The sequence below is a fragment of the Talpa europaea genome, assembly GCF_964194135.1.
Source record: "Talpa europaea genome assembly, chromosome: 2".
NCBI lineage: Eukaryota > Metazoa > Chordata > Mammalia > Eulipotyphla > Talpidae > Talpa > Talpa europaea.
The window spans coordinates 64,339,653-64,411,741 of NC_140068.1; the positions used below are offsets into that span (position 1 = coordinate 64,339,653).

At 38.0% G+C, this 72,089-nt stretch overlaps 1 protein-coding gene across 6 annotated transcripts; it reads left to right on the forward strand.

Annotated features, from left to right (window-relative positions):
* Positions 1–17,263: 17,263 nt before the first annotated feature.
* HMGN3 (high mobility group nucleosomal binding domain 3) lies at positions 17,264–48,562 on the forward strand (the record flags this gene model as incomplete). 6 transcript variants are annotated; one of them, XM_084227951.1, is made up of 7 exons in its annotated part: positions 17,264–17,278; positions 36,364–36,414; positions 43,667–43,696; positions 46,531–46,581; positions 47,556–47,669; positions 47,790–47,882; positions 48,219–48,257. In XM_084227951.1, 7 exons carry the CDS (start codon positions 17,264–17,266, stop codon positions 48,255–48,257), a joined length of 393 nt encoding a protein of 130 aa, XP_084084077.1. The 6 variants fall into 6 exon arrangements, with proteins under 6 accessions (XP_084084077.1, XP_084084078.1, XP_084084076.1 ...); XM_084227952.1 differs by having other exon boundaries at positions 47,790–47,876; XM_084227950.1 differs by having other exon boundaries at positions 47,790–48,562.
* Positions 48,563–72,089: the final 23,527 nt, after the last annotated feature.

Consider the following 72,089-nt stretch of genomic DNA (forward strand, 5'->3'; position numbering starts at 1 on the left):
TTTTTTTTTCTCTGAATTTCTTAATGAGAATACATTTAAACACTTCGACTGTGCAATTTGGGACAGCCATTTCAGGCTTTTCATTTCTTTCCTTCTAAGTTCAATACCATTTTTCCCAAATACAGGTAGTAACAAATATAGAAATAATTTCTTATACAAATTATTTTATGTTATTATTTAGTGCTGGAAGTACATGTTTTCAAACATCACAGACGAAACTTGGCACTTTTTTGCACACAAATATCACCCTCACATAGCAAGGCAGAACTTATGACTGAAAGTATGAGAATGGAAGAATACTGTTCTGTTACTAAAAAATAACACTAGAATCAAAATCATACAATGAAGCTGACCTTAGAAGAGGTATCAGTTTTCCTAAAAAATCAGGGCATTGGCCATTGAAAGTTGATTAAATATGTTTGAACCAGAGATTACAGCTAGGGCAAATGGGCTATAAGTAATGTTTATACCAACTATTATGGAAGCTTTTTATAGACTCTTTAAGCAGAAAGGGATGGGGTTTGAATTTGATGACCTTCCAGTCTGAGTATTTTTAATTCCACTTTAGAATCGCGTGTTAGCATTCTCCAAGTGTTTGGGGAACTATTCAAGGCAAATAGCTTGACTATAGTGCAACTAGGATAGACTTTCTGATCTAAGAGTCTAAGCCCTCTAGAAAATAAGAATGTATTTAAATGAACTCTTAAATCAAATAAAAAGTAAGCATTAGTCATGTGATTTAATCTTAATAATTTTTGTCAACATGAACACACAGCTTGATATTTAAAGTAAATATGGTTTTGCTCACATGTTGCTTAAGAAATTGAAAATGGGTGAAGGCTTAGTCCTGGATCTGACTTTGTATAGAATACATTATTCAACAACACAGAGATGTGATTAACATGCCTCTAGCTATTCACAGGTGGGCTGCAAAACCAGTTCTTAAAGGTTTCGTGTTTCAAAAATTGTGCTATAAAACTCAGCTTCTTAGCTATGTAGTTCTCTAAATAATACAGAACTTTAAACAGGTTCCTCAGTGAATCTAAACCATTTTGGTGTACTGTTTATAAAAGTTAATATCTATCTGAGACTTTATAATAAGACTGACCTTACTAATTCTGTAAATAACAAGTTTTAAAAAACACAAAACTGTATAAACATTAAAGTATTAAAGTATTGAATCAATATTCCCATCACTTCATCTGTGAAATTCAAGTTATCACCCAAAGTCTACATAGAATTTATGACATTTAATTCCATTAAAGATAGCACACTTTTAAATTTTTTAAATTGTTTTCTGACATCATTGTAGCTCCCGTGTTCTCCTGTCAGCATATCACCCATGGACTATCACTATATTCCCTAGTGTTCATCCTTCCCCTGCTTTGCTCCACGCCTCAGTTCTATGGTCATCTTGCTCGTTTTGACTTTTGAACTTTTGTTTGATTTCTCTATATTCCACATGTAAATGAGTCTACCTGGTATTTATCTTTTTCCCTCTGACTAATTTCTACTAGCATAATCCCTTCTAGCTCCATCCATGTTGCCACAAACAGCACGAGTTTGTCTTTTTTGATCACAGAGTAATATTCCATTATATAAATATACCACAACTTTTTGATCTATTCATCTATTTGGAGGGATTTGGATTGTTTCTGTATCTTGTCTATTGTAAACAGTGCTGCAATAAACGTAGGAGTGTAGGTTTCCTTTCAAATTAGTGTTTTGTGTCTTTTGGGTATATTCCTAGGAGTGGAATCACTGGGTCATATTGTAGATCCATTTTTAGTGTTTGAGGAACCTCCACACAGCCTTCCATAGTGGCACCGGCAGTGTAAGAGTCTTCCTATATCTCCACTTCCCTAGCATTTTTTTTTTTTAAAGATTTATTTATTTATTTATACAAGCACTGGGTACAGTCGGAAGCGCTGGGAGGGTGAGAGAATTCACCAGAGCCAGAGCAGGGAGCAGAGCAGGCAGAAGGGCCGAAAGACACTGCTGAGGGGAGCAGCGGGCAGCAGGAGAGGTCTGCGTGCCATGTGGGACCCTCCTCCGGTGGCTGGAGAGCAGCCAGGGATCAAACCGGCGCTGCAGAGGCTGCGGGCAGCTTCGCAACCCAGAGCTCAACCGCTGAGCCACCGGGGAGGCCCTCTGCAGCATTTGTTGTTGCTAGTTTTTTTAATGTGAACCATTCTTACTGCAGTGAGGTAGTATCTCACTGTGGTTTTGATTTGCATTACCCTGATAACTAGTGATGCTGAATATTTTTTCATATGCTTGTTGGCTGTTTGCCTTTCATCTTTGGAGAAGTGTCTCTTTAGTTCTTTTGCCCATGTTTTGACTGGGTTCTGTCCTTTTATTTTGTTGTGTTGTTTAAGTTCTTTGTAGATCTTTGATATCAGTCACTTATCTGAGAAGACAGCACGTTTTTTACTCAATGTAGAATTCCTAGCTCCTGGTGAAGCACTGGCACATACGAGGCATTTACTAACTATGAGTGAACAAGTTTAGTGATGCTACTGAACCCAACACAGAACATCTCCTCTCTCACTAAGTGTTTCCTTCTTCCCTTGGCTCCGTAGTATGTCTGGGTTGTGTTTTGGTTACTAGGTTGCTTTGTTTTCAACTTTCTGATTGTTGCTGGGTGATTTTCTTGGGACTCTCTCCTGGTTGCTATGCTTCATGTATGCTGAGATTTCCATTTGTAGCTAAATGGGCATATTTTTATTAACCTCTGGAATAGAATGGGGCCTCAGAGAAGCTCAATTGCAACCACACATATTTGTGAACTATAACAGGCAGAGAAAAAGTTTGGCAGGAGTCCCCTTATCTCTACCCAGAGTCATCCCTTGTGTTTATTTCACTGCTTCTTCAAAAGGGATGCATATCTCATTATTCAACACTCACTTTTCAACAACTTGAATGTTTACGTCACCAGCAATGGATCTATAATTTTTTTAAAAGATTTATTTATTTATTTATTTATTTATACAAGCACTGGGTACAGTCAGAAGTGCTGGAGGGTGAGAGAATTCACCAGAGCCAGTGCGGAGAACAGAACAGGCAGACTGACAAAATACACTGCTGGGAGGAGCAGTGGGCGGCAGGAGAGGTCTGTGTGCCATGTGGGACCCTCGCTGGTGGCCAGGGATCTAACCTGCGCTGCAGAGGCTGCGGGCAGCTTCGCAGCCCAGCGCTCAACCACTGCGCCACCAGGGGAGGCCCGGATCTATAAATTTTAAAAATGAGGTTTATTAACTTCAAAACTGAAATTGAGGACTGAAGGGATTTCTTCTAGTTTTTTTGGGGGAACAGGTCTCCTTTTGTTGTTGTTTTCTCTTGATTACTGACCTTTTTTTTTTTTTTAACAGAACATGCCCATAGGCTTTTATATTGAAGATGCCCCTAAGTTTTTTATATACAAGGATTTTAGAAACTATGTGCCAGGATCAGTGGGTAAAAGTTAAAGAGATTTTTGGTCTAGCAAAATAGTGTACAATGCCAGACTAGATCAAAGATCTAGAGGGGAGTTTCAGTTTCTAAGTCCCTTTCCTGGTACCCTTCTATGAAGCAAAGGTTATGGAAGCCTGGAGCTGGTAGAGCATGTGTCTTTCTGAAGTTGTGTGACCTGATCAGTGATAATTTCCCTAAGGGATTAGGGAATCTTATCAGGGATTCTGATAAGGGATTCTTGTACACCAAGTAAAGAAAGAGATGAGTGAGCTGAAAACTGAGCATAAAAAACTGAACAGAAAAAAAATAATCATTTTGATGTGTAATAAGATTTATTTATAACCCAATTCATCCTAAAGCTTTTAAATACTTCTTTGGAAAGTTCTTATCATTTCACAATGCTTCCCTTCAAGGCCAAATGTATAAGGAAAACATCTTAAGCTACTTCCTCCTATCTTTTAGGAAGCAGAGACCGGTGAACTTCCAGTTTGTTCCAGTTCCAAAATATAAAAAGTGGTTCTGAACCCCATCAAATTGTTTAAGTATTCCCCAATCATTAAGGCAGAGGTAAGAGTGAACAGGAGTTTGTTTTATTGTTTCTACTATCAGGTGGTTTGACTGAGATTAAAAGCATCCTGGCATCTGGACCCCCTTATAGCAAAGGGAATATGTCTGCAGGGCAGCTGGCCATGGTGAAGGTCACTGATTGTAGCCCCTCAGTTTCCTCTAGGAAGCCTACTGTCCCGTTTTCATAAGGTACAGTTAAAGCAAAACCCCTGGAGACTTGGGGGAGCTGGAAGACATAGGCCAACACCTCTGTTTTCACTTGACCAATGAGAGCCAGTGTAGAAAATAGTGAAGTACACAAAATGCTAATAATAAAGGACTGGAAATGCACATCATATCTCTTTCCATTTTTTCTTCCTTTCACCACTGTCAGTGCTCTCCCCATTTGAATGGCAAGATCACCTCTCAGTGATCCAGTTCAGAAATGCAACATCAACACATAATGCAGCTCTACCTTAGTTCTGTTTACCGAATTCCCTGTTGAGACAGCTGATGTACACAACCCAAAGCAGAGACTGTAGTTAGCTGCCCCCTATTATTGATTTTACCCTGCTTTCCCTGTGATGGAAGTAAGCCAAACGTTAGTTGAGCATACAGACACACAAAATAAAGACAGTATTCTCCCTTGTAGCTTGGTTGTGGCTATGTCAACAATTTCTTACTAAGGGAATGGCAGATGCAACTTCTGGAAGACATCTTTTTATTATTTTTTCTGATGTAACATTAGTTTATAAGACTACATATGTTTAGAAGTAGAGGTTCACACTTCTTCACACCACACCACATCCACTCACCACCAAAGTACCAATAACCCTCCATCACAATCCATTGTACCTCCTGTCCCCTTTGCTCCCACCCCTTCTTTCCCTCAGGTAACAAGTCCAGTCAGAATCCAGAGGTTTGTTTTGGCTTTTGTCTTTCATTTATTTTGTTGCTTTATACTCCACAATGAGTGAAACCATCCAGTATTTGTCTTTCTCCTTCTGATTTATTTCACTTAGCACAATCCCCTCTATTTTCATCCATGTTGTTGAAAATGGCAAGATTTTATCATTTTTATAGCTGAGTAGTTATTCTATCATGTAGATATGCATGCCACATCTTCTTTATAGATGTTTTTTAAAAGGATATAATAAGTCCTTCTACCTCTCTTTTGTTCTTCTTTCTCATACCTGCTGGCTAGAATGTGGACATGATGATAAAAGATAGAGAAAACATTATGGACATTATGGTATGCAAATAGAGCTTATATGTTGATGATGATGAAACCTGGAAATCTGATAATTGTGGAAATGCCAATCAGCCCCAGATCTGACATTTAATGAGATTAAAAAACAAACAAACAAACAAACTCAACCTGGTTTAAGGCCCTGTTTATTTTTGAGTATCTGACACTCCTAATTAGAATATCTAGAAGTCTGGTGCTGCAAGTAACAGATCCTAAATATGTGACTTACTGTAAGTGGTCAGACAGTGAAGCAGGCTAGAAAACTGGTACTCCTTACTACTCTGTGGCAAATATTTGGTTGCAAAGTGGTCACAGATATCTTGACAGGCAGGGACAATGATATGAAAACTTTAGAACCTAGTTATGTGTTGAATGTTCCTTACTGCGTCAGAAAAATCTTACAAGGAAAAGATAAATTCAGGCTAGAACTGAATGGTATGAAAAAAGAAAAGAAAGGAAGACAGTAGGCTGAAGAGGAATAGCTGCTAGCAGCTTGCAAGCCAATGTGACAAGTCTGTTCCTGTGGGTGCGGCCAGGCTAAGAAGGGTGGTATGCTCTGAATCAATAGTCAAAGCTGGAGGCAAGATGGTACCCCAAGCCTTTTCAAGCAATTTATTCTAAGAATTATCTGCCAGGCAATGGTAGACAGTCCAGCAACAAACATCACAATAAAAGTATTTTCTTCCTCTCCAACTCTGATGTTTCATATGCCCTTAAGGTAGCCATAATTTTGCTGAGGGAGGAATATGAAAAGGATAGAGGCCAATATTTAAAAAAAGAATCTTAAGGCTTAAAAGTTATCTAGATAACATCTGGCTATTGGTAATTGCAAATGGAACTGATTAAAATTAAATGAATTGGAAGCTTACCAAGTATTTTGGAGAAATGTATTGCCAAATAAATTGGAAATTAGAAAACTTCAGAACTGTTCAACCTCCAAAGCAGTCCTTGGGCACTCAAACCCATACCATGAAGAAGCAGGACAAGCGCTTAACAGCTTTTAAATATTTACTTTTGAGGATGCATCACAAAGAAGACCTTCCTGAGGACAGAATCAGAAGATATGTGGAAAATTGGACATGGGAGATCCTGCTGTAGGAGAGAACCCACCATCAAGACTGCCAGATGAGTCAATCAAGGAACTCAGTGTTAGGAAATTACTTTTTTCTACCCCATCACATTATACGAGGTGTTTGAGGAACAGATAACTTGGCTCTATCCAGACCTGATGGAGAGGGCTGGATATTTCCTGGAGGTCCTGGACTTTGAGCTAAGTACCATAATTAGAAAAGATAGATGGAATTTGAGGGGATTTCTACCTTGAACAGAAGTTATGTCTATTCTATGTGTGAAGAAAAGAGTTTGCACAAGTCTTCGAATGGAGGCATTTTGGCTGAGACTGCTGCGATATTAGCTTTTTAACTCTGTCAGAACCAATTGCCATAAACATAGTGGCTTAACACAACAAAAATGTACTATCTTATAGTTGTGTAGGTTAGAAGTCCAACCTGGGTCTCACTGAGCTAAGATCAAAGTGTTGACTGGTTTGCAGTCCCTTTTATAGGTTCCAGGGGAAGATCTGTTCTCTTGCTTTTTCCGGCTTCCAAAGGTCACTTGTATTCCTTGACTCATGAAACCCTTTCTTCATCTTCAAAGCCAGGAGGGGTGGGTTGAGTCTTTTCATTCAATGCATCTTTGACCCTCTTTCTTGAGCCAAAGACACATCCCACCAACAAAACACACACACACTCCAGTAGTGGTGTTAGGGGGAAAAGGATGTCCCAAAGCAAATTCCATATAGGCTTTGTGGACTCCACCCCCACCCCGGGTCAAAGCCAAAGACACTGGGAACTCCAAATCCCATCACCACCAAAGGGAAGGTGGCTGGGACCTGAGGGTGGGGTTAAGCAGCCAGGTGGATACAAAAGGCAGACACGTGGGCTTTGGGGGCTCTCCATTTTTGGGCTCTCGGCCAGCTCGCAGCGTCCGGCCAGCTCTGAGAGTGACTTTGGGTTTCCAGGTCGTCGGATCGGGTAGGACGCATTAAAGACTTTATTTCCCTATTTTCTCCCTGAGTTGTACATTTTCCTTATTTCTTTTTCTCTTGTAAATAAACCTTTATTAACCCTTTTGTGTGTGTCTGTAGTAGAGTATTCATAAGTCCCTTTAAAGCACGCGGGTGAGGACCCACAGCCAGGAACCCGTTTAACATCGGGGTTGCTCTATAACAGCCGGACAAAGTCAGGATAACTTTAACAACACTCTCTTTTAAAATAGGAAGAATAAAAATGATAGTCACCATCAATCTATTATCATTCTGATATTAGACTAGGCGGAAGTTTTAGGCCCCCTATACTGAAGATGAGAATGCTCCCCCTTGTAGCTTTCCTGTCTGTGGATTTTCATGGTCCTTAAATTTTCCCTTTGGGAGGTTTCTCTTTTTCCATTACTCTTCATAATGGCACTGAAGAATCTGCTTTAGAGATTGAGTAGTATTCTCAGGCTTTCTGCTTATAGTTGGCATGGGAATCCAGGCTATGTTAAGACTTAAATAGTCACAATTACATTAAATCCAAGTTGGTGCCTTTTGCAGTAAAAAGGTCTTATAAGAGTTATGTTACAAATTTAAGTTTCCTACCTACTCCCATATTTCCTTTCTAGACATATTTTCTTTGCCAAATTTCTACACTCTCTTGTCCCAATGTCCCATTTCTGTCCCATTCTGCTTCCTTCCACCCTCCTCTCTTTCTCTCTCCCTTCCTCCTTCCTAGCCTTTTCTCCTTCCTTCTCTTCCCCTCCCGTCTTCCTTAATTAAAAGGAATTTCAGGGCCCCACACCCACACCCTAATCTATGTTCAGTGATCTTATCTTTGCTGTACAACTGAGTAGTAGTAGGTCTTTGTTACTCAAAGTATCATTTTTATAATTTATTCTTAGAGTTGAGAAGCAGTTGCCTTTTCTAATCTTAAATTCCTGAATTTGTACACTCTAGTCTCTTTTATTTATCCTTATTAACTGGCCAATTCTCTGAACATATCTTTTTCTCATACTATCTTGCTAAATGCAGCTAATAGCAGTCAGTTAAATAGCAATAACTTGTCCTCAATTTCTTCCCTAAAGTTAAGTATAACTCTGCCTTCTACTTATTGCAGGTAATACTTTATCAGATGTTTTACCACTAGAAAACAAAGATTTCCACACCTCCCATTTTCAGTAATAGAATCTTTGAGTCCCTCCCACCAGTTGTTAAGCCAAGGCCACACATTTTAGGCTTTATTTTATTATTAAAGCAACACCCCACTCTTGGAATCTAAGTTCTATATTATCTCAGGATAAGATAGAAAATCCTACAGTAACAAATTTACCCAAATGTCAACGGTGTAAAGAAAGGGTTTATTTTTCCCTGGTGCCCCCTGTCTGTTGGAGGGGTCTTCAAAGGTTCTTTTCACCATGGACACTCAATATTACTTGGGGACACAAACTAAGACAGTGTCCATCTCAACATCTGCTTCCATAATCATAGTTTTAGGAGAAAGACAGGATGTCCCTTATAGTTGGAAATATTTGATAAGCATACTCATAGACACTCTATGACTTAGGTTAGTTGCAGAGAACTCTTTAATTTAGGGCCTCCCCGGTGGTGCAGCAGGTTGAGCGCTGGGCTACAAGGCTGCCCGCAGCCTCTGCAGCACCGGTTCGATCCCTGGCTGCTCCCCGGCCACCGGAGGAGGGTCCCACATGGCTTCGCAGACCTCTCCTGCCGCCCGCTGCTCCCCTCAGCAGTGTACTTCGGTCCTTCTGCCTGCTCTGCTCCCCGCTCTGGCTCTGGTGAATTCTCTCACCCTCCCGCGCTTCTGACTGTACCCAGTGCATGTATAAACAAACAAACAAACAAACAAACAAACAAACAAATAAATAAATAAAACATGCCTCTATTTAAAAAAAAAAAGTGAATAAATGGTGTTACTTTAAAAAAAAAAAAGAACTCTTTAATTTAAAGTGAGATATATGCAAGGGTTCAATAGCTGATGGGCTAGTTAGGAGGACCAAAGAAATCGAATCAAAGTTGAATTTTCAGAGAACTCTTCCAGAGTTACACACCAGAACCAGGTCGTTTAAGGAGCGGAGTCTCTTCTGAAATTAGGAATCACTAGTGTCAGTATTCCATGAGAATGAAGATCCTTTCTCATTCAGGAAGTCACTGTTGCTGCTGGTTCCAGACCACTGCACACCTGCTTCTCAAAACCCACAAAGGTGATAGCTGGGATCTCTGTCACAGGGCAATAGAAAGCAGCAGACTGAACAGATATAAATAAGTGTGACCTTTTTCTAACCTTCACTTTCCAAATTGTATGCTAGTTAGTGCATCTGATTGGTCAAATCTAAATCATACCCAGATCCCAAGCTGCCGTGGGTTTTTAGACTATGCTACCTACAGTATAGGGAGATGCACTACAACAAAGACAGAGCTGAAGAACAAACCAACATCCATCTTTTAATGCCTGGAAATAGGCTACAGTCACTGGAAGCACATTCTACAGCAACGGTGTTTATTACAATTTTTATCCTTGCCTATTCTTATTTTAAGACATTTACTCTAAATGTTCATAATCAGGCCCTTAGGGATGGGAAAAGTTAAAATTTCCCGTGTGTTGCATTGGCAACACCACAATGACAAACAGGAGTTGTGGAGCAGGCTACACAATGCAGAATACTTTTCAATGAGCAAGATCCGGGACTTTCTATTGATAGAATAATCATACAACATCAGATACGTGGGGTAGAAGAAAAAGATGTGTGAAACTGAAAATGTGTTTATGTCATCTAGGGCTTCAGGGGGACATGAGTCTGCTGACCAGATAATTATTTTCTGCTTGATGACCAAGTGTTGTAATTGAAACCTTACGCCAGCCCCCTGGCCATGGTTCCAATCTTATCAACAAGGCGTTCCACTGATCAGCTTCTAGGATCCCTTGTCATACATGCATCCTCAGCCCCCCAAGTGTTTCCGGTCATACCTTGTGATGCATACCTTTCCCACAGTGCTCAAGCGTTCTGCTTTTGATTGATTTGAAAAGAACCTTGCCGTGTTTGGCTCCTATAACTGATTGACCAGGCAGTTCTGACCTCGTATAGGAATACAAAACTACAGGTAACAAATATGATGGCCAAACAGGTCACTTAGGATTAGCAGACCCACACCGGTGTTCTCATTATAATCTGTGGAGGAATATATTTTCTTCAAAAAAAAAAATCATGTTATTTGCTATGCTTCAGGCATGTGCACATGTTCACAGTTTATCATCTCCAATTTCCACACGAAATCTTTAGCTGGTCTATCAGTTAGGGGACTGCATTCAGCTGCATGTCATAGACCCCCACCTACAGTGGCTTGATCAAGCATGGTGTTTATTTTCCTTCCATGATAAAGAGTTTGCAGGGGAAAATCCAGGGTCAATACAGGGCCCCAGGCAGCTGATTCTGCTCTTACAGCCTTACCTTATAGTTCTCATTCTCACAGATATAAGATAGCTGTTCTACTTCCAGCCATTATCTGTAACGTCCACATTGGAAGAAGAAGAAAAACAAAGGCAGAGGGCAGTTTTTGTTCTGGGTGTCTCCCTGTTTTAGGTGGTGTTTAGCGACTACCTCATGACTTCCGCACACATCTCATTCTCCAGAACAGTGTCACATAGCAACACTCTCTGCAGGGGAACTGGGAAACTAAAGTTTTTGTTTTGTTTTGGTCAGGCCTATTGCCAAAATCAGAATTCTGTTAGTAAGGAAAGTGGCGTCATGAATTTGGGATGGATAACTGTGACTGCAAATTCAGGGCTTTTGGATAAGGATCTATTTTAAAAATAAAATACAATAATACTTTGACATATAAAGAAGTGAGTTGGGCTACTTTTAAATTTTTAAAAATTGGGTTATTAAGAAAATAAATAAAAAGAAAACCTCCCTGAAAGATTATGGCACATTTTCAGGCTATTTTTCCAGTGCTGGGCAAAAAATTTTACCTTATGGATACAATTTATTCTGACCTGGTGAACCTCATTTTACTGCTTCTATTAACTCTTACCTAGTGTTTGAGAATTGTGATAGTTATTAATGTAGCTAACCTCAGAATGACTCATTGCATTCTCACATCACTAAACCTAGATTTTTGTTTTCATTTTGTTTGCTTGCTTTTTTGCTTTTATTGAAGAAAGGAAATAGTCTGATCTCTGAAAGCCAGGATCAATGTGAACATTAACAGAAATGAGGCTATTGGAGATTTCTTACAAGATCCCAAGGATTCTGAGGTTTAAAGGAAATGCCGAAGACTTCAGAAAGGAGTAGCCAAACCCCCAGCTTCAATGGAAGGGAGTAGTGCTCTGGGAGTATACTAGCAATGGCATTAGTCTACAAGAATGTATAATTCAGGGGCCTCACTGGTGGCCTAAGGGTTAAGTCTCAGCACTATCAACACTATGGCCTTGGGATTGATCCCCAGCCAGGGAGCTAATCCATATATGGTGCAACAGACCTCTCCTGTCTTGCCTGCTGCTGGCCTTAGCAGTGTATTTCAATAAATCTGCCTGTTTTGCTCCTCACTCTGTCTCTGGTGAATCCTCTCATCCCCTGCACCTCTGGCCTATACCCCAGCTCTTATATGCAAAAACTAAATAAATAAAATCTTTTTTAAAAATGTATCATTCAGCCCAAGAGGTTTGCAACAACCCCTAGCTGCATTTTAACACCTTGAAGCTTGTGGCTTTTCCCCTGAAAGGATGGGAACTTTCCTTACTTCGTTGTGATCTCACTATAAATGTGAGTATTTGCTTTCTTAACTTGCAACTCCTTGAACCTGACTGGCTCTTAGCACAAGACACACAATAATCTGGCAGGAAGGGATGTCTGCATGAACGTAGCCCAATTCCTGGCCCTAGTCACTAAGCATGGCTAATTCATCCCCAAATAGTCATTTGGGAGCTACAAAGAACAAATTAATTACACTCCTGTGAGTTTCAGTGGTAGCAACCAGAAGAAGGAGAGGTAAATAACACAGAGGCTAAACCAGAAGAAGGAGAGGTAAATAACACAGAGGCTAAAAAGCATTGGGGATGGAGAACTATGTAAAACATACTCAGGGTAAAGAATCTGTACACAAATTTAATTTGATTTAAGACTGGAGAAAACAACATGTGAGTCCTGTTGGAAGATCACAGAATGGCCTCCTTGCAGTTAATGCAATTAACAGGGATGTTTGTACAATCATTGAAATAATAAATCCTTTAAAGGGTGTGGCTTGTGAGGATTTGTGTGTAGGTTAGGTTTCCTTTCAGGATGTAAGCCCAGGGAATTTAATCTTGTCAGGGGTTCCAGGAGCTGCCTACAGCAGTGCCTGGGCGGATGGGAGGAGGTGCTTTTCTAGGTGTTTTTAATCATCCTTCAGAATCCTTGCAACTAGAGAAAAGGAAGACGAATGTGAAGAAAGCAGGAGGGATTAGGGTCAAAATAAGGGGGAGTGGGAATTGTATGGGCAATATAACTAAGATGAAAATGCATACATTGTACAAAAATGAAAAATGATGTAAAAATATATAAAATAAAAAAAAAGCAGGTAGCGCCACACAAAACTGGAATTGAGGTGAAATGGAGTACATTGGTAATGGCAATGAAGGGGGAGTGTCACCCACAGAATTTTACTCTTCTTGGAAGTATATTACTAAGCTGACAAATTTAATAGATATACATTTATTGGAGTCTAAGTAAACAGCAGTTGAGAGTTAAGACCTAATCTAGAATTCTCAAATTCTACCATAAGAATCACATGAGAAGCTTGTTTGAAATGCAGATTCCCAGGTCTGGCCATACAATTTTCTGATTCAGTAGCTTGGGGTTGGGGATCTAGGAATCTGTGTTATTGGGCAGTCCTGTGATTTGGGATTGTGCTTGGACTATACTAGTTACTTTGTAAAAAGTAAACTGTGGTTTCTTCCAAGTTAGCATCCCAATTGTTGCTTGAGTGATAAAGACAAACCAAACAGACTACTTTCTCCACCTCTTCCTTTTAAAGTTGTTTTGTTACACTTTCGCAATTCTTTGGCCTATTTACTGAAGAAGAGTAACTTAACCTGAAATTACAGAGCTATCAAAAACAGTCATATATCAGTTCTAGATCTGACTTCCCCAGCAACTTGCCATTGCTTAAAGCAAAAGCCTGCCTGTGCCTGCCTGAAAGGGGAAAGGAGAGACAGACTAAGAAGGAGGTGACTGGCAAATGATCTTTTATTTTCAAAATTTCCTTTTAAGATTTGAAGATTAAGCACCTTTCTTTCAGATGAAGAAACTGCTAGAGCCCTAAAATGCCACAGAAATCATTAGGGCTGTGCAGTAGCTTTAAAATTCTTTTTTCTTTTTTTAAAGATTTATTTATTTATTTATACAAGCACTGGGTACAGTCAGAGGCGCAGGAGGGTGAGATTTTCACCAGAGCCGGAGGGGAGAGCAGAGCAGGCAGACTGACGAAGTACACTGCTGAGGGGAGCAGCGGGCAGCAGGAGAGCTCTGTGCGCCATGTGGGAACCACCCCCCCACCCCAGGCCTGGGATTGAACCGGCTCTGCAGAGGCTGCGGGCAGCTTCGCAACCCAGTGCCCAACCGCTGCGCCACCAGGGAGGCCCAGCTTTAAAATTTTTGACTTAGACCCATTCTAAAAATGCATTTCATGTCACAGTGTGAACATACATACATTGACACACTGTGTACATGTGTTTGTGTGTGGTGTGTGTTCATGCAGTAATATGTAAAAAATGTAAACATTTTATAAAATATGCTTTATCTCTTACCATGTGAAATGCATTCTGATGTTTTTATCTTCTGCCCTTCTGTTCTACTCCTTCTCTTTTCCTTAATATATTTCTGATACTATGCATGGTTTTGCCCTGATGTTTGAAAAATTCTAGGATAGGTGTAGGATTCCTGCAGCTTTGAGAAGGAAAGAAGGGAAGATAAAGCTGTAAGTTTGTTCACTGATTTTTCCTTCTACCTCCCTTAATTTATCCATAGTCTACCTTGGCTAAACTACATCCACATCCGGTAGAGATGACTTTACTGTCTTAGACATTGTTTTCTCAAAATAAAACACTCGTAAGAATATACTGATAGGGCCTCCCCGGTGGCGCAGCGGTTGAGCGCTGGGTTGCGAAGCAGCCCGCCGCCTCTGCAGCACCAGTTAGATCCCCAGCTGCTCCCCGGCCACCGGAGGAGGGTCCCACACGGTGCGCAGACCTCTCCTGCCGCCCGCTGCTCCCCTCAGCAGTGTACTTCGGTCCTTCTGCCTGCTCTGCTCCCCGCTCTGGCTCTGGTGAATTCTCTCACCCTCCCGCGCTTCTGACTGTACCCAGTGCATGTATAAACAAAACAAACAAACAAACAAATAAATAAATAAAACATGTCTCTATTAAAAAAAAAAAGAATATACTGATAAACAAATGAGTTTTTACTTATAGCCAGACTGAACTCCTCAATGTCAGACATGTTATATGTTCATTTCTGTTCCCATGTTTTCAAATCTCCTATCCTGCAATTCTAGCCACCCACAGAGTCACTTTCTTTGCCTACTCTCCTTACCTCCAGGGCTGCCAGCAGAGGTCTGTGTTTATTTTCCTAGATCTAGAGGCTATTGACAGTACAGGAGAATCCTCCATTTCCTTGTACCCTGTTCAGGCAGGTGCAATCCATCTTGCAATTAAATGATAACTAATATTATTTATTTAACACCTAAAACTATTATTGTCAGCACTTGAAATTAACCAAAAGACCCAAATAACCCAAGTTCACCACAACTTTCTTTGTCCAATTAGCGAATTTCATTTTCATCGAAGCCTTTTTGTTATGTGCAGGAAAATATTCACAATTTTATTTGCTACTGTTGATTGTTCAGCCTTGAAAGATGTCAACTAAAGAAGTTAATTTTTTGAGTCATTTTTCATCACAGAGGGAAAAAATTCACCTTAATACCATTTTTGTTGTGCCACCCTTTTATTCTCATGAAGACAACAATTCCATCCAGATTTCAAGGACTACCTAGCATTCTTCCCTCAATATCTTATTTAAAATGTATTCATTTTAATCCACCAAGCACTTTGCAAGTTAACTCTAGTCCAAGATATCTTCTTTATAAACATTATGTTTAAAGGTAAAATTATTGGCCTTTCAGTTTTAATTCTGCTCTAAAGCAAAAAAAAAAAAAAAAGAAACAAACAAAAAACTGGTTTTATCTGTTTTTTTTTAAATATAGAATGCCTGAAAGCAATGACTCTATTGAAAAAAAAAATAGGATCATGTCAAAGGAACACAGGCATTAATGTGAAAATGACCTCATATGTAGAGGCGATATGAACATCAATAAATAACATAATAGCAATAGATTAAAACCCATCAAATGAGTAAAATTCTGTGAGTTTCTAAAGAGGTCCTAAAAAAAGAGTCATCGGATATTGAGGTATTTGCTGGTATTTCCCTGGGATACCAACTCATCATTTTAAAAATTAATTTTTTAAATGTCAAGAATTAAAATTAATTAATGACATTACTTGATGCATATTTGCAGGCTTTGTATGACCAAAGTAGATTTGACAATACCTGCACTATAAAAATGCATTTTCTTATCCTGTGAATTTTTGTCTTCTAGTATTTTCATGAAACTAACCTTGACTAATTTTGCTTTTTTAACTATTTCATATGAACGAAATTAATCAGTATGTTGTTTTGGCTTCTTTCATATAGCAATTTGGTACTGATTTTCATTCATATTGGAATATTTTGTTCCCATTTACAGCTGGGTAGTATTCCTTTGTACTTGTTTATTACAATTTGCTTACTCATTCACTAGAACTTTTCCTGGACCTGTTGCAATGATCATATTGGTTTTTCCCTTTATACTATTAATATGGTCAATTACATTGATTGTCAGATGTTAAACCTCAATATTCCAAATGTTTTATCCTTTTAAATGTTGTTTGGTTTGATTACTAACATTTTCGTGAAGATATCTGGGTAATGTTTATGTAGGATATTGGTCTTTGTAGCTATCTTTTCTTCTGAGGTCTTTCACTGACTTTGGCATCCTGGACATTTGAAAGTGTTTTTTGCAATACTTGCTTAATGCCTTGCAGAATTTTAAGAAACATTAAATTATGCATGGCAGGTGTCATTTAAATATATTGTCAAATATAAAATAATTTGCACTGACCTTGCTCGTTCTTTTTCTAATTCCCATGATATACACATCTTATTCATCATCAAGCCTATTCATCATCCAGTTGCTGAATCGGTGAGTGACTTGTAATCACAGATTTTAGGAAATCATAGCTAAGCAATTTTAGTGATTATTGTCACCAGACATCTAGAGGGGAAACCAAGAACCTTAGGGATTGCCAAAACGTTCCAGAACAGAACCCCTTCCCACTCTTACAGGTCTCCATGTTACAACAGTCATTATAAACCTTTATGGCTAAGAAACATATTAAGTGCCTACTGTACACAGCTTTCCATCTCATAAAGTTAACTTGTACATCCTTACTCCTTTTCCTCTCTTCGCAAGGCCCACATCCCTCCTTCCGATAAAATTCAAAGAGAGACCAGGCAAACAATGAAACTAGGATCCCGTGGTTTGGCGATTAGTAGTTGAACTGGGCATGCTCAGTCGCCAGGCAGATTTTTCTGTGAAGTGGAAACTACAACAGCGCGTACCCTGCGCGCGGAGGTAGGCGTGTCCTCGTGGAATTTAGAACGGTGCCCAAGCCAATGGGGCCTCGCAGCCTGCTGCCGGGGATCCTCATTGGAGGGGCGGGGAGGCGAGCGAGTAGAGGGCCCCTGGAGGGAGCCGAGGTGCAGGTCGGAGAGGCCAGGCTACGCTGTGCCTGCCGGTGAGCAGCTGCGCGCCTGCGGCGGCAACATCCAGCGGTGGTGCCAGCAGTTCCTGCCTATTGCTTTACTTTTTCTTGCTGCAAGAACATAGTCATTATGCCGAAAAGAAAGGTAAGTCTTATCAAAAAAAAAAAAAAAAAGATTCAAGGGCTTTCAAATTGTGCTTACAGCTAATCTGGCCATTGAAATGGATTGCGCGGAATGGAATGTACTCGGTAGCAACTCTGAGATTGCCAGTCTCTGCTCTCGACGCTTGTTGTCAGATGCCTGTTGCAGACATTCCTTCCTTCTAGATCTCAAAATGTTACTTTCTTTGCAGTGACGCCGCTTCCCTTCTTTTTGAACTCATTCTAGCAGAAATGGATTCCACCCCCAACAAGAAGCCAAAGCGTTTTTCCATTACCCTTTCCAGGAGGGAGTTTCCTCTGCAAACTGCCAGGTTGTGATTAGTGTAAAGGGGAAGCAGCGAGAAGGGGGAAACAAGTACTTGCTTAGGGAGATCGAAAAAATAAATAAGTCGGACAGATGCTGGGGTTATTCCCATGTGGGCTGTGCCCACAACTGGGTGCGCCGCAATGGCTCTGAGGCTAAGAGGGAGGGAAAGCCATATTTAAAATTGCGCTCACCTCCTGCTCGCCTCCGCGGCAGACCCGTATGTACCAACTCCAGTGTCAATCACGGCTGGGGACAACACGGGCGGGGCCTTGGGTGACCGGGACCTGCCTACAGTTCCCGCGGGAGCCAGGGAGTTGGCAGCGATCAAGACGCAAGACGGGACGCCCTCTGCGCCCCCACTGTTAACTGCCAAGGGCTGAGACCCCCGTTAGGTCCACTCCCACGACTCAAACCCACAGTCGGCCCTGGAAGGCAGGGTGCGCGCGCTCCCGAGCTCCTCGGTGCTGGAGCAAAGTGGGGTCATCTTAGTCTCCTCTTGCTCTCTTAGCGGACTATTATGGCCTCTCCCGCGGGGTCCTGGCCACCGAGTATCTCGCTCCGGGACGCACGCTTCCCTCGGAGTGAGCCTGCGACTTGTCATTGTCCCAAGGAAGGAATGAAAGGCTTCTGAGAAAAGCAGTGTGTGGTGGTTGCTCTTACAAAAATGCTGCGCACCCTCCCACCGCCTGCCCCGGTGTTTGCAACAATGTCACCCCGTTGGCTGTTAAACTTGAAGCAAAATTACAAGTAATACCCTTCTTTATCAGTTTCAGACTGAACTGATTAGTGCGTAAGTGAATGCATTGTTTAAAAATACTGAAGTTTTAAAAATGCAGGTTTTTCCCTTCTACCCTGTCACTACTAAGAATTTGGTGGAAACTTGTCTCCTGCTGCTCTATTTTAAAACAATAAAAGTTGTTTAGTTTTAATTTTAGAATTTACTGTGCGCATACTGTGTACTTTATGTTGTGGGAGGAATTTGACTTGCATTAGGCCTTTAATCCTCAGAACACCTTGTGGGTTGAACTGGGGCTTAGAGACATGAATAAGCCAGCATCTCACCAACCAGCTAACAGCTAGTACCAAGGTTTTAATTTGATAAGACAGGTCCAGAAGCTTTAGTTTCAAACATTTATTCATTCTCTTTATTTAGTGGTAGGTGAATCAAGAGGAATTTAGGAAATACGAGACTCCCAGCCTAAGAAAATGGATGTCATATATTAAGAATATATTTGAGATCCATTATTTAAATTTCATTTTTGTGAAAGTATTGTTTTTCCAGCCCTGTTGTACTAGAATGAGGATATCAGAATGATGCCACCATTTTGAACATTTTATCTGACATTTAATGACAATATTGGGAATTCCAGCTGAGTCAAAGGAACTAATCAATAAAAAGTGGGTTACAGAGTAATTTGGTGCCCTTCTTCTTTACTGAGAATTAGTAACAAGTTAAATGAACAGAAGGGTAGATGTCCATGAACCCTTGATGTATAATAGACTCTGATGTTGTGGAATCCTCTTTGTTCATTGAGTTGGTGAAACCATTACTCTTACTTCCCTCACTCCATCTCTCTTAAGGAAATAGAGAAGAAAAGAACAGTAAACAGTAGAGAAACTGGCTTTTGATTATTGTTTTTATTTCCCTGGGAAGCAGGGACCCTACATGAATAAGCTAGCCAGGCATCAAGGGACTGGGGTCAGAACTGTGTACAGGTACCTGTGTATCATCCCTTAGGACAGTGGTGTGTGCTTCAGAGATGGAAAACCTCTCCTTGATAAGTAGGAAAATTTTTCATTTATGCCTGGGACCCAGAAACCTGAGTTGGTGCCTGGACAAGAGACAAATTAAACATATCTACCATCACCATCCTATATCTCATTCAAACCATAGAGCTGTCTCATGGAATCCTGGAGTTCACTAGAAATTACACTAGAAACCATTGTCATGAGCTTTTTAAAAAAGAAAGAAAAGAAAAGAACTGAGGACAATCTGTGCATAGTTCTTTGATATCTGTAACTACAAAAGCATGTGCTACCACTCCACAATATTTTTCTTGATTAAAAGACTGCCTGAGCTATGTAATAATACATTTTAAACATGTCCCACAAGATTTTCTGACATGTTGACTCCTTTTTTCAACTTGTCCTAGAAAACAAGAATTGTTTCTGATTAAATACCTAGGTTGTTCTCAGAACTAAAAGTGGCACTTAAAAAGTCAGTGAAGACATCTGGAATCCTAGTGCTGTCTTAATGCCATAGGGATACACAATCTCCCCTCATGGAGCTTATATTTAATTCAATGAGATAGATAAGACTAGCAGGCACAAAGCATGAGTGACATAGAATCTGTTACATCCATACGTCTATGAATGACGTAGAACCTGTTCATATGTTCCAGAAGGTAAAATATAGGTTCTAAAAGCTATAGGATAGATAAGGTAAAGAAAGTTGAATTTGGGTTGACCTTAAGTGTGGGTAGCAATCAAATTATTATATAACAAGAAAAACAGAGTGATAGGCTGTTATCAGACATTTGAATGTCTCCTCTGTTTGTACCTTAACAAGACCAGGTCTCAGATATACAGTAAGGGCTATAATATCCATGTTATTTATAAAACATGATTATGACATTTTTAGTCATATCTGAGTTTTATTGTGTGAGAGACAGTCATACCTACTTTAAACCAAATTATTTTTTTTGTAACAGTTGTAGTAATTTTTTTTAAAGCAGTCCAGCACTCAACAGTGAGAACTTCTTCAATCAGCATTAAATCTCTGAATTTGTGGGACTTAAATAAAGTTGAATTCCTATATTTCTTATATAATGCATGGGTAATTGATCACTACCCTTAAACTGTGAGTAGAATAGCAGCAAAAATGGTAATATTCCTGGACGCACGTGGTGGTGGGTCAATGAGTGACAGTTCTAGACTGCTGTGGCCACACCCAGGGATGCCTGTACTGGTCACGTTGCTCCGTGGTGACCTGATCTACGAAAAGGCATCAGCCTGTGAGGCCTGAAGTCATAGTCTTGGCATGATTAGCAATAGCAAACACATTTTCACATCCTTTAAAAAAAATTTTCCAGTTCCTCTTTACTAGAACTATTGAAAATGTCTAGCCTATCACATCAGAAATTCTTTGAAGAGGTAGTTTTCCATAGATTGGGGTTATAAACAGTGTCTCATCCCACTTAAAGGTTTAAAGAGGAAAAGTTGTCTGCTTCTAGCTTTGAAATCTTAGACCAGATTTTGTGTTTCCTTAAAATAGAAAGGCCTATTAGATCCTGGTGTGGTACAGGGGATCTTAACTAACAATACTCAGTTTTTCTGATTAATCTTTCAAAAGACTATCACTTGTTATAGCACCAAAGATAGACATTACAAAGAAAATACAGATAAATTGATGACATGAAAATGAATACTTCAGTTATATTTTTTAAAAACACTACTGGTCATAAAATTTAAAAGCATGTAAAAACTAGGGGAAATATTGTACTATATAACACTAAAAGGGTGCTGTTGTTTTAAAAAGATAATGAATCTTACGTTTTTATGGAAAAGATGTGTATTGTAAGATATGTAATTTTATAAGAAAATTTCAAGTAGATGAAAGTATTTAGTTTTACCAGAAATAAGAAAAGTTTATATTATTAAGAATAATGAGCTATGATATTTTTAAACCAATCTGGTTAAAAAAAGATTGATATCACTGCCCAGTCTGAAACTGCAGCATTCTCAAACAGTGTGGATAAGAACATAGTTTCCTTAAAAAATACCTTTATTGAGGTCTGATCTACTTAACCATAAATTCTATCAATCTAGTCAAAGTATATACATTGGTGATTTTAAATAAATTTATAGAGTCATGTAACATTACCTTACCCCAGTTTCAAACCATTTCCATTACTCCTAAAAGGTCCCTCATGTTGTTTACAGCCAATCCCTACTCCCACCTCAGTCTTAGGAAACCTCTGATCTGCTTTCTGCCTCTATAGATTTGGAACTTTTATAGAAATTTTCTGGAAATTTTATAGATAAGGAATGAAACCAAGTACATACAGTCTTTTGTGTCTGGTGTCTTTTCACTCAGCATAATGTTTCTGAGGCCCATGTATGTGGTAGTAGCTATCAAGTACTTCATTCTTTTCTTTTCATCCAGTAATTGTGTTTCATGTCACACCACTTTTTATATCCCTTCACAAGATGATGAATATTTGAATCCTTTCACTTTGGAGATATTATAAGTAATGCCATAATATATAAATGAATATTTACATATATCTTTTCGTGGATTTATTTTCCATTCTCTTAAGGCTAGAACTAAATATAGAATAGAAATCTATATTTAACAATTTAAGAAACTTCCAAACTTTTCAGAAGTGATAGAACCCTCGGTGTATAAGAGTTCCAGTTTTTCCACATCCTTGCTCATACCTGCTATTTTCAGTTTTTTTTTTCTTACAGACTTTTTAGCTAATTATAACTTACATTTCCATAGTAACTAATAATGATGACCTTTAATTTTTTTTAAATTCTTTATTGAAGTAACATTCATTATAGCATTATATAAATTTCAGGTGTGTATCATTATAAATCAATTCCTGTATATACGTTACATTCCCCACTATGCTTACTAGCATTATGTACATCTTAGGTGCAATGTCTATTCATTTTTTTGCCATTTTTCAATTGGACCATTATAACAGTTCTTTATATATTTAGGAGACAAGTCCTTTATGAAATAGTTTATTTGCGGATATTTTCTTCCAGTCGTGACTTAAAAAAAAAGTCCTGATAATTTCTTTTAAAGAACAGAAGTTTTTAATTTTGATGAAATCTATATCTAGTAAATCTTTTTCTAACCTAGTCACAAATATTTTCTGCTAGAAGTTTTATAGTTTTGGCTCTTTTATATAGGTATATGATACATTTTGAGTTAATTTTTAATACAGTGTGGGATAGGGTTTAAATTCTTCTTCTTTTTTTTTTTTTTGGTTGTGGACATCCAGTTGTCCAGGCACCACTTGTTGAAAGGACTATCTTTTCTTCATTGAATTATCTAGTCACCTTTGTCAAAAATCAGTTTACCATAAATATAAAGCTTTATATCTGGGTTCTGTGTTATGGTTCCTCATCTATATCCCTATCTTTACACCTGTCACACTGATTTGATTACTATGGTTCTATGGGAAGACCTGGAATCTGGTAGTATTAATTAATCTTCCACTTTGTTCTTTTTCAAAATTGTTTTGGCTATTACAGTCTTTACATTTACCTAAAATTTTAGAAAGAGCTTGTAAATTTCTACAAAAATGCCTACCATGATTTTGGTAGAGATTGAATTGAATCTATAAATCAATTTGGGGATAATCACCTTCTTAGCCATAGTGAGTTTTCCAGTCTGAATATGTAGTATATCATCCATAAATACTTGCTGAGTTTAATTGAGTTGATATTGACATGGAATCTATATTTGAGTAAGGCTACAAAATGACAGGGTCATACATTATATTTATTCATCCACTTCAGATTAAACATATATTGATCATCACTTTTATGTAAGGAACCATCATGTCGGGAAACTAAGTGAAGAATTACTGTTTTTTTCCAAAACTTTTTGAGGCAAATGACTAAATAACCTTATTTTTAAGGATCTTTCAGTTTGATGGGGTAGGTAGTATACTTATACAACTATTTATAATACATGGAAATTAATATTGAACTGCAAGAAAAGGTACAAGTTATGAACATCCAAAGATTTGGCCAGACTGCATATCCAAAGATAAAACATGAGACAAAAGTTTGGTTAAAAGGTTGAAGAGAATATCTTGGCTAGTTTGTTACTAAAGGTGATCTGTCATTGGTCTGTCTGTGAAGTGTTGCTTTCTTTGAAGAATAAGAATGTTAAATACAAGGCCTGTTACAACAGTTGAGATTAGATTGTGTGCAGTAGCTCCCTCCTCCAGCAGTAGAGATAGTGACTGCTGGCTCTCTGTCTCTTCTAACCACCCTCTTGTGTTGTAAAGGTGCTCGTCTCACACCATGCTTTGAAATTGGCACAAGTTATTTGATTGCTTACCTAATTTTGTACTAACTTTGTAATCCTCCTCATTTGACTTGACCATGAAGTCTTTGGTGCCTCTGACCTTTCCTCCATAGCACCTATCACAGATCGTGTAACTACTTATTAAACTTGAATAAATGATTTTCAAGGAAGAGCATAGTAAATTTAACTTTTGTGTATACTTATTGGTGAGATACTTCAGTGCGGTTCTAACTTATGTTTATTGACTATATGATTTAGATACTAAAGTTCCATCATCTGTAAAACTGGTGTAAAATTGTATTTTATCTCATTGGGTTGTGGGGGAATTAAATGAGATGGGAAATGCAAAGTACTTAGCACAGTGCCTGGTATGTGTAAAACAGTCAATGAATGTCCATTGTTGTCCTGATGATATTTTTAACTCTTAAGAGAACTGCAGTAAAATAATAGACTGATAATAAGCACCAAGTTTCCATTTTGTAGGAGGAGAAACGGCACATGCAGTGGATAGGGGGCAAGCAGATCTCACCCTGCATGTCTGGTTAACTGCAATTATGGGAGTAGGTTTTCAACAACTAAATAACAATTGTGTTTCGAAAGAAGTAAGCTTGAAGCTGGTGAATTTTACATGGTTGAACTTTCTTACTTAAAAAAAAATGTTTAAAAATATCTCCATATAACATTAAAATTCCCTTGGCAAATCAGTTATCAAGTGAGCCTTTTTTCTCATATTTTACCCCTAAAACACTTCTTTTGTTTACACCAAAGTTAAATATATTCCACTTTCCTGCAGGGTACAATTTGATTTGATAACAAATAAACACCATTTAATCTGTCTGCCTTCACAGTACCTAGTATCTTGAAATATGATGTTAGTCTCCTGAGGAATTTAAAAATCATATTAAAGATAGCAAGCCAAATAAAAATGGTGAATTCCTTTTTCATAGGCTGCTTATTTATTGCATATTTCACTGTTTTCTTAGAGTTCCATCGAATCACACTAGTTTCTAGCTTAGGTGTTTATTAGTCTGGTATCTTGTAGATATGTCCGGGACCAGGGCCATTTACATTGCCCAAGGCAAAATGCATATTCAGTTACAAATAAAATAAATATTATGCCTTTTTGAAAGTAGAGAAATAAAGCTCCTTTAATTTTCAAAATTGCTTCCAAAATTTATTATTTTAAGAGAAACTTACATCAGTAAGTTAACATATAAATGTGTTTATTATCAAATTTTAAAATTGCTACTATTTATTGAATGCCTGGATGTACCAGGTATATGTGCTTTATATTCATTGGGCATTTTAGTTTAAATAAAAATATGTAGTTATTAGAAATAAACCTGGGAAGTATTAGGGTGTAGTTTCATACTATTTCATTTATCTTCACAACAGTCACATCATACTATCCTCATCTCACAGATAATGATATTAACAGCCACACCTAAATAACACTTAGGTGACTTCCTATGACTCAAACACTGTTATAAACACTTGAGATTAATAAACTAAAATCCTTACTACCTCACTGTAAGCTACTATTTTCTAGGAAGTCCCCATGATAGGGAATGGCCGAGCTGGGATTTTAGTTTTGGCAGCTGACTCCAACATCTGTGCTCTTAACCACTGAACCCTGTGGCTTTCTCTTACACAGTGAGAATATTGGCACTTAATGATAGTAAGGAATTTTTCCAGGGTCACACAGCTAGAAAGTAGTAGAATCAGGATTCTAATCAGTCCTCCTACTCAGAATCTTAACCATTGCACAATAATACTTCCCATATGTTTATTTCTAAGACCCTTATATAGTGTCATTTAAACTTAGATGCTCAAGACCTCTCCTGTTTTGCCCACTGTTCCCCTCAGCAGGGTATTTCGTCAGTCTGCCTGTTCTGTTCCCTATTCTGTCTCTGGTGAATCCTCTCACCCTCCCTCACATCTAGCCTGTACCCCGGCTCTTGTATAAATAAAATAAATCTTAAAAAAATAAAATAAAATAAACTTAGATGCTCAGTGATGAAACAACAAAGAATCAAGAGTTATAAAAATATGTGACTCTTCATTTGTTTAAAATGTTATATTTATTAAGATACAGATCGATACTCTTGCTTCTAGGTATGGTCATAGTGAGTTACCCAAGGAGTTGTTATTATCTATGACAGTGCCCTAAGGCAGGCCTTAGGCCCCAGGCCTCTGCTTCCTGAAGAGGCACATTATCATGAAGTCTTCTGGGTACTTCACGTAATGAGTAGACTGCAGAGTCACATACAAGGCATGGGTGTGTGTGTTCACATGCACATGCATACAAAATTTCCTCCTCACCCAAGTATTATTGATATCTTTAAATATTGACAGGTTAAGACTTCATGTTTTTTTCATATTCTACCTTTAAATGTTGGATTCACTATTTCTAAGATATAGTATCTGTTTTCACTTGTTGAATATAGATTAATACACATACTCTCCTACGGTACATATAATGTATGTATAAGATGCACTTGCATCTTATACAAATATTTAGAGATTTTAATGTAATTATTGAGCCACTATTTACTTAGACACTGGATTTTAAAAATGAGCAGGTGCTTTTGTCTGGGGAACTCATTAAATAAAAATAAAAGCCTTATAGGTTGGGAAATCTAGTTCACCTAGAATTGGATGGATTTTTATTTCAGTGTTCTGGCTTATCAGTTGACTGATTAATTACAAAAATTGGGTGCTTTGGTAGTTGGCGTGATACGGTAACATCATCAGTTGAGGTATGAACCTATACCTCTGAATCATATACAATATTCCAAGCCAATGTTATCTCAATAAAAAATAATGCAAAAAATTACAAAAATTATTTTAAAGGTACAAAGTGATATTATTTTAAAATTCTAACTTGATTATCTTAACCCCATACAAAGATAAATACAAAATTTACCCTGAGAGGTGTTGGTTTTCTTATTTTTCTCTTTCTTTTTAAGTAAAAGTTGTGGTTTTGTACAATGCTAGATAGAATTATTTAAGTTCTACTTTGTGGGAAGTCATGAAGAGTAACTATAGGGTATGTGAGAAACATACCAAAGACTTGAGGTGGTGATGAAACTGTGAAGATACCTTCTCAAGTTCCATTACCATTCTACCTAATACATGCTTTTAAAACTGTAGTCTTTCCATCTATATCTCATTATTTTTCTATGCATTTTTCTTAATTACAATGTTTAATTTCAGCAGTCACATACAAATCACACTCAAGTCCACTACTTATAAAGCCTTCAAGTTATGTATGTAAATGTAAAAGATACACTAGTTTTACAAAAATTCAAGGAATTTTATAACTGTTTTCTGGAATTAAATGTCTGGTCAAATATGAAAATAAAGTAACCACCCTGCAACATCTCTTTAGACCTGGTTATAGAAGTTTGAAGTCGTGAGTCTAGTGTGGACTCTGCTGCTCATTACCAGGGGATAGTCGCTAGACCTCTCTGAACTTCTATTCTTTATCTGTAAAATGGAACTACTAAGACTTCCCCAGGATATTTCTGTGCTATGGAGAGGGTCAAATATAATAACAATATGAAAGTATATTTTTAAAAAAATGTAAAATGCTATTAAAAAAGATAGAAGTGAGTTGGTGTCTTATCTTTAGTTTTAATAGTGAGATAAAAAGACCTATCTGTGTATGTGTAACTCAGCATACAGTATTTTAATGGGAAATGTTTATTGTTATATGAAGAAGCTCACGAATGAGGGGAAATAGGAAACATCCCATACATGATTTGCCTCTTGTCTTGGACTGCAAATTGAAATATCTCCCAAACTAGACAGCAAATACTTAGCTGTTCAGCATTACAGATCTGCAATGAGTTTTGAAGTTAGGAAAGCTAACTCAAATCCCTTAGAGTGGTGTCATCGTTAAGCAATGTGAATTCTGATAGATAATCAGAATTCTACCAGCTACATAATCGTGGGCGAGTTGCTTATCTCTGTGGTCTCAATTCCTCATTTGTAGATGGAAATGATGCTATTTTACTGACTTCACAGGATTGTGGTGAGGATTAAATCATTTAGAGCATCATCATCATTAATATTATTTCTCCTCTGAGTCCCTTCTCTTGTCCTTTTCCAAGATCCAGTATCCGGCATCCCTATAATATACACATGACACTTCTATTATGTAATTAATAAGTACACAAGCAGCTATGTAAGTCAGATCAGTGAGATCTTCAGGGCCATCCTTTAGTTTTATGCTGAAGAAACTCAGACTCAGGGACACGAGGTATGAGTCACACTGGAATTCATGTTTTTGACCTCAGCCAGGTACTTCATAATCCCATCCAAGTAAAAAAAAACTACTAGACAAGGAAAAAGTTATAACTCAGACCAAATATATGTGTAAAATATTTTAATTATTTCATATTAAAGATATGCACCACTTAATTATGTATATTTATGCTAATAAAATTTCACTCATCTTATTGAACATGACTTTTTCTTCACTTCATTTATCTTTTTTATCTGAGTACAATGTGAGATATTTTCCCTAAAAGTGTCCCTCAGAGAAAGTTCTGTGTATCTCAATTTATTCAGAATGCTTTAAAGCAGAGTTCTTACTCAATTTCTTTTATCTTGGACAGCAAAATATTTTGGGAAGAAATACTAGCCAGAAATTACCTTAATTATGCAATTTGGGCTTATAAAACTTGACTAAATTAATAGACACAGAAAAGGAGGTAGCAAGGAAATTTAATATCAGTTTGACATTAAACCTCTGGATATAATCTCTTAATTCTAAATATTAAATTTTTAAGATTTTTTTTTTTTAAATGCAGTACTGAAGGATCCCAAACATACACCTAGAGAGTAAGTAAAAAACAGCCACACTAATGTCAAACAGTGAACCTTGTGGCTTTGAATAAAATTTTCAGCATTTGTTCATGTGTCACAAGGGATATTTGAAAAACCTCCTAAGAATTTCATGGGCAGTGCTCCCATTTATGGGGGCAATTAACATTGTATTAATCAAGTGGTTGAGATATGTGATGATTTTAGAAGAGTGATAGAGCTAGTTGTAGACACATTTAAGTCTTTCTCTAGGTGGGTTATTTGGATTTTTCATCCCTGAATGGCATTTCTTTGCTAACCAGTTCACTATAGGACTCCTTTCTTTTCTTCAGCTTTGGGTTTATAACAGAAAATGTAAATTAATTTTAAAAGAAATTTTAAATAATGAAAACAAATTTTTAAATACTGACCAGCTAATTAGAGAAAAATTAAAGTAATACATTCTCCAGGTTAAAAGTAGCGATTATTTATTTATTTGCAGTGTTATATCCTCCCTTGGCTTTCCTACGTTTGCGTGGTTAACCCAGAAGTTGAGACTGTATTTGTTCTATATTTTCTGGCAAATGGTTACTTGAAATTCATACATATCCTAGGATCTCAACTAATTTGCTTATGTTCTAAACCAGTAGCCCTGGACACTTAAAATCTTAGAAGTAAAATTTTCAGTGCCTACCTACACTTAGCAGTAAAGACTTTTCATAACTTTAAGGTCCAGCACTGGTTGATTAGAATCCTGAGCACTCTGCTTATTCTGTGGTGTGGCTGAGAAGCATGACGTCAGGGAGACATCAGCCTTATACTACCCAGCCCCCTACACCCTACCCCTTCCATATCTTTCTCTGCAGTGACAAATCCACAGGCCCAGTGCCATCTAGGCTATTCCCAAGTAAGTGTTGCAGGGAGCTAGGATTTTTCCTGTCTCCCCTATCTTCCTGAGTTTTGGGGAGATAATTGAGCTCATGACATCCCACAGGGCCCCCATTATAAGATGACAGCTGCCACTTGTTAAAAGAGAAACTCGGCAATTGGGCAAATAAATTTGACCATTTTTGGGTGGTCTATGGAATAGAGATTTCAATTGTTTTTTCTTGGTTTCCTGATGAGGGCTCCTGGCCCCAAGTTAGTCTGAGGGAAGACACAGTCAGGTCCCTTCAGTACATTTTTTGTGCCCTCCCATGCAGGATGCATTTTTGTGAAAGAAAGAATGGGATTAGGACAGTCGGTCAGCTGCTGAGGAATCCACGCTCCCTCTGCCTGGCTCGCCTCCCACACTAGCTCTAGACAGAGTTCTCAGCCAGTGTTTGTGGGACTTTGGCTTCTAGCTTGCCCAACTCCAGTTCCTGTATATCAGCACAAGTAAAGCAATTATGGATTATATGTCTTGAACAGAAAAGGGAGAGGCAGAGTATGAACCATATTTTTATACAGCATTTTCTGTATTTCTACATGAGTAGACCTAGTCATGTGTTAGAAAATAGATGTTACATTGTTAAACTGGATTTAATGCAGCAAATTTGCTTCTAGTCTTTGTGTGTGTGTGTGTGGGGGGGGTGTCGCCCTTCCCCCAATATTGGTAATATTTCTATTTAGAAACAATTCCGTAGAAAAATCCAGAAAATAATAATTCATACTTACTAATCAGAATTCACAAATTTGTATTTTATGATTTTGTTTCTGATATTTTTTCATAAAATAAAATTTTATTTCATAAAATAAAATAAATTTCCCTTCTAACATTTTCTTGGTTCCCTACCTTAGTCAGGCTCCCTATGCGTAACCATTATCATCAGTTTATGGTTTTATACTTTTATGATGTCTGTTATATATTTCGATTTGTGCATGTTTTAAAATTTGTAAAAGTGAAATGACAGACATGGATTTTGTTCTGCCACTTGCCATTGTAATGGTTAAATTGTTTAGACGTATGATGATTACTAATATATTTGGACTTTTTTTAATGACTTATTGTCATCTCACTTCATTTCAAATAATGACTATTTATCATGTGTTTTTCTTTGCTGTTTTCTTCCCATCCATTTATTGGGAAAATTTGCTTTATTCTCTTCCTCCTGATTTGGAAATTTATAGATCCTGTCCTTTCTTGCAGTTTTTAATGGATATCTTTAAATTTTTATTTTAATACAATCTAAAATTATTGTGTATTTGTATCATCTTCAGAATAAGACCAGGACCCTAGCATGCTTCAGCTTCTGATCTGTTCATCCTATTCTCATCTTGTTTTGCTGGTTATTGTCTAGTCTAGTGTGGTGGCCACTAGCTGCATGAGCATATTAAGCCCTTTTTAAAACATGAGCTGAATTTTTTATTTACTAAATTTGAATCAAGTTAAATTTAAAAACTTGTATTAGATTCAGTTACTAGAGAGTTTTAAGTATGCTTGGAACAACCAAGACATGTGAAACCACTATATCTCTTATGAATTCTAAATAAAGCAAGTATTCCTGGTGAAAATTTAACATTTGAATGGAGATATGTAAAATACATGCCAGATTTTAAAGATTTTGTACAAAAAGTTTGTGAAATATGTCAAAAATGTGTATATTAATTATATGTTGAAAGGAAAACATTTTAATTATTGTTCAGTTAAAGTATATTATTAGAATTAATTTAACTTATACCTTCTTTTTACTTTTTTAATGTGGCTGTTAGAAAATCTAAAATTACCTATTCTATTTCTGTAGAACAGCACTGCTCTAAACTGTCTGTTGAAACTTTTTTTTTAAGATTTATTTATGCATACAAGAACTGGGGTACAGGCCAGAGGTGTGGGGGGGGGCGACAGTGAGAGGATTCACCAGGGACAGACAGATTGACTGAAATACACTGCTGAGGGGAGCAGTGGGCAAGACAGGAGAGGTCTGCTGTGCCATGTGGGTATTTCCCTGGCTGGGGATCGAACTCGTGCTGCAGTGGATGCTGATTGATTCATAGGTTGCATCTTAACTCCTTGCGCCACCAGGGAGGCCCTCTGTTGAAACTTTTAAACACAAAAAAATAGATACTATCTACAGATAATAATTAAATTAGATTTTCCTATATATATTTTTAAGATTTATTTATTTATTCATACAAGCACTGGGTACAGTCAGAAGCGTGGGTGGTTGAGAGAATTCACCAGAGCCAGAGCAGGGAACAGAACAGGCAGACTGACGAAGTACACTGCTGAGGGGAGCAGCGGGGTGTGGCAGGAAGGGTCTGCGCGCCGTGTGGTACCCTCACTGGTGGCCTGGGATTGAACCGGTGCTGCAGAGGCTGCGGGCAGCTTCCCAGCCCGGCGCTCAACCAATTCATTTCTCTTATTGCTGAGTTTGATCCTTTAGAGTAGGTCCTTGTTAAAGAAAGACTGTTGGTGGTAAGCTCTCTTAGTATTTGCATTCTGAAATGCCTTTATTTTTGCCTTCCTCTTAAATAAAAACTGGGTACGGGATTCTAGATAGATAGTTTTCCTCAACTCCTTTAACGTTATTCCATAATTTCTTACATTTGTGGCTATGGTAAGTACTACTTTGTAGATAACCTGTCTTTTAATTCTGGTAACTTTTAAGATTTTCCTCATTTCCTTGCTGTTCTGCAGTTTTATTACAGTATTTCTTACTATATATATTTGCTTTATTTTGTCTCCAGTTTGTTCCTTAGTGTGAACTTTCAGTCTGAAGACTCGGGTCTTCAATTTGGGGAATTTCTCAACCATTATGTCTTTACCTTCCTACTGGTACCTCTGCTCTCTGCTTCTGAAATATATGTTAGATATATGTAGAGTGGCTCAATTAACCACCATGTCTCCTAACCTCTCTTTCATATTATTCATCTCTTTAACGCTCTTTGTTGCATTCTGGGCTAATTTCTCGTATGTCTGTGACAATTCATCATTTCTTCTACTGTCCATGGTCTAGAATTTATGTTTGAGGTGTTTTTTTTTTTATTTCAGTGAGCTTACTTTTGCTTTTAGAATTTAAATTTTAAAAATGTCAAACACCTGTTGATTTTTTCCCCCAAAATTCAGACTCTTAGTCTATTCTCTGTCTCCATCAGGTCACTAGGTGTTCAGTGATCCACCTGCCTGTTGACTGACCCTCAAATTAGCTCTCAATGGTGCTGCAGAATGCTCACTGTGCCCTCCACCTAGTCACCTTGCATATTTATTACCCCCATTTCTCTGTGGGCCTTTAACTCAGTTCCCTTGCTATTTGGTGCTGACAGAGCCTCAGCTGTGTGAACGAGACCTTTTTGTTTGATTATTATTCTTTACCCTCTTGACCATCTGAGTTCACACTGGATTAGTGGACACCTGCCCTGCCTTGGGGACAAAAACCCCTCTGTCTTGGAATTTCCTGTATCCCATCTTACCTTATCCTTCCCATTAGCCCACTGGGAGATTGAAGTACATCTGAAATCATGTATGTGTGTTCCCAACTCTCTTTCCCTATATTTTCTTTATTTTTCTTTCTTTATTTTTTTTAAAGATTTATTTTTATTTATTTATTTATACAAGCACTGGGTACAATCAGAAGCGCGGGAGGGTGAGAGAATTCACCAGAGCCAGAGCGGGGAGCAGAGCAGGCAGAAGGACCAAGTACACTGCTTAGAGGAGCAGTGGGGGGCTGGAGAGGGCTGCACTCCATGTGGGACCCTCCTTCCGTAGCCGGGAGCGGCCGGGGATTGAACCGGCACCCCAGAGGCTGCGGGCAGCTTAGCAACCCAGCGCTCAATTGCTGCGCCACCGGGGAGGCCCTATTTTCATTTTTACTCCTCATATCCCTTAGGACAGAAATATTGGGACTTCTCATACGCCTTTCATACCATGCTCTCCTTGCTCTCTCCAGCCTCATGATTATGTGCTAATGATGCACAGACTATGTGATAAGACATCCCATAATGGGAGGTCTTTCCAAAATAGTACACGTGTCACTCTGCAATAAAAACAAGTGACCAGGGCCTCCCCGGTGGCGCAGCGGTTGAGCGCTGGGTTGCGAAACTGCGCGCGGCCTCTGCGGCGCCGGTTCAATCCCCGGCTGCTCCCCGGCCAACGGAGGAGGGTCCCACATGGCGCGCAGACCTCTCCTGCCGCCCGCTGCTCCCCTCAGCAGTGTACTTCGGTCCTTCTGCCTGCTCTGCTCCCCGCTCTGGCTCTGGTGAATTCTCTCACCCTCCCTCCCGCCTTCTGACTGTACCCAGTGCATGTATAAATAAAACAAGCAAACAAACCAGCAAACAAATAAATAAAGCATGCCTCTATTAAAAAAAAAAAAACAAAAAAAAAAAACCAAGTGACCAGTTTACAGGAAAACTCAATGTAAAGGAATGTGCTCAACATTTAAATTCTGTTGAATACAATTTTATATTTGATAATTCAAAACTCATTAATAGATCTCTCGTTGCATAGCCTCTGTGCAACAATTCATATGCTCTCCCTGACATCTGAAATGCTCTCTCCAAAATCTGGTTTGACCCTTTGAGTTAGATGTCATTATCATCTGTCATTCATGGATCAAGAGATTTTGCCATTGTAATCAAGTCACTGCCCCATAGCACACGTCTCTCTAGAGCTAAGATTCAGGCTGGTGTCCAGACTTACATTCATGCTACCGTACCAAACTGCTCCCAGAATAAAGATGGGTCAGGCTGTTCCTGACTGTAAATTTGTCACATGCTTATTAATAGAAAGCCCTTGTGGAGAGATTGCTTGAAAGTCAGCTTTGCCTAGAATTTTAGCTCTTCATATCCAGAGTCTCTTATGTTCAATCATGTGAAAGCATTAGCATTTCCAGTTCTACCTGCTTTTTTTATGTGTTGTCTTTCCAAGTTCCTCTGTTCCAATAATTTATATTCAATACAAGCATCATTAGGTCAGTGTTTAGAGAGTGATCTCTCCCTCACATTGTCTGTCACTAGTCCGTGACATAGAATAATATTGAACATAATGTCATTACCTGAAACTTATATGGTGCTATAATGCAACATTAATTCAATAAAAAATTATTCAAGAAGAGAATGTCATTAACATTGCTTTGTAATTTTTTAAAATGTCATTGGCATCAGCAATAGCTATGTGCTTCTTCTTCAGTGCCTATCAGTTAAGGTAGTGAGTATGTCCACTGAAATCTTACCAGGTGACCTTACAGGTATGAATGAAGGCCCAGCACTCCTTGATAGCAGAGGATCACCAGAACTATGGAGTTTGTGGATGTGAGCAAAGCCAAGTGGTCCACCTAAGCATTATCTTCCTATGCTTAGACTTTCGAAGATTTGTGTCTCTAACTTAGCTGACTGACAATAATTCGTGAACCAGACATTCCTATCTAGGAAATGGGAACAAGAAAGAGAAACTTTTCCCTTTAAGATAGAGAATTCCATGGAGTAGGGAACCATAATCTGTTGAGTCAGGGGAAAGGAATGAACACCATAAAACAGAGATTCTGAAGCGAGGTGAACTGATTAGGCTGTGGGTAACAGGCGGACTCAGGGGAGAAGAGGTTTACTGTATCCTTGTCTTCAAGAAAAGCTTTCGTCTTCCCCAAAGCTTTATATCCTGACGACCTATGTTTAAAGTATTATTTTATAATCAAAGTTTCAATTACTTGATTTGGATTTCCATATATTCCTATAACCAAGCTTTTTAAAATCCCTTTGCTTTTAAAATCCCTTTGCCTTAATAGTTACATAAACATTTTTCTTTAAATTGAGGTAAAATATCTCTATAATTTACTGATCATTTGAATTGTGTTGTTATTCCACATTGGAAATAGTACAAATAAAACTTTATTTTTACAAAGAGTTTCTTTCTTTGAGTCCTAGTTCCAAAATTGGAATGAATATGGATATTCTCATGTTTCTTGCATATTGCCAGGTGGTTCTTTCAAAATACTGTATTAAGTTATCAGCCCACCAAAGTGTGGATTTTATGATCTTTTACATTTTTTATTTTGTCATATGAGGCATTAACACATAGCTGCTTAATTTTGCTAAGCCAAACATTGTTACCTGTTGGTTTAATATTTGTATTTTTTCTTACAGGATTTCTAGTCATATGTTCTGACCATTTGTATTATAAAGATTAGATATTCACGTCCCAGATTTTTATAGTTTAAAAAAGTATTAGTTTCCTTTTCTAAGTAATTTTTTTAATCTTATTTTTTAAGTCTTTAGCAAATAAACATATATTGGGACATATGGTGTGTAGTATAAATCTAAATATATTTTCCTCACAGCTATATGCAGCCTGTAAAGGGGTCAGGTTTGAGCTCTACAAGAAGGGGCAGGTGCTGCCTCAGGAGATGTATCAAAATCAGAAAATAAATCAACTGGGGTGGCAGGGTGCTTGGCCATCCTGTGAGGCAGGGAGCAGGGTAGAGATGCTGGAGTTGATAATGAAAAAATAGTAATCCATGATGAATTTGTCAAGCCAGAGCAGAAAGTGGGCTGGAAATCAAAGCTGGGCGAGGATGGGATGAAAATGCGCTTTTGTGCCTGGCTTGGACTTTCTCAGCATCTGCCCTCGCCTTAAAGAAACAGTAACTGAGCTATGCTGCTGGGTCCCTGTTCTTTAACCAGTGGTGGAATTAGCTAAAATCAGTGATAATTGCTTAGGTTAAATGTACATTGTAAACAGAGTTTAATTTCAGTTTTTGCATCTGTTTTTAAAACTGGGGCAGTTATGCAGATAAATGCTGTGTGTGTGTGTTTGTGTGTGTGTGTGTAAAGATCATACTTAGTAACTTTTCCTCAAAATATAGCCCACACAGTGGGTTGAGTGTTCACTTTTATGGTCCATAGAAATGAAATAACTTTTTTTTTAAAATCTCCTTGTAATGTGTTTTCTAGTTTAAATACAATATACTGTTTTTTACTTTCTCTCTAGTCTCCAGAGAATGCAGAGGGCAAAGATGGATCCAAATTAACTAAACAGGAGGTAAGTACACCTTTGATGTCCTAAGTTTATTTTAACTGGAATTGTTAATATTGTTGTGACGGCATATGAATGAGTACTAGTCTAAACAAGGTTGTTGGGGTTATAAAAACCAGAGATAAAAGTTTCACTGTGTGGTCTTGGTTGGCCTAGGTGTATTTCGGTGGAGTACACTGATGAGGCATTTTCACTTACTATGTTTATGTTTCTATCTGTTGGTCCTGCTTTCTATTAAAGTGGATACTGAGAATTTCTCCTGGGTAAAGAGTAAGCTAGTAATAGATAAACTCATCAAGTAGAACAAAACCTGCCTTTCACAGCCAAGAAATTAAAGACCAATGATTTTTTTTTATTTTTTTTAATAAATTTTATTGTTATATTCCCCATACAATTGCAGCCCCCCCATTCTGACCCCAATCCCTCCCCTCCCGCCCCCGCCCCCCTAAAAGTGTCTCTGGTTCATAGTATTTTGTTGATTTTGATTTTCACTTTCTTATAGTTATTCATTTTCCTGGTCCCTTATTTAAGTTTTCTAGATTCCTGCTATGAGTGAGACCAGCCGGTATTTTTCTTTTTCTTTTTGGCTTATTTCGCTGAGCATGATCCCTTCCAGCGCCATCCATGTTGCTGCAAATTGCATGTGTTTATCTTTTTTGAATGCTGAGTAATATTCCATGGTATATATGTACCACATCTTCTTGATCCAGTCATCTATTTTTGGGCATTTGGGTCGTTTCCAAAGCTTAGCTATTGTAAACAGTGCTGCTATAAACATAGGGGTGCAGGTGTTCTTTGGAATTGATGTTTCTGTGTCCTTTGGGTAAATACCTAGGAGTGGAATTGCTGGATCATATGGAAGCTCTATGTTTAGTAGGTCCAGAAATCTCCACACAGCTTTCCACAGTGGTTGGACCAGTTTGCACTCCCACCAACAGTGCAGAAGAGTTCCTTTTTCTCCACACCCTCGCCAACATTTGTTGTTGCTAGTTTTTTTAATATGTGCCATTCTCACTGGTGTAAGATGGTATCTCATGGTAGTTTTGATTTGCATTTCCCTGATGACAAGTGATGTTGAACATTTTTTCATATGCCTGTTGGCCATTTGCATTTCCTCTTCAGAGAAGTTTCTTTTTAGCTCTTCTGCCCATTTTTTGACTGGATTATTTTCTTTGTTGTTGTTGAGTCTCATCAGCTCTTTGCAGATTTTTGTGATCAGTCCTTTATCATTAGTGTTGGGTGCAAAAATGTTCTCCCAGTTGGTGGGGTTTCTCTTTGTTTTTGTTATTGTCTCTTTTGCTGTGCAGAAGCTCTTTAATTTGATGTAGTCCCAGCTGTTTATCTTTGCCTTCACTATCACTGCTTTGGGTGATGTGTCTGTAAAGATGTCTTTGATGTGCAAATCACGTAGTGTTTCGCCTATATTTCCTTCTATATATTTTATGGTTTCAGGTCTTATGTCTAGTTCTTTAATCCATTTTGAGTTGATTTTTGCGTATGGTGTGAGGTAGTGGTCAAGCTTCATTCTTTTGCATGTAGCGACCCAGTTTTCCCAGCACCATTTATTGAACAAACTTTCTTTGCTCCAATGCATAGTCTTTGCTCCTTTGTCAAAGATTAGTTGACCATAAATCTGTGGGTTTATTTCTGGATTTTCTATTCGATTCCATTGGTAAAGACCAATGATTTAATAAATTCTCTGCTTCAGTGAATAAGTTATAAATTACTTTTTAGTCTCTGAATGCTCCTAAAAGGCATCATCTCTAAAGTCAGAAATTATAGAAGGATACACAAAATGTCAAAATATGAAAAAAAAATTTTATCAGAAAAATTCATAAGATTGGAAATAATCAATTAGACAATAATTCAAAGAAGCTCTATATGAAAATACAAATCTCCAAAAAGCTAAGAACTTGGAAGAGATGTTTGCATGTGATCCCTTGTGGTAATATGAATTTTTAAAAGGAGACCAAAAGTAGAAATGAGTTGGTAATTGTGATGACAACCATTCATTTTTGCACTGAGCTTTAGAGTGAGTGAAAAAAAACTGAAGCTCTTACCCTTGAACTCATAAATTAAAAGTGTTCATGAGATACAAAAACAATATTTAATTAAAGATTCTTTGATAGGGTGATTCATGCTGTGGTTAATAATGCAGATGAATTTATCATGATAGCAAAACCCCTACACCAGCTTTGTACAAGGAAATTCATTTTCCCAAATGGAGCATCTTTAACAGACTCTATTAAAAAAATAATTTAAAAAGCAAAACAAACAAAAATGCTTATAACCAAGTTCTCAACATTCATTTATTCAGCATCAGTGTCTAGCAATTTGTCGTCCAAAGTCAAATCACTAACCAAATAGTGGAACCAACCAAAAAAAGGGTAAACACTTGAATTTTCTTAAAAATGGCAAATTCTACTTTGTAAATCAGTTGACTAAGTATAACAAACCTTAATGTTTTTAAATTTCACCATATTTAGGTTTTTCTTTAGGGACTTATATTGATCTCTCAGTCAAAAAACTTAGAAACCATTGCAAGGTAGATCTTGAATTGTGAAAACAGTCCTTTACAGTCCTATACTAAAAGCAATCAAACTGGTTAAAATATATGTAAAATGTTTTTGCATAAAACTGTTATTTGTTAATTTATTTTAGCCCAGAATTTTTAGTTTTATATATATTTTTGTTTGTTTGTTTGTTTGTTTGTTTTGTGGGACCTGGCGGCCTGGGAACTAACTGGCACTGCAGAGGCTGCGGGCAACCTCGCAGCCCAGCGCTCAACCGCTGCGCCACCAGGGGAGGCCCTAGTTTTATATTTTTAATTTTAAATATTTTATAATATATGTATAATTGCTGACAAAAAAAAGTACCTTTCCTAGACAAGACACTTTGCCTGTCACTTATGCCAAGACCAGATTAAAACATATGCTATATCTTCAGGACATCAACACAATTGTTTGAAAATTGAAAAGTTCAGTCAATTAGCTGTTGATTTAGAGTAAAAACTGTCAGACAGTGTATTGATTTTTTTTTTCCCCACTGAATTGACTGAACTTTCTAGTATGTCATTGAGTATGCACAGCCTTGAAACTACAGTGGGATTCTGTTTTGAAAATCTTCCATTGCCATATTTGAAGGGCAAGGCCCAGAGTATTATACTTGGGCAATAAATAACAAATATTGCATTATGATCATTACACTTGCAGCTTACAAAGTCCTTTCACGTCCATAACTTTCCATATCCCTAAAATTAAGGAAGAACAGATTCACTCCTCAACAGTAATGTCACGAGTGCCTGTAATTCACTAAGCTCTGTCTTAGGCCCACACATTCCGCAGAGAATCAAAAAGGTAAAAATCCATGCCTTCACAGAGCTCCCATTTAGCAGAGACTGAGAGAGATTAAAATAAAATAATTGGATATTTGCTACAAAGAAAAATAAAGCACAGAAAGGAGATAAGTGGATGTCAGAACAGTGCTATTTTTGAAACAGGAAGATATTATAATTATTCCCATTTTTACTAGATCAAACAAGGTCTCAGAGAAATACATGATTTTCCCCAGGTGTCACAACTTGCAAATTACAGAAGCAGGAAAGAAATCTAAATCTTCTGATTCAGAATCTTCTGTCTTCATGTTCCTTTTGTGGTAATCATAAAAATCTGTTTACTCAGCACTTTTTCTCTGTCTTCATTCCCCATGCAAGGCTCTGATGTACATCTTTTCCCACTTAACAGTTTTGCAAAGATGGTAATTTCTATTTAGTTCCTCATTTGTTTTTGGAAATTAAAAGCAGTTTGACTTTTGGGCTTTGATTGGAGGCATACATGAGCAGGCTCCGAGCACTGAGTTATCTCACAAAAATAAATATACCTCCAATTTCCAGTGGAATGGCCCCTATTTCAAACATTTGGCAATATACAATGGTTCTACTTGAATCTAGCTACTCCTGAGAACTTTATTATAGTGGGATTAAATTTCCATGTTGGGCCTCCCTGGTGGCACAAGGGGTTAAGCACAGCACTGTGAAGCTATCCGCAGCCTCTGCAGCACAAGTTCGATCCCCGACCGTCCAGGGAGCTACCCACATGGCGCAGCAGACCTCTCCTGTCTTGTCCGCTACTCCCCTCAGCAGTGTATTTCAGTCAGTCTGCCTGTTCTGTTCCCTCTCTGTCTCCGGTAAATCCTTGTTGCTTTTGCATCCAGAATAAAGTAAAAGATTCACATCTCAGAGTATCCTTCACCAGAATTTTCTCCATCTCAATAAATATCAGTTAATCTGTAAATGCTTGCAGAGTAAATTCCATTGTGCCCAGCACCTGTACAGCACAGTGACAGACCCTCACATTGCTTCTCTACCTCTCCTCTAAAAGCCTTCCTTTCTTCCCTGAGATACTCTTTCAACCACTTTTCCTGAGAGTTCATACCCAACAAATCAAGAAAAATCTTAATGCCTTTAATTTTTTCAATGTACTCCTGCCAAACAATCTGATTCTCAAATGAATATTTCACTTTTGAATGTCTTAAGGAGGGGAGGAGGGAGCAGTGTAGTCTATTTTAGCTCCAATAAAAATAGTCCAGGCATTTATAGATTTTAAGGCTCTGAAAGCTGATGGAACTTTCCAGGAAGGTGTACACACTTGCATGCGTAACCAGTACTGCTGACTGAGTGAAAGGTTCGTCTCAGCCTCCACTATTTGCAGTAACAAAGAAAATCTCTTATGATGGTTACTGGAAAAGAAAATTTAGGAAAAATCCTTTTTTATGGCATGTGAAGAAGAGCTGGTAAATTTTAGGCAGGAAGTCATAAAATGATTTTACAGTAAAACATGTGCTTTTAAGAGACTGGTTAGTCTAAACAGCCTGGAGAGGAAAACTGTTTTTGCATTAATTTCCTAGGTTTTTTATTTGAAACTCTTGTACTAGACCTGAATTCTAAAAAGGTAGTGAGTCTTTGGATCAGAACAGTTTTCAGGCCCTGCAGAGCAGTGCTTTGTTTGAAATGTCTCTCTGGAAATCCCACAGGGCTCTGTGACGTCACTCTGCCTCTTTAATATGTTCGGGTATTCACATGGAGAGGAGAGGAACAAAAGCATAGGAGTTGGGGTATTTTTCACATGATGTTGCCTCACTTCATTTTTACTCGGGACATCTAATTGGTGTTTAGAGGGAGGCAATTATGAGTAATGGTTAAAATATTTGGCTCCTTTCCAGTCCCCAAGCTGGATAGTAACGGAGTAGTGGCTTTACATTCCACACCCCAAGTTCATACTTGCTGTACATTTCTAGAACTTACCCCATTCCATCCACCTCAACATTTTTTGTGGGCCCTATTTAGCATTGGAGCTACAGAAATGTTAAGATGTTCCTGTGTAGTGGGGTTGCAGACAGGAGACAGGCAAGGTGAACAGCGAGGTGAGACCAGCCAGGCACATGTTGACACCAAGTGCAGAGGAATTCAGGTAAGTTCCCTTGGCCCCTCTTTAGCACAGAGGCCGCCATTTTCCTGTGGAAGAGTATCATTCTGAGCACGCCTATGCCAGCTGCACTTTACTTGTGAGATGGTCGTTCTTGAGGCCACAAAAAATCTTCAGAACTGGGCTCTTGTGTGTCATTGGAGGATGCTCCATTATTTCCTCCATGCTCCAAAAGCATTTGAAGAAGCACAATTATCCACTTGCTGCCAGGTTTAAAAGATAATGTTGCCTTTTCTTCAGCAATGCCCAATTTGTGAAATTAAGCATTTTGAGAAAGGCTTCTTGGGGTTTGAGTTCTGGTTCCCAGTGATTGCAGACACATTGTCATTGAAGGCACCGTGATCATTGTAGCAGAGGCCATGGCGTTTCCTGTGGCGCGTCTAAATAGGCCCAACTCCCCCTCTGCATGCGAGGAGAGAATGTGCCACAGCCCTGTGGTTTCCCGGCTCTCGCTGTCTTCTCTTCATTGCCTTTAGTCCTGTTCTGATCATTCCTCCCAGGGCTAAATTTATTCATGGAGGCTCTGGCCCTTTCCTTCTGTCCTTTCAAGAAAGAGGAGTTTAGCTTACCCTGGCTCTTTTCAGTGAGAAAGTTCTTCGATGTAGAGATGGCAAGAAATATTTCTTCCAGATTGCCCTGACCTGCTGACCTAAACTGACCTAAGCAGGGCTTCAAGAATTCCGTGATTCCTTGCAGTGAAAGCCCAGACTCCTACTGACTGATCATTTTTGCTGACCCCCTTAAAAACTTTTAGAAACATTTAAGCTATTGTCATGAGGCAAAGTCTGCTTAAGACAGCAAGAATTAGGGTAAAATATAAGTTCATTCATTCGGCAAATATTGAGTATCCACTTTGTTAGATTACACACTTTTTTACTAGAGATAGAGCAGTGAATAAAACAAACAAAAATTTGGAGTATTTACTTCTGAAACACTTTTAAAGAAAGGCAGTTGTACTTTTAAAATGTGAAACCCCTTGGGAACCATCTTTTGCTGCTGATATGTAGACTATCAATTCTGTGTAATTATTTCTGAAATGCCTAGAATAATTATGTGATTTTTAATTTTCTCCGCAGTCCCGTGTGCTGTTAACTTGTACCATCCCTGAAGAAGAAAGATTTCCTAAAAAATGTCAGTCTCAACACAGTTCCCCTCTAAATTTTCTAGTTTTCAAATTAAAACATGAGTGAACTTTTTACTCTATTTAAATCTTTAAACATATTCATTTAGTAGCTAAATTAATGAGTTTATATTGCTTCAAGTGAAAGGAAGTCTTGTGAACTGCCTATGATTTGTAGTCATTCTCTTTTCTAGCATTATAACAAGGCAAGGAACACCTTCTAATTTTGATTTCTACACAATTATATAATTTTCTTTTTTGTATTAACTTACAAGCTTCAGTTCCATTTGTAAGGTACAAGAATCAGACTGAAACTAGTTTTTCAATGGCATCTCAGTGCGCCTGCTATTTTATCACAAAGGTGGATTGTGGTTTTTGTTGGATCCTAAATTCATCTTCCATTCCTTTTCTTACCAACCACACCCTTCGTTGGGAAAGGCCATATCTTTGAATGGTGTGCATACATCTCTTTGGAAACATTTCCTCTTGAGCATGAAGGTGCTCAGGGCACATGGTGTGTGTTTCACTGTGCTCACATGGAGACAGTACTTAGTCATACATTATATTCTCTCAATAAAGATTTTAGAAATGAAATTTTAAAAAATCAACTTGGTTGTGTATAACCACCAAAATAATTTTTTTCTTTCCTTTGTAGCCCACCAGAAGGTCTGCCAGATTGTCAGCGGTGAGTACTTTAGAACCCTTTTGGTGTCAGTTCTCATGAGTACATGGTTCCTCTGTCCAGATAAAAGCAGCAAAAGGAAGATTAATTAAGGAGGTGTTTTCATTGAATATTTTTTAATTTTCTTTTCGGAGATTACCTGCATCATGATTTTTAGCAAATTTGACCAGATGGGCCAAGCAAGTCCTTGATAAGATGTGTCCGTGAGGACCTCCCCTGGTGGCACAGGCTGTTGAGCACAGCGCTGTGAAGTTGTCCACAGCCTCTGAAGCTTTGGTTTGATCCCGGCCGGAGGGCGAGAATCCCACACGGCGCGGCAGACCTCTCCTATCTCACCTGCTGCTCTCCTCAGCAGTGTATTTCGTCAGTCTGCCTGTTCTGTTCCCTCTCTGTCTCTGGTGAATCCTCTCACCCTACCGTGCATCTGTTCTGTACCCCGGTTCTTGTATGCATGAATAAATAAATCTTAAAAAAAAAAAAAAAGATGTGTCCATGAAAAACAATGACCAGTCTCATTGCCAAACATGTAACACCCAGGATGTTGTTTGATTATTACTAGATCTCTGAAACAAGAGAAGTACTTAGAGCAGTCTTCCAATTCTATATATGATGTGCTTGATTGGACAAGCATTCTGAATCTTTCTCCATGATGCATAATTTAGTCAGAATGCTCTGCAAGTTGTCTGAATCCGAAGCCTTAGTCTCATTTTGGAACTTGAGAATCTTTGCAAAAATAATGATTCTATTTTGCCCATCAGAGTCTCCTCCCTGCTGCCCTGCTCATGTACCAGTCTTCATCCTACCAAGACAGATCAACCAGGCTCTCTGGTATATCTTTTGGGTTAAAATACCTGCAGTCTACACAGCCCACTGAGATGTAGAGGGGAAGGCACTGACCTCTTGGCTTGAAGCATCTATCCCCATGCTAGATAACAGGAGCTGCAAACTACTTTGGTCTTCAGGGAAGTGTATAGGTTTCATCCTCAAGCAGCACCTGTGCCTGCAACAATGTAGGGAAGCAAAACTCAAGTGGGACCACCCTCAGGTTGAGAAGTATAACCAAATTTGCATTGGGTGAGCCAGTGTTTTTCATGAGTCACAACCAAGGAAACAAAATCAGAGTCACCAGGAAGATTAAGGCCTGGGACATGCAGCTCTGTGTGTACCCAGCTCAGCCAGATTCTGTGGAGACCTCTAAAGATTGTGTGCCTGTTTAATAGTAACTTTCACCATGGGTCAGGAGTTATGTTTCAACTCTTTTTAAGTTTAACTATAGATTATACTGAATGTCCTTGTATTCCATGGATCTGTAGCCCAAATAGAGTCAAATAAAAAGCAATATTTAAAATAATCCTTTTTCTGAGTACCAGGAACCAGCAATATAAGCATCTTCCATTGAGACCCTCGCCCATGGTGCTGACACAGAGCCACCTCAGATACCAGCAGGATTAGACTGTGAAACCTCACCCTTTCCTATCTTATCAAAACACTTGAATGCTGAATCGGAGGAAAGGCGTGCATTACAGAAAATAATTTAACAGGGAATTATTTGTGGTAAATTGAAAAAAAACAAATGTGTGTTAACACAATATACTAGCACTCCAGATAACAAAATTTTTTAAATTCTAAAATTTCAGGAGACTTGTGAGCTAATATATTAGGGGAGCAGATTGAGAGTAGTAAGATTAGTAAAAACATTTCTTCTTTTAAGTTCAATTTTCTTTCTTTATTTGAAAGGTCATTTCTAACAGCCAATCTTTCAGAAGTGAACTGTCCACACTTACTTTATGGCCTCGATGAAAAGGAATAGATTCAACACGAACCTGACCTATGTAGAGGCTTTAAGGAGGAACATGTATTTTTCTCCACAGAGGGAGATCCTGGAGAGAGTTTTCTCTTCAAAAGTTATTCTCCCTAGTGCTAGGGGAGATGTATACATTTTTTCCTAGATCAATAAAATATTTGCCCTAAAATAACTATTAAAAGTAGATAGAGGTTTAGACTGGTTATCTTCCCCATGTTTCGTGCCCCTGGAGAAGCAGGCCAGGTCAGAAGCCTTGTGTGGAGGAGATTGTGACCACCAGGCAGGTAGGCACTGCTCACAGGAACAGAGAGGAGAACCACATGAGGTGAGAGAAAAATAGTTTCTTAGTGGACTCCTTAGCTAATAAGATCTGTGAAAAATGTTCAACTTTGGAGGATGACAGCAGACATTTTATTATTATAATTGTGTTCCTCATAAAAAGCTCTGGGGACAAATGAGCCCAGGGTCTGGGGTGGACTGGAAATTCTTCTCACCTTGAGCTGGCATTGGAGAAGATGAAAGTGGGCAGGAAGCTTGGCTACAGGACTTGAAATCTACATCAGAGGTGGAAGGATTTGGAAATGATTTTGAAATACTTTACACGCAGCAGTCTTCCTTACCCAATGGGCTTTGCCTGTGATTCTGCTGTGATTTTTAGACTATTGGGAAGACCAGTGTCACTGAATTCATTGAGTCATTTGGCTGAGAGACTGAGTCATTCCTCTCGCTGCTGCACTGTGATAAAAGGAAGTACAGAGACATCGGAGATAGAAGCTTAAACCTGTTCCCGGAGAGCTATTCTGGACCTCGGAACAATGAACCGGCTTTTAAATCTCACCTGCCGTTCATTTGAGAACCCAGGATGAAAATAGTTACAAAATGCAGACATCTTTGTGCTGTTATCTGCTGCTGAAAATATTTTTTAACTGAACATAATCATATCAAAATGGACTATTGTCTTTCTCAGTCATTGTGTGTTCCTTTTGGTGCTGAAGGTTGTCTTTTTCAGTATTTGTATAATTTATCTTTGCAGAAACCTACTCTACCAAAACCTGAACCTAAACCAAGAAAAACATCTGCTAAGGTAAGAGGTGCTTCCTCCCCCACTTGGCTATTTTAAACAGTGAATAAATTATAATTCCATATCCAAGAGTCATCCAAGGAAAGATCACTTTTTAATGATTCAGGCTAAATGTACTGACTCAAAAACTGCTACACTGCTATCAGCTTTCTCGAAAAGCTTAAAGCACATTTTATGCCTTACCAGGAATGTGTTTTCCATTTGGTCAATAAAGCAAAGGAAGTTGCTCTGAGAAGCCTTATGTCCAAGGGGCGTCTGGTAGCTTCCTCCGGACATGCAGTTCACTTGGCACCCAGAAGGAGCTCAGGCGTTGAGGGAGGGTTCTGCCTTCATATAACTGGTCTTAGTAGACCACTCTGATGACTAATGAATGTCACAGAATAATTACTAGCATATAATTAATACCAGTAAACATTTTTATGACCTTTATACCATGTAAGAGCCTGTTCTGATTGCTTTACTAGTGACATCAACCTTACTGAGGTAGATACTAATACCTGTTTTGAAGGTAGCAAACTGAGGTACAGAATTATTAAGAATATTAACCCAGTGGCTTTTCTGTGCTCTTCAATGGGGCCTTCGTTTTCAAGCGCTTTCTCCATTTTTCAGCCACTCAAGACCCAAATTCTCACATGAGTTTCTTCCCTGCTTTCTTCAAGTCCTTCTGCTTCACCATGTCCTGCTGTGGCTGTCTCCTTTCTACAGAAGCACATCTCTCTCTCACAAGAGAGGAGGCCCACCCAGCTAAGGCCTTATGTTTTCCCATAAGAGTCCAACGGACTTTAGAAACAGCCTGTGGCATTTTCAGAGAAATTCAGTGTAACTCAGTCAAAGTTCAGCAAAATAAGGTTCCCATTTTCCCCAGAAAACCAGTTGGCCATGGTTTTGCTTCAAGTCATGTGTGGAACAAGGCTGACTGATTTTAACTAACATCACTCCAGGTCTAACAAATTGCTTCCCTGTGCTTTGCTTCCTAGAAAGAACCTGGAACAAAGACTAATAAAGGTGCTAAAGGGAAGAAGGAGGAAAAGCAGGAAGCTGGAAAGGAAGGTACTACACCATCTGAAAATGGTGAAACTAAAGCTGACGAGGTACTTCCCATGACTACCTCCCACTGATTGAATCAGTGTCTTTAAAGAAATTGCTCAGTCCTCCAGCCGGTGATAGCATGTTCATAATGTCTCTTTTTATTGCCTGTAATGTTATTGCAGATCCACATCTCTCGTTCAACTGTTAATGTCTCAACCTCCAGAGGTACCCCACCCAGCACACTGTCAGTAAAGGGGCAGATTGAAACAGTGAGAGTTAAGGGTATAGTAGAAAATTCTGCATGTTTGCAGTGATTAGAATCAGATTATAGTAGTTTGGTTTTTTGTTTTGTTTTGTTTTGTTTTTATGAACAATGGGAACTTGCAGGTAAAGCTTTTGTGGTCATTTGAAAAGTAGAAGCAATAAATGCAGCAAAGCATTTGTGTAATATATTCCAGCCTTGTCTGTTTTCACCCAGAGTTGAAATACATTTGGCAGCAGAACTGCTAAAAAACAGATGTTCAAAAGTGTTTGTGTTGGTGGGGTGGACTTCTCTTTGGCTTATAGTAGTTTTAATAATAACTGTATTTTTTTTCCTTTCTTTTTCACAGGCACAGAAAACTGAAACTGTAGATAACGAGGGAGAATGAATTATCGTGAAAATTTGGGGTTGATTTTATGTACCTCTTGGGACAACTTTTAAAAGCTATTTTTACCAAGTATTTTGTAAATGCTAATTTTTTTAGGACTCTACTAGTTGGCATTCAAAAATATATAAGAATGGATATTTTACCTTCTCATAGTCATGGCTTTTGGAAGTTTCCATCATCTTCAAGTAAAATAAATAACAATTTAATATTGGAAGCTGTGTGTAAAATGGATTCAGCATTCCATGCACTTGCTTTAAAAATTTAGTCCTGTGCATACTGTGGTGTTTTTACTGTGCATATATGAATTTTTCACGCAGTTTTTCTAGAGCAATAATCTGTGGTGCTTTTGTACCTAGGTTTTATGTGATTTTAATGAAACATGGATAGTTGTGGCCACCTGCTGACTATTTGTGGTTTAAAATAAAAGGTTTTCTTGCCTGCAAAATACATGCCTCTTAGTAGTGTCTTTAATAAATTTAGGCAGTGTTTCATTTTATTATTGCAGAAGATGTAAAGAATTGCTACAGTCTGTCCATGATGTATCTCTGATGAGTCAAACAGAATTGTTTGTTTATTTTCTGGCCTTTAAAAATGTTATCATTTTAATAAACCATCTATGAGTGTCAGTGTAGAATTACACCTACTACATTTCACACTGAAAGTGGCCAGCAATGATTACCATATAATAAAGCTTAATAAAACATTAAATTTTTGAAGTCCATATAAATAGAAGTCTACTAAACCAGAGCAAGTGTAAAACCATAAATAAGGAGTCATCCTTGAAACTCCCACTTTCAAAATAAAGCTAAGTCACATTCCTACTAAAATATTTTTCCTTCATTGAGGACTTCACAGCTTTGAAAGCTCTTCACCAGCGTGACTAGGTTTCCGCTTGCAGCAACCTAAGGAGTTGGCACGGTATTATTAGAACTCCTTTCTAGACTAAGAAATAGGGAACAAGAAGAGTGTGTGACTTACTTCAGCTCTGCAAGAAGGCAGAAAACCGGGACTTGAACCTAGTCGTTTGAGTTGTAACAGTAGTGTTGTTTAACGTGACTATAGCAAAATACCACATCTGAGTGACTTATACACAGCACAAATTTATTTCTCACAGTTCTAGAGGTTGAAGGTTCAGGATCAGGCTGTCAGCTTGCTCGAGTGAGGGCTCTCTTCAGGTGGCAGCTTCTTGCTGTGTCCTCACATGCAGAGGAACTTGACAACTCTCCAGGGCCTCTTTTATAAAGACGTTAATCTCATTCACACTCCAACCTCATGATGTAAGCACCTCTGAAAGACCCCACCTCCTACCACCATCATCTTTGGTGGTTAGGATTTCAACATATGGAGTTTGGGGGTTAAGCAAACATTCAGACCAGAGCAGTGTCCTTCTGTATCTGAAAGCAGTACCAAGAGCACAATGTATAGTGATAAAATTATACATTTTATAAAATGTATTATTTTTGTTTGTTTGCATTCCTAAAATGTTTGGAAGCTACATGAGCACGCCAGGAAAGCTGAATTCTGGAGATACCTCCTAGAGGAGACCTGAATCTCTTTTAAGATGGAGAATAGTGCCTGCACTGCTCAGGAACTCTTACAAGATTATTACAAGAGTATAATAATTTTGTATTTAACATGTAATTTTACTTTTTTATATTTTATATTATTTTATGTTATATATTTATATTTAATTATAACATAATTAAATATTTAATATATTTAATTTATAGTTAATAATTTTAGTCTTGTAAAATTATTCACAATGACCATTGATGCTATTTTATTTCAAACACAAAGATTAGGGCTTCTGTAGGCCATTGGTATGTGACTATTAAAGTATTTGGCTATTATCATTGCCATATTGGCAAAGTGGGGGAATACTACACAGCAGAATAACCCAGTTACACCAAATTGGTTCTCCAGAACATGAAGACTTAATGGATACACTACCAATGGTATGTCTGCAAATAGGTAAAAGATTTAGTAGTATCCATTATTGCTATATTACTCATTCTTTTGGTCAGTTAGCACACATTATAAAAGGAGCCCACCTCTCCAAAACATGTGTCTGCTAATCTCCTGGAAAATCATAGTCCTATGAGTCTACAAGCACTTGGAGTCAGGTGGCGCCTCCTGTAGTTGAGCAGTTCATTGCTTGTACAAACCTCTGTGGTAGTCCCATAATTCTCACTGGAGGCTGTCCATGGATTTTCGTGGAATAATTAATAGTGGACTTTAACTGGTAAGTGGTCCTGAAATTCCTGCTTCTAAGTTCTGTGAAAAGTTAGTCTGAAACAAAAGTCAAAATTCATTATCCTTCCCCCCCAAAAATTCACTAATCTCAAATTAGGTGAGCTAGCTTGTAAAATCTTGAATATACATTTACATAATTAAAGACTTTGACTTTGAGGCAAGATTATGAAATTTTAGAGATCTTTACTCTTGGCTAGAGGTGCAAGTGCTTTCCCTAGGTTGCCAATCCTAGCAAGCATAAGGCAATCTCAACTTTTAGCTATGGCACATGCTATGGCACATGCCAGTGTGCTGCTTTTTTTGAATACTTCTTACTTAATTGTGAGTTTCAAACTGATTATTTTTTATTATTTTATTCAGAAAATTTATTTTAAATCTCTTAGAATAATTATGATTAATATAATAATAATAGCCACAATGATTTAGTGCCCTGTAATAAGCACTTTACATGACTTCATTTGGGAGAAAATTCAGTCTTTTAATATAATGTTCCCACCCTTAGTAAAAATGAGCCAAATAGAGGTCCAGGCTCACTTGAAACTGCAAAGAGAACTTTGTGATTACAAATATCTCTCTCATGGAAAAGAGAGTCTTTGAAATCCCATATTTTAAAAGAAATTTATATTTACATATATAAATTCACACATCAATTTATATTTACATATAAATTTCATGACTTTGAAGTAGTCAATGGTTTCTTTGGTTCACACCAATAGCACAAGCAACTATAAAAAATTGGACATCAAAATAAAAGAACTTCAAGGTGGAGAAATTGGAGCCCTTATTTACAACTGGTGGAAATGTAAAATGATGTGGGCTCTTAATATTCAGCCTGAAAAAGAAGGGACACTGCTACATGTCAACCACATGGATGAACCTTGAAAACATCATGCTAAATGAAAGAAGACAGTCACAAAACCATTTACATGATTCATGTATAAGAAATTCCAAATTGGGGATATTTATAGTGACAGAAAGATGTAAGGTTGCCAGGAACTAGAGGGAGGGGTTACTGTGGAGTGACTAATATGTGCAAGTTATTTGAGAGAAGGGGGTGATGAAAACATTCTGTAATAATGGTGATGGCTGCACAACTTTGTCAATATACTGAAACCACTGACTTACTCACTTTAAAAAATGACACTTAGGAGGTGACGGAAAACATAGAGTCAGTAGGTCTGGGTTGAAATCGCCACATTATTTCTCACTTACTGTGTGAGTTCAGGCAGGTCATTTAACTTCTGCCTCTCAGTATTTTATGCTTAAAATAGAGAAACAATCTTTTTTGACAAAACTGTTAGAATTGAATAAGAAAGTCCTGTGAAATCACCTGGTGCAGTACCTAATCAGTTTTTCTGTAAATGCCAATTGAATGAATACCAATTGGCACTGAAGGCATGCTCTGGTGAGTATATATCAGGTTTGCTTGTCATAGATGCTCAGCCCCTGGTCAGTGAGTCTCCTTTGAAGAATGCAAAAGAAAGAATCGTCACTTCCTTGGAAGGTCATGTAGTGTAACAGTTAAGCTTGTAAACTCTGAAACCAGACTGTCTGGGTTCAAATCCTGTTTTTATTTCTTACTGGCTATATGACCATAGACAGGTTACTCAGTCTCTTTATACTCTCTGTATCCTAGAGTTCTCATCTGTAAATGAATAAAAATGATACTTACTTTATAGGGTGTTTTAAGTGGTAAAAGGTACAAAGTAAGTCTCCAGGTAGTAGCAATCTAATTAGTCAAAACATGGAGCAGGGGAAATGCCCAAAAATAGATGACTGGATCAAGAAGATGTGGCACGTATACAATGGAATATTACTCAGCAATCAAAAAAGATAAACACATGCAGTTTGCAGCAACATGAATGGAACTAGAAGGGATCATGCTCAGCGAAATAAGTCAGAAAGAAAAAGAAAAATACCGGATGGTCTCACTCATAGCAGGAATTTAGAAAACCTAAATAAGGGACCAGGAAAAAGACTAATTAAACACTATGGGGTGGGGGACCTGGGGAGAGGAAGGATTAGGGTCAAAATAAGGGGGGGGTGCAATTGTATGGGGAATATAACCAAAATGAAAATGCATACATTGTGCAAAAATGAAAAATGATGTAAGAATTATAGAAAATAAAATATTTTTTAAAAAACAAACAAACAAACAAAAAAACCTCAGAAAAAAAAAAAACAACATGGAGCGGGTGAGATGTTAGCTCCTTGAGTAGAGGGTACGTCGTCCCTACTATTATTACACATAGTAGAGGTCCAATAAATAGTTGTTGAACTGAATGTGGTCTTTGATAGGCAGGGAAAAACTAAGCTTATAGTTAGATCATTGATGTCTGCCTCCAAATTAAGCTAATTACATGGTATAACTTGAAAAAATTAAGTACAATTCTTGCCAGTATTGCTTAGAATTGATTTCATTTCTTTTGTATTTTTAGCTAAAACCTTTCAAAACACTAGTACCACAAGTTTTTATTTTTCTGTCATTTTTGGTACTATTCTTTTGACTATTTGTTCAATGTGTGTACTCACGTATTTATTTTTAATTTATAACCAACTTCACTTTTCTAGAAAAATGTCTGTAGTATCTTTCTTTCTATATTACAAATTGAACAGGGAATATTCACTTAGAGGTGAATACACCTGGGCCTAGGTTAATGGATTACACTGAGCCTTGAAACCAAATCATCTCTAAAGATGTGAAGAATCCCTGAAGTCATCTAGTTCTTCTCTGAAGTGGCTTAGATTCCCCTTCCCCATCAGGACCAGAAAAGAGTTGCTCAATTTACTGAATACCTCCAGTCATAAATCATCACTCAAACGGCTCTGAGAGTTAGAAAGCACTTTCTTATTGTTGACCAAGAAGCATCTCTTTGTAGCTTTCAACCTTTGATCCCAGTTTCACTAGGGTCAGCAACATATAGAACTAACTCTTCTCATGGTCCCTCAAACATAGGAAGACGCCTTATAAATCCCCTCAGAAACACCTTGGCTTCTCTCACCTATTCTTTTTGGTTTTAATATTTTATTTTATATAATTCTTACATCATTTTTCAATTTTGCACAATGTATGCATTTTCATTTTGGGTATAGTCCCCATACAATTGCACCCCCCTTATTTTGACCCTATCTCTCACCTATTCTTTTTTTTTTTTAAAGATTTATTGATTGATTGATTGATTGATTTATACATGCATGCATACAAGCACTGGGTACAGTCAGAAGCGCAGGAGGGTGAGAGAATTCACCAGAGCCAGAGCTGGGAGCAGAGCAGGCAGAAGGACAGAAGTACACTGCTGAGGGGAGCAGCAGGCGGCAGGAGAGGCCTGCACGCCATGTGGGACCCTCCTCTGGTGGCCAGGGAGCAGCCGGGGATTGAACCGGCGCTGCAGGGGCTGCGGGCAGCTTCACAACCCAGTGCTCAACCGCTGCGCCACCGGGGAGGCCCTCTCACCTATTCTTAATAGATTATGGTCATAGGATGAAGTTTATTGTTGTTGTTGTTTTTTAAAGTAATGCTTTTAAATTAGTCTCTTAAATTCACATAGTTGAGAAATGGAAACAGATGATTTTCAAAACAATCATATTAGGCTGAATTATGCAAAACGCTTATCTTCTCTTTTGCATCTTCAAGAACAGCAGTTTCTTAGGGTTCAACCTAAACTTTTCTTCAGTTTTCCCTCTTCTGCATATTTGACTAGTGTATGTTCTATGAGGTCATACTGATAACAAATAAGTGTTTATTTGGCAAAAAGCATTTCAGGATTGGACCAAAGTCTGTCTTCCAGGTACATCTATTTACCCAAAATACATTAAACATTTAAATGCTGCTCATTTTGTGAGGTATTAAAGATACCAATAGCAGATTAGTGTTCCTGCTATTATAGAGCTTTGAGTCTAGTGGGGAAGTCAACATTAATTACTTAGTAATATAAATAAATGTGTATTTACAATAGCCATTACCAGATCCTATTCTCTTCAATGGTAAACACTTCTCATAGTTTCTCTAATGGATTTCATTTTGAGAACAGATATTAGCCACAGACAAATTCACAAGAAAGTAAGTTAACTTACTGAATAACATTTTTAAAATGTTATTAATATTTACTTGGTTGCTATAGAGGGCCTGTGAAAAATGACAGTTTGGGCTTGGCACAGTGTTTAGTTGTACCTCCAAGAAATAATTTACCTGGTTTTTATAGAGGGCCTGTGAAAAATGATAATTTGGGCTTGGCATAAATGTTTAGTTGTACCTCCAAGAAATAATTTACCTGGTTTTTATAGAGGTCCTGTGAAAAACGACAATTTAGGCTTGGCATAGGTGTTTAGTTGTATCTCCAGGAAATAATTGGTCCTGAGTGTTTCTGTGGCTCTTCCACTAATGTCTTTCCAGACTAAAAGACTCCAGTCTCTCACACAAATGACCTGTGAAACTGGAATAACTTCACAGGTAAAACAGAATTAAGGAGTGGGAGTGGAAGATGAGGTGAAGGTGACCTCAGAATGGGGAAGCACAGAACTAGGATTTACCTTTGTAAGGATCTAATGTGGTTTTATTGTTAGAGCCAAGTTTCCTTTGAGTCCCAAAAGAATTACTTTTATTCCTGTGAAATGTTTGAGGTCTTCTATTAGTTGGCTCTAAGGACAAGGTGATTTAAAAATATGCATTTACTCTTTTTGATGGAATTCAATTTGAGAAATTGGTGATGAATGGTACTCTTTAAACTGGTTTAATTGGTGAATATAGAGTCCCATAAGCTTCACTGAACTAGTAACTTTTAACAGATATTGTGTCTGAGTACTTTGTGATAGATGTAAGAACAAGCCCAGGAAGAGATGTCAAGGTTAGCTTTGTTCTTACAAGATACCCACTTCTGGATTTTTTTGTAGCAAGTTGAATACTGATTCATCAAAACAGATGGAATCCTCAGTTAATCAACAATGGGTGAGTGTCTATAATGTGCCTGCAGTGAATGGGAACTACTGAGCTTTTTTTTGTCACATGAATTGCTTTTCCCTCTTGCATTTTCATAGAACTTTTCTTGACCTCTATTTGGAACTCATTTTATTCTGTCTAGTATTATAAGCAATATTTCCTTATCTATTTACTCAAATAGAATTTGAGTGTCTAGAATCAGGGAGTGTTTTGTCCTTACCACCTACCTACTGTTTGGTATATAGTTACTCAACAAATGTTTACTGAAATGTCTATGTAAACTAAATCAAAACTCCAAGTTGTTCTCCCAACTTTCAAACTACTACTGACCTCAAAGGGAGGCAAAACTAAAACACAGAAAAGAAGGGGGAAAAGTCCAAGTTATGAAATTAAGTGTTAAATGTGTGTAGTTCAGACGAGAAAGACTCTAAGAGATCAGAGAAAAGAACCACATTGAGCAACTGTGGGAAGATTAAATGGTAGTAAAAGTACAAGAGCTCCTATTTTTTTAAGGAGGTATGTAAAGGCACAGAGAAGCAGGAGGACCTGTCAGACAAGGGATCAAGCATTATAAAGAGAGGAGGGAAATATGGGGAGTTAAATAGACCTGGAGGAAGTTCATCTCCCAAAACCATGTTTTGCATATATAGGCAAACTGATTCACTGTGTACTTTTTTCCATTTCTTCTCTAGAATTATTTGGATTTGATTATTTGGTTAGATATGATTAGCGCCTTGTGAAACCTTTTTTTTAAAAAAGATTGATTTATTTATGCATACAAGAGCTGGGGTATAGGCCAGAGGTTTGAGGAGTGAGAAGATTCACAAGAGACAGAGTGGGGAGCAGAACAGATGGATTGATTGAAATGCATTGCTGAGGGGAGCAGTGAGTGAGACAGAAGAGGGCTGCTGCGCCATGTGGGTATCTCCCTGGCCGGAGATCGCACTCGTGCTGCAGTGGCTGTGGACAGCTTCATAGGTTGCGTCTTAACCCCTTGTGCCACCAGGAAGGCCCTGAAACCATTTTTTTAAACCAGTCTATTACCAATGATTCCCTCTTGATGGTGAGGGAAGGAACTGTAGGGGTGTATTACTCACCTTCTTCTTCTTCATCTCACCCCTGAGCAGCAACTATAGCCCATTAGCCTAAATTCCTCTATGGAGGAGACAGGATGAGCCCAGTCTCCAGGGAAGAGGAGTCAGCCAACTATCTGGATACCTCAACTTACTCACATTTCCCCTCTAGTTAAAACATAGTCTGGGGGGGCTCCCTGGCGGCACAAGGGCTTAATTACTGCACTATGAAGCAATCTGCAGTCTGCAGCTCAAGTTCAATCCCCGGCCAGCCAGGGAGATACCCACATGATGAGGCAGACCTCTCCCATCTCACATGCTGCTCCCCTCAGCAGTGTATTTCAGTCAGTCTGCCTGTTCTATTCCCCACTCTCTCTCTGGTGAATCCACTCACACCCCATCCCCATACCTCTGGCCTGTACCCCAGTTCTTGTATGCATAAATAATCTTTAAAATAAAACATAGTCTGGGGATTTCACTATTATATGGGTGGAGTCTAATGTTAGGGCATTATTATTTGTTTTCTAAGATGCAATATGATATTATAGTTATTCTCAGTAAATATGGCTGAAGTCTTTAGTAATGAGTTATTATAACTATGCCTTATTTTCAAATAATTCAGATGTATAGATGTTCGTGTGTGTGTGTGTGTGTGTGTAGAAGGAGAGAGAGGAAAAGAGAGAGTCACCTATATAAAATCAACAAATGTGGCAAATGGTTAATTGTTGAATGGTGGGGGTACACATGCACTCTTTATATGTATGCTTCTGTATGCTTGCATATTTTCATAATAAAAAGTTGGAAAATGAAGTGTGGGGGAATATTTCTCATTGATCCTCTTATGTAAGAAAGAGAACAATTAATAATGATAATCTCACATATTAGGAGAATACTTAACATCCTAAGAGTAGGCTGTATGAAAAAGAATTTGGCCTTGTCTAAAGGAGGCTGACCTTTGTCTGCAATTCCTGAGATGTAACCTTTAAACTCTTGGAATTTTCCAAGTGATAAGAGTGTCTTTGTTTATTCAAGGTGAGCTCCTCAGGCCACATGATTTTAACCTAAATCCTGGGGGGTAGGGCTGGGGATTGGAGACTGAGTTTCAATCAATCAATGATATCTATGTAATGAAGCTCCAACAAAAACTCTGGAAACCAAAGCTCTGGTGAGAATCCCAGATTGACAGTACTCCACATGTATTGTCACAAATGGATATCATGAGGATGCTTTTTCCTGAGGACAGTGGAAAGTTTGGTTTTTGAGCCCTCCTAGATTTTGCCCTCCTTATCTCTGCTTTCGCTGTTTCTAATTTATATTCTCTTCCTGTAATAAATAGTAGCTATGAGTGTAGTAGCTTTCAGTGAGGTCTGTGAATCTGTCCAGTTTTATCACATTATCAAACCTGGGAATATTTTGAAAACCTCCTGAGCCTGTAGTTTGTGTCAGAGTGAGGACAGCCTTGAAAACCAAACTCTTAGACTTTGCAGTCTGGCTCACATCAGACACAGTCATTGTCCTTAGCACTTGTATGAGTATTTAATACTCATAACATAATCAGTATTGAATTGCAGTAGGACCCTCCTTTTTTTTTTTTTTACCTATTTTATAAATAAGGAAACTTAGAAACAGAAAACTAAATTGTCCCAGGTTATATACAGTGAGTAAATAGTAGAACTGGAATTTAAACCCTGACAGGCTGCTTGGGCATCTTGCTGATAAGAAAACAAGCTTACATCAGGGCTATGGGTGAAAAGAATTCCAGAGAGCAACATAGGTTGAGACCTGTCTCCTTCACTCTCCTACTGCAGTTCTGTATAATAATGGACCTTTAGGATGAAGATCCAGCACATAGCCACTGTGCTTGAAAGAAAGTTTCAGAGACATTTAATATCGCACATTTTGTTTTCTAAGGCCATTAAGTGAACTAATTAATTTTATAAAGAAGTCCAAAATTTCTAGCAGAATGGCTTTCTCATAAACTTCTCCCTTATCCAAAAAACCAGTTCTCCATATTCTCTTACCATCCCAGTTAAAAGACTTGCTGTAAAATTTCAATGGCATGGAAAAAATGCTTTAAAAGGGAGAGCAGTACCACACCTCTCTCCACCAATTAATAGTTGACAATAATCCAAATCTAAAATGGCATGGGCTTCAGAATTAAAAAATAGGAGTGAGTGGTAAAAATGTCAATACACTAAAGAAATTATATGAAGGAAGATCTGTCTAATAAATGCAGCTCCTATATACTCTTAAAAAATTAAAACGCTCTAATAGCAAAGGTCTAATTTTGACAAGCACAAATGTCAAGACTTTGCAACCACTTTGGTAATTTTGTAAACCAGCTAGCTGAATGTGCATTACATTTAAATCAATTTGTCACAAAAGCTTCCAGATAAATGGTGCTATATAGGTGCAAGCAAAAAGTGTGAATGACCCTCTGCAATAGTCACCAAAGTTGGGCATTTGCTCTTTAATTATGTGCACTGATGTGTGAACAATGCCCTTACACAGGTTGTGAGGATGCTATTCTTCTCTTGCCATGTCCAAAAAGCCTGGAGGTAAGTAATTTACTAGTGGGGGGAAAAAAATTAGGCAATGGCAAGAGCACATAAAAAGAAGAGAAATCTAGGAGGTTTTAAGCCTCTGGTGTTGCTTTATTCTGCTAACCTGAGTCTAATGGCCAATGAATCTCTAAGAGGTTTTAGTTTGTGCCGTTCTATGGAATTCCTTAAATGGCTTATATTGTACCCAAAACAAAAAAACACCCACAACTCCAGACATTGTTTTTTGAAATTATACTTTGCTCCGATCACTATTATAGTCATTTTCTAATTTTTTTAATCACTAAAAAAATAGAAAAGTACCTATCTCATATGGTTGTTTTGAGAATTAAATTGATTTACAATTATTAAAATGCTTAGAACAGTGTCTAGTATATATAAGCTATACGACTTTATTAAAAACTTTTAAAGACAAGTTCAAGAAACATTGCAGGCATGAGTGAAATAAAGTGACTGAACATCAGAAAACCCACCTTTGTCTTGCTTATAAGTAATTAAATACCATGAGGCAGTTTGGAGGGCAGAGAAAATTAAGGTACAGTGGCAGAGAAAATGTGTTTCCAGCAAGTCTTAGCTGTGTTATCCCTTGGTTTATTTTCATTATATGAGTTTTTTGATTTCTGCATACTTTGAAGTTTGCCTCAAGGGAAAAAGTTGAATTGGGACTCTTTGTGACTAGAATCTTTGGCCTGGAAGGTTGGCGCCTTCAACTGTTTCTCATGCCAAGCCTTTGAGATTCTGTTCCCGTTCCAAGAGCTGACAGGAGCTTCCTTGCAAGTTTTTCTGAAAGAAATGAATGAGACTAAACTCCAACAGATTTCTGCTTTTATGGACCCTTAACTAGCCTAATTAGCTTGGTGAATTAGCAATGTGAAGTCCAGAATGCATAGAGCAGACCCTCTCTGGAGGCAGAGACATATGAGGCCCTGCAGATCAGACAGCAGGACCAGTCCTGCAGCTGGTCAGAACACTCACGAAAGGCTGCAGTGAAAGACTGCAGAAAAACTGCTGCCATCTCTTGGCTGATTCCACAGCAATGTGGATTTTGAACTTTGAGCCATGCGAAATATTTATACCCAGAAAAGGATTTGTAATGCCAAATCTAGTGAGCAGAAGATAGTACATCATTTACACCTTGGACTTAAAAGAAGAGAGTCAATTTCAAGGTAAGTATCTCTTTTTCATCTCCAAAGGGAGGGGCAAACTGACAGAAAATGGAAAATGGCATAAAGCACTGACAGGAAGGAGCCAGGTGAAATACAAAGAACTTCCAGGTCTTCTAACAGCAGTTGTTCTCAACCAGATTGTCTCCACCTACTTTGAATAACAAATACTTGTTAAGACCCCTCTTATTATCCTGAAGTAAGCTCATAGAAAATACAACATCTTTACAAATATATTTTTTAAAAAACTCAGTGTATTGCAGTAACTGCCAAATAAAGAAAAATTGAAAAGAAAAGTAATTTATAATAAACCATATATTTTGATATGTAGATGTTTAGTTGTGTCTTCATAAGAAGGTATAATGGAGAAGATAAATGGCACAAAATAAGTTTGGATTTAAGAAAAAAACAAGACATATTCAGTGAATTATCAATCAATATACTTCTTTTATACCTGAAACCTTGAAATAGGGGATAAAGATATTTATGTGTTTGCATGGAATCACTGTGATGCAACAGCAGTAGTTGTAGTGGAGACTCACATACCACAGAAGGCCTTTCCAGGGTGGGAATGTGATTCTCTGAAGCAAAGCATAACATTTCATAAAGTTTCAAATGACACACAATGCTTAAAACTGTGAATAAAGTATTCAGAATAGCCAGTGTGTATGTGTTAAAATAGAGTTAAGTTCTAGGCTTGGAAACCTATAAACAGGATTTTAAAAAATCTGCTGAAAGTTCAGTGGGACAAGAGAAAGTCATGAAAGATGTAAAACAGTGCTTCGTCATGCGTACGGTTCATGCACTACAGGATGATCAGCACACTGATTCCTACCCGGTCAGCCTCTCCAGACCCTCTCACATACACCTCTGTTTCTGGTCATTGTGATGACTAATAATGAGTCCACACACACACACAAAAGACCAGAAAACCCTCTGAGGGCACAATACAACCCCCAATAAGAAACACCAATATAGTATCCAAAATAATGCCAAAGGCATTATGCTTAGTGAAATAAGTCAGACAGAGAGAGATAAACATCATAGGGTTTCACACTTGCAGTACATAAAGAGTTGAATAAAAGAAAAAAATAAGTAAATGTAAGAGCAAAATAGTGGCTGCCAGAAGGGAGGGGGAAGGTGAATCAGTCAAAAGTGATTAACGTACAGTGATGGTTGAAAACTAGAATTCTGGTAGCAGCATAAAGGAGTATATACAGATACTGATTTAAAAGTATATACAGATACTGATTTCTCACACCTGAAATCTATATAATATTATAAACCAGTGTTACTTTAGTTAGGGGGGAAAAAAACACTCTAGAACTTTAGTAATCTCTTCCAGGGTAAAAAATCTGGTTATGAGATCAGGCCCCTATGGGTGAGGTCTGTGCTCCTGTTTGGAGGTGTGATGAAACAGACCATTAGAGGTCACAGATTAATTTTCTTCTCTATGTTCCTTCACTCTAACATTTCAATTTTACCTTGTTTTAAAAAAAATCAAATGTTTTAAAGGTCAAGTAATACATAGTAGTTACCTGCTGCATATTTCCCCCACCAAACCCTCTACCTAAAGGAATATTCTTTCAGATATTTCCTCTGTACTTTGCTTCTATAATTCATAGAAATATACTTTTCTCCCCTTAGGGCAAAGTCATAATAATTATATGTTATATATTGTAATATACATTTATATATTATTAAAATAATTTGTAATCATAAATATCATCTTGGGCTTTCAAACAGAATATAAATTTTCATACCACATGTACATTATATACTAAAATCAAACAATTTTCATGTTTTAGAATTGATATTTGAATTTGCAAATGCATATTCCATTTGATCCTCATAGAAGTTTTGAGAGGGAAGTTATTAGTGTCATTCTCATCTAAATGATGGGAAATTGGAACATAGATAAGTAAAATGTCCAGAATCACATGACCATAATATACCAAAGACAGTACAGAATAATAATAATAGACTGTTGCTTTCAACTCTGTTTTGATAGGTAGAATGTCTATACAAATATTCTACTTAGACTCCTTCTGGCAAACGTTCCAGATGGCACTTTTCCAATGACATCTGCTTCCTGAAACCTTTGCTGACCATCCCCAGGCAGATCTTTTCTCTGTGTTTGCTTAACTGACTCTTCAAAAACTGTCTCCTCTCTTTTCCTTCACAATTTCTCAATAACACTTAATTTTGATAACTTCAAAAATCCCCTCAACTTCATATCCGTCACTAATGTATTGTTAATTCCTGCTCCTTCCTTCTTACCATATAGCCACTAAAGGCTATTTCAACTGTTCCTCTTTCTCTTTCTCCTTGGCCACCTAGAAAGCAAAAGAAAAAAGAGAATAATAGTTCATTTCATTGTCCAGTTGAACAGGAAGTGATGGCAATGAAGACCTAGAAGAAATACAATATACAACATATAGGTCATACCCAGAATGCCATGGAAAGGCATTTGAATTGCCAGTCTTACATTTCTTTTCTTTCAATCTAGTCAGGAAAACACCCTCCTCCCTTCCTTTCTTTCTAACCCAAATCCAGAGCAGAAGTCAAGATATACAGTGTCACACCTTCAACACTGACACTAGTGGGTACAAGGAAAGGGGAGGATGGAAGGAAGGAGAGGAGGGAGGAGAGAAAAAGAGCAGACTAACGTGAAGTAAAAGGCAAACTCTAGTAGTCAAGGCAGTTCTGGAGTAAGGCTCCTTATTCCTTGGGATTGGGGAGGTCACACCCTCAAGTGACAAGAGGCACTGTTTGCTTAGAAGGAAACTCTACCTCCTTGCCTTCCAAGACCTAGTCAGTTCTTGGACCAGAACAGGGGTCCTGGCTCTGATAACCCAAAATGAATGAACACTCCGAACTCTCAACAGCTCTCAACATCTTTGTAGACGAAGATGAAAATCACACAGTCCTGAGGATCAGCAAGTGATCGTTGCAGAATATTTTGATGGCATCATTCCCACCAATGGCTTCTGCCTTTGGCTTTTGAAAACCCTACACTTATAATTCAAATCACATTTGTAAACATAAAACATTCCCAGTAACAACTATAAGAATATTTAATACTTTTATGAGCAATTTGTGTTTCCTGTCTAGAAATATCATGAAAATGATCAGTGAAGTAAATTTAGATTCTGGGCTCAGAAGCAAAGTTTTCAGATATAATCTTCCCAAGCTTTGGTGATTGAAATAAATAGGTGCTTAACAGAAAAAAAAAAAAAACACCCTAAACTATTTAATGCAACAATTCAATTCATGCACTGAGCCTGTGGTATTTTGGTCTGGGCCATTTTTATTTAAGCTTTGTTTTATTATTTATTGATCTATCATTTTTGAGAACTACTGAGAGACTTAGGGAAAATACAATAATACTTTGTCATATTTTGAAAGTACTGTATTAGCCAAATTCTCTGGTTCGAAGAGAGTTGACTATTCATAAAGAATAGTATATACTGGGCCTCCCTGGTGGCACAAGGGGCTAAGCACTGCTCTATGAAGCAATCCGCAGCCTCTGCACCACGAGTTTGATCTCCGGCTGGCCAGGGGAATACCCACATGGCGCAGCAGACCTCTCCTGTCTCACCCACTGCTCCCTTTAACAATGTATTTCAGTCAATCTGCCTGTTCTGTTCCCCACTCTGTCTCTGGTGAGCCTTCTCACCCCCCCCCCATCTCTGGCCTGTACCCCAGCTCTTGTATGCATAAATAAATAAACCTTTTAAAAAAAGAATAGTACATACATATACTATATCTTGACACAACTTTGTACTAATATTCTACAAAGATATTTTAGTGGGGAAACTTAAGCAACTCGCATGTGATCACAGGAGCAGCTCCATATATTTGCAGTATCAAGTTGTGTTGTTTTAAATACATGACATTGTATTTTAATTACATAATTTTAAATACATTATGACAAATACATTAAATACATTTGATTTTAAATACATTTACTATTTAAAACAAATATAAGGAGAAACTATTATTTTTATTTCATGGATGAAGAAATAAGAATTTAAATAATTCTTGCCCAAAGTAAATGAAAGTTATAGCAAGAATATCATCAATCTACTAGTTCTGAAGTCTATTCTAAAGTGCATCCTTTCTTCTTTGTGGCATCCAGCAATTCTCATTTGATAGCTGAGAATGCATATCAAGCTCTACAAAGGTGTCAATGTGAAAATAAATTATGATTTCCAGAAAGTTAGTTCAGTAAACACTCTTATCAAAAATTTGTCACTGTCATCATCATCATCAATAACATTGGCCATTCCTGAAAAGAAGTGACCAAATTTCATTTATGACATTGAGTTGTGAAAATTCCCCATAAATGACAAGTTAATGGCCACTTTGGGTTCAAAATATGGGCTCAGTGAGAGGAACCACAGAAAAAAGACAATTCTTTTGGCTTCAATGCAAATCATGAGTTGAAAGGTAATCTATTAGAAAAGAATTTTACTGTGAAATAATGAATGTTAGATTAGGCTTTTAAAATCTAAAAAAAGGAAGTTTCATTGAGGAATCAAATGCAACTTTGTTTCATTTCAAAGGTTTTTATTTTATATGAGAATTTGTTTTAGAATAACCAGTTATTCATCTTTAGTTAACATCAGACACAAAATACATTGATTTAAAAAGAGATGGTTTTAATAAAATACTTCTATTCCTGATGTATTTGTAGCTCTAGCCTCAATGTCCTCACGGAATCCAAGAGCTAAAGAGTAATCTGGGGGTATGTCCTTTCAGGACGAGGTAAAAGGGCAAAGAGCAATGTAATGGGCCAATAGAATCAAACAGCTTTTCCTGAGTGCTTGTAAAAGGGAATGTGAGCAAATTCAATGTGTTTAACTACACTCCATCTAGGGAATGGTGACACAGCTAGAGCCAGATTCATCTTCAAATATGGAAATCTTCAGGGACCCACAGAGTTCATTTCACTTTCTAGGTCATAAGTCTACATAATAAAGTTCACAGTATTTTGGTCTTACTATATACACTCATGTCACTTAACAGTGGAGATGAGTTCTGAGAAAGTTGATCATTAGGTGATTTTTTTCATTGTGCAAACATATTTTTGACAGTGAATTTTTTACGCCAAGGGGTCATGATGAATAAAATAACTAGATTAAATAAAGCATAGGGAAATGGTGGGTTTAAAAAACCCTGATGTTGCAGCCTCCTTGACATCACCAGACAACAGAAATTTGAGGGCTACCATCATATAAAAATCCCATAATTGGTTGAAACATTGTTACAAGGGACATGACTGTACCATTGCTTAGGACTTTACATCTATTTTTTTTTTTATCACAATAACCCTATGAGATGTTGCTTCCATCAGGAGTCATCATATACACACACACACACACACACACACAAATGGAAACACTAAGTATTTTAAGCAAGGTGGGATTTAATACAGGGAATTGGGTCCTTATAAAATTATTAAACTGGTTGGAGGAATAGGCTCAAAGCTGGGCTTGCAGAAGCAAATCCCAAAGATATAACAGGCCCGTAAGGAGAATCACTGGCTTCAAGGTCACTGAGGCTAGTAAATTCACAAAGATGTCTCAAAGCAGGAATCCAGATTCAATAAACAAGTACAACTGCCACAATCTTTGATGCCCAAGAAACTGGAGAAAGAACTCTACTGGAAACTGGAATCCTACTGCACATGAAACTGCAGGTCTCCAAGATTTTGCTTGCCAGCAGAAAAACGGCCAAGTGAGAAAGAAACCCTCCTGAAATAAGCCTTCCAAATTTCAAACAAATCTATCTAAATGACAGCACTTAAATCACATCCAAATCCCTAGCTGCAAAGGGCTTTGAGAAATGCAGATATTTAGCTTTCCAACCTCTGCAGGAGAGGAAGGCCCATGAAGAAGGTGGGATTTAAAGTAAACAAGACAATCGTATTATTAATCCACGTGTGTGCTATTACTACTATCCTCAAGTCCCCCTTTGGTAGATAAGAAAACTGAGACTGGAGAGCTATGTAAATGACCTGAGGTCAGACCAAGGCAGTCTGCTCTAGAACCGGTGTTCTTAACCACTAAGCTTCACTGCCTCCCTCTAGCCAGATAATGATCCTTTGTGCACAGGCTAAGTGACAATGCCAGCAGCATTACACACTGAAGGTGAAATTTTGTTCAATGATAGGAAAATTCAAACAAGATAAATCAGGAAAGAGCCAAAAATCTAGTACACTCTTGGATTTTTCGTACCATTTTAATAAAAAGCAAAGTTAATTAGAAAGATTCAAAGTTCTTGGATGTTACTTTTTCAGAATTTTTGATTATTGATTTGGGTACAAGTATGTAAAGGCAGGAGGACACAGGGCAGGTTTTCTATGACACAAGCAGACGGGGTAAAGGAAGAGAGAGTCCTGGAGCCCTCAGTGGCTTTTGCAAGTTTTATTGGGATTTATCAGGTACACAGCAGGCAGGGGTGCTGGGGTGCCAGCAGGCCTCCCAGCCCCCAGCAAGTCTTCACTCTGTCTGGGCTTTCCAGCTTTCTCTGCAGGTCTCTGCTTCTCTGCTTTCCTGGCATCCCTGTAACACCGCCCTTATAAGCTCAGTCTCTCAGCACAGGTATCCACTTACGCATGCCCACACCCTACTCCAGGTGCCCGCCATCAGGCATGCATTCAGGACCTCAAGGATCCATCATCAATCCTGATGGCAGGAGGGCAGAAAAGCCTGATACTTTTTCACTTACCCTACAAAGTAGATAGGATTAAGATGGTGTTTTGACCTAGAGAATCAGGAATATCCAAAGATCTGATGGAAACTTAGAGTAGAAAAATGTAGGTCTCTGTAAGGTAAGGAAAAATGTCAGGCTTTTCTGCCCTCCTGCCATCAGGCTAGATAATGGATCCTTGCTGTCCTGAATGCATGCCTGATGGCGGACACCTGGAGTAGGGTGTGGGCATAGGTAGATGGGATTCACCTGGGCTGAGACTGTGCTTTTTAAGGGCGGCGTCACAGGGACGCCAGCAGAAGCCAAAAGAGAAGCCAAGAACGAACGGAAGAGCAGCAGAAGCCGAGAGAAGGCCGGAGAGCCCAAAGTGAAGACTTGCTGGGGGCTGGGAAGTCTGCCAGCCTACCGGCCCCCCAGCGTCCCTGCCTGCCGTGTACCTGGTAATCCCAATAAAAGACCTGCAAAACCACTGAGGATTCTGACTCCTCCTTTATCCCATCTGCTGGATCATAGAAAACCTGCACAGTGTCTGTCCTGCCTCTACAGTCTCACAAGGACAAACACCAGCAGGGCTAGGGATGATTATTGATCTTAGAAGACCAACCCAATCTGACCCCCAGGTAATAATTTTCCCAATAATTCCATCAAAGAACATTATAAAAGAACACCCTTTGCCCTGCCAAAATGCAGTTCTAATTTCTTTAAGACTTCCCATCTGTGTCTGTGCAAACATCTTTTTCCTTTTTTTCCCTTCCTCAATAAACTTGCTGTGCGCTGATGAATGGGAACATCTGCTGAATTCTTTCTCAGGGGACCCAAGAACCCCACACATCAAACCCCAGCACATCCAACCCCATATTAATTCCCGCTAATCACTAAATTCAAACCCAAGTTTCAAAATTTACTACTAAAATGTGATGAGAATTCTTTTCTAAACACAATGGAATCAGATATCCAAGGAGAAATAGAAACTATCTTTCATGCCTTAGTCCAGTGTTTGCATGTAGAAACATTGTCAAGTGGTTACAGACCATTTTACATTCCTCTTGACCCCTTGGCAGTTAGAATGGGCCCGTGGGAGCTCTGGCCAATGAAGTTGGAAGAGAGTGGTGCACATTACTTGCCCCCTTCCTGTGATGACCAGGCTATGCATCAATAACAGCAGTGTCACAGGTAGAAGGAGATGTGCTCCACCTAAATGATTTCTAACCACATTAGACTGTGATATAAGCAAGCAATTCATATTTTATCTAACTGAGCCACTGAGGTCTGGGATTGTTACAGCACTTACACTGACTGATATAGCTGACCTGGATCACCTCCTACAGATATTCTTTGAAAAATACAAAAACCAGGTCAAGGAGACCTAGTTTGTAGGTAGGGGCAGGCTGGGTTGGGTTTGTAGGGGACCATGAAAAAGTCTTCTTTTCATACCATGGCATTTCATGGCATTTTACCTACTTTCTTTTCACCAAAATCAACCCCATTTTTCAAAAATTCATTCAAGAGTTGCCATTCCCTGTGCTTTGCTTCTTTTCAGACCGGGGCAGTGATGTTGAACACTATGATGGAGAAAGGAAAACTTAAAAAAAAGAGCTAGAGTTAAAATGGACTCAGAGAAAAGGAACTCTACTTGCAATTGTTGGCTCTTCAAACTCCTTTGATAGCTCCACTCTTGGAAAAAGTAGCTCCTTCTTTGTGCTGAAGTCAGACTACAGGAGTCAGCCTTTCTCTGCCTGTATTGGGAGCAAGCAGAGTGGAGAGGAAGCAGAAAGAGAGGGGACTTGTGCTCACTCTTTTGCAGACCACTGGTGATCACTGGGACTGATGACAGCTGGTTCCCTTCTCACACCAAAGCTTGTGAATAGGCTAAACCAGATTTTATCTCTCAGAAGAAAACTCAGAATTTCTTCAAAAAGCCCAATTTATATATACAATGGCAAATATGCTCATTTTATATCACTTTTAGCTGTTCATTAAACTAAATCCCCTGGAGACATTTTATGCCAATGCTTTGGAAATTAGTCCTTGTTGCTTTATGTAATTGAAAACAATAAAGCTAAATGCCTATTATATCCTTCTATAATTTGAAACAGTGACTCCAACCCTGGGTCCTATCTCCAGGCCCATCGGTGGCCTGAGAGGTAATGATGGGAATCCGTGTATTATTTTCATAATTATTTTCATAAGCTCAGAAAACCTTATAGAAATGGTACCTTTAACTTAAAGCTGTATGAGCCAACTAAAATATCGTTTCTATAGTTTGAGATTACATCAGTTTAGTAGAATAATTGATAATCTCCAAGGATAATGGTTCATTGATTATGCCATTTTGAAACTCTGAATAAGTCATTTAATATCTTTTGATTAATATAAGGAGGTTAATTGGGCCTCCCTGGTGGCGCAAGGGATTAAGACACAGCCTATGAAGGAATCTGCAGCCTCTGCAGCACAAGTTCGATCCCCTGGCCTGCCAGGGAGCAATCCAGATGGCGCAGCAGACCTCTCCTGACTCACCCGCTGCTCTCCTCAGCAATTACTTTGGTTAATCTGCCATTCTGTTCCCCACTCTGTCTCTGGTGAATCCTCTCACCCCACCCCCACACCTCTGGCCTGTATCCCAGTTCTTATAAGCATAAATAAATAAATCTTTAAAAAATATATATATATGTAGGTTAATCACTCAATAAGGCTTTCAGAAAGAACAACTTTTAAGAAATAGGATCCAAACAGGAAAAAGTATTAGTAGCATAAGAATTTAGTGAAAAAAAGTCCATCAATTAATGCATTAATTAAAAAATATAGATGGCATGAGGTGGTGGTCAAGCTTCATTCTTTTGCATGTAGCGACCCAGTTTTCCCAGCACCATTTATTGAACAAACTTTCTTTGCTCCAATGCATATTCTTTGCTCCTTTGTCAAAGATTAGTTGACCATAAATCTGTGGGTTTATTTCTGGATTTTCTATTCGATTCCATTGGTCTGTATGTCTGTTCTTGTTCCAATACCATGCAGTTTTGATGATTATGGCTTTGTAGTATAGTTTGAAGTCTGGGAGTCTGATGCCTCCATTCCCTTCTTTTTTTTTCAGGAGAGCTTTGGCTATTCGGGGTTTTTTGTGATTCCATATGAATTTCATCAATAATTGTTCTATTTCTTTGAAGAATGACATTGAAATTTTGATTGGAATAGCATTGAATCTGTATATTGCTTTTGGAAGGATGGCCATTTTAATAATGTTTATTCTTCCAATCCATGAGCAGGGGATGTCTCTCCATTTCTTTGTATCTTCTTCTATTTCTTTTAACAGTGTTTTATAGTTTTCTTTGTATAGGTCCTTTACCTCTTTTGTTAGATTTATTCCCAAATATTTGATTTTTTTTGTTTCAATAACAAAAGGGATGGTCTTTTTGATTTCTTCTTCTTCAGATTTATTGTTTGTGTATAGGAAGGCTACTGACTTTTGCGTGTTGATTTTGTATCCTGCCACTTTACTGAACCACCTCACACCATACACAAAAATCAACTCAAAATGGATTAAAGAACTAGACATAAGTCCTGAAACCATAAAATATATAGAAGGAAATATAGGCGAAACACTACGTGATTTGCACATCAAAGACATCTTTACAGACACATCACCCAAAGCAGTGATAGTGAAGGCAAAGATAAACAGCTGGGACTATATCAAATTAAAGAGCTTTTGCACAGCAAAAGAGACAATAACAAAAACAAAGAGAAACCCCACCAACTGGGAGAACATTTTTGCACCCAACACTAATGATAAAGGACTGATCACAAAAATCTGCAAAGAGCTGATGAGACTCAACAACAACAAAGAAAATAATCCAGTCAAAAAATGGGCAGAAGAGCTTAAAAGAAACTTCTCTGAAGAGGAAATGCAAATGGCCAACAGGCATATGAAAAAATGTTCAACATCACTTGTCATCAGGGAAATGCAAATCAAAACTACCATGAGATACCATCTTACACCAGTGAGAATGGCACATATTAAAAAAACTAGCAACAACAAATGTTGGCGAGGGTGTGGAGAAAAAGGAACTCTTCTGCACTGTTGGTGGGAGTGCAAACTCGTCCAACCACTGTGGAAAGCTGTGTGGAGATTTCTGGACCTACTAAACATAGAGCTTCCATATGACCCAGCAATTCCACTCCTAGGTATTTACCCAAAGGACACAGAAACATCAATTCCAAAGAACACCTGCACCCCTATGTTTATAGCAGCACTGTTTACAATAGCTAAGCTTTGGAAACAACCCAAATGCCCAAAAATAGATGACTGGATCAAGAAGATGTGGTACATATATACCATGGAATATTACTCAGCATTCAAAAAAGATAAACACATGCAATTTGCTGCAACATGGATGGCGCTGGAAGGGATCATGCTCAGCGAAATAAGCCAAAAAGAAAAAGAAAAATACCTGATGGTCTCACTCATAGCAGGAATCTAGAAAACTTAAATAAGGGACCAGGAAAATGAATAACTATAAGAAAGTGAAAATCAAAATCAACAAAAAACTATGAACCAGAGACAGTTTTAGGGGGGCGGGGGCGGGAGGGGAGGGATTGGGGTCAGAATGGGGGGCTGCAATTGTATGGGGAATATAACAATAAAATTTATAAAAAAAAAAAAAAAAAAAAACATGGCTGAGAAAGCTATGAGTATGTACAGAATGAGAACATATCAGTATGAATCTGTCAATATTTAAAATAATATAAAATAAATATACATGTGTAAAAAAAAAATAAAAAATAAAAATAAAAATAAAGTATAAAAAAAATATAGATGGCATAGTTGTACAATGGAATATTATTCAATGGTAAAAAAGGATGAAATATGAATACTTATAACAAAATGAACAAACCTAAGAAAACGTGTTTAGAGACAGAGGCATTCACAAAAGACCATATATTATATGAAACCATTTCTATAAAATATTCATCAGATGCAAATCTGTAGAGACAGAAAGAAGATTAGTTATTACCTAGGAATGAGATGAAGAACAAGGGACTCACTGATAATGGGTATAGGATTTCTTTTGGGTTGATGAAATTTGATAGTGATCATTACAAAGCTCTGTATATGTATTAAAAGCCAGTGATTT